Genomic DNA, 72089 nt, shown 5'->3' with positions numbered 1-72089 from the left:
CTAAGCTCCTCTCATTCTTAGATCCTCACTGATCAGTATCCTCTTCCCAAGATCACTTCCCTGAGTGCTACTCAGTTAGGCACTCCCTTCATTGTAGTATAGGGAAACAGTGCAATAAGCACAATTTTCTAGCGATGGAAGAGCCAAGTAGTACACCAAAAGGGTTGTTAGCCAAGAATAGCAGAAGGTGTAGCCCTATGAGATATGGAGGTTCATTAAAATTCGGGCAGCTAACTATGATTAGAAGGTATTTCTTGGACAAACCACAAATCCAAATAAGAGTACAATTTGGGGCCGGCCTTCCTATACTCACCTAGTACTCCTCTTGCCCTTGTGCTCTTAATCTTGTAGGTATCCAGTCAAATATGAAGCCTCTCCTTCAATAGCAAGACATGGAGATAAAGTTGTGAATAGAGAACATATGCAAAAAGGACATGAATCAGATAGTGAATATGAAAGGGGAGGAGGAAGGAAAAAGTTGCAGTCACCCTACTTCAAGGATTCTAGATAGGTAGGTGCCTTTGAAGAGGCCAAAATTAGACAGTTACACATGTGATGATCACGGTGGGGAAGTAGATTTAAATCTAGACATGGAATGAGGTTACAGGGACTGCTAGAGGCAACAACATGAACAATGGTCAAAGACCAGGGTGACCACAAATTTGCTCTCATTGAGGGCCATTACTGGGGGAACAATAACAAACAATAGCATCCTCCAAAGATAAAGCACATCGGCATCGTGTATAAAGACCCTAAAAATCAAACCAAGCAACACAACCCTCTAATGGGATATCACTCTGCACAACAAAGAATAACCTCCAATACCCTGAGTGAGTCTCCTATGGCAAGATTGAATCTGAGAACCAACCAAGCTATGAATCCCTAAGTACTGAGTCATGTGCATGCTTTGTCTAGCGATCTCACTCTCAGTTAACTCAAAAGATCAAAACTTTGTCCTCAGAGAGCAAAAAAATCCTAATTGGCAATGGAAGACACAAACCCAATGGTGGAACCCAAGTACTCCTCCCCCTCTCCTATCTGTTTGTAGAAAATCGAAACGGCTGGAATGACTCTCCAACAACTTGAATGAAAGGGAAGCCAAGAAAGAAGGAGGGAGATCTCTATTTGTCATCCTCTGATCAAACCCAAAGACACTCACTATGGGAGAAGTCTCCTCTCCATAAGGGGATCAACATTTGCCACTCTCTATCCTGGGTAACCTCACCTGGGGAAAAAAGTCTTCACTAGGACTAGTGACCATGCCAAACGGAGCTCTAATCCTCTCCTAGAATACGTGAAAAAATGTGCGCAAGCTCAAGCAGAGGCATCCTCTATCTGTGAGGTAACAATGTCTCTCACTATGTCTGCTGCTCTACAAGATACTCCAATTCATCCAATCGATCTAGGTACATCATCGAAAGAGAAGGCATAGCGAGAGAAAAAGAGGAGTGGGAAAAAGATGATGATAGAGAATTTGGTAGAGCACTCCTCAGGGCACAAATGTCAATATGAAACCAAGCTGAGAAGCTGAGCTATGTGACTAAAGTAAAATAGGAGGTAAAAGCAAATCAAAACGTAAAGAGGAAGGCCCCCTGTAACAATCTCTCCATCTTGAAAAGAAGGCAGTGGATCCTCTTGCAAAAAGGACCCTTTAGCAACCTTTGCATCGTGAAACAAGGCCACTAGATCCTCCTGCAAAGAGGCCCTTCTAACAACCTCTGCATCTTGAAAAGAGGGCAACAAGTCCTAAACAAGGATTGAAGAACATGACACCATCCTCCCGAACGAATAGCCACAAGAGTGTCCTTCTCCTGAAGCAAAACTACATGAGAGTCCTCCTTAAGTCAAGCATCCTCCTGATGCAAAGATGGTGTCTATGACATCCTCACACTCTGCAAGCCTCTCGAAGTAGAAGCAAATGAGTGTAGCATCCTCATGTGAATACAACTACGACTAATGTCTCTACCAAAGAAGACCAGGGCTTTGTCTTTGTCGTCGATGACTCTAACGTTGCCTCTGTCTCATCAATTGTCTCTGGCTAGCATGCCTTGAGATAACGAACTCTCAAAGAGAAACAACCTCTGCAGGTCTCTTTCTATCCTCCTGAGCATGGGCTGTGACAAAAATTGGCTCGTGAATGGGAAAAACAAGAAGTAACTCAGGAACAAATATAACTGTCATCTCTCGAAGAGGAGAAACTTGAGTAGACTGAAGAGGATTTGAAGAAGTAGAAGGCTATGAAGCCTAAAAAAGTGTCCCCATCTCTTGCAAAAGAGAGTGATTTGGAAGGCCTTCATAAGAGACCTTATGTTGCACCTACAACCCATCTCCTAAGGAAAAACAGATAACTATAGGAAGAGGACAGGGTATTCGAAAGACATCCTGATGACCCTTAGAGCTCCTATCCTTTGCAAGTGACTGAGCGTAGGATAATCTCGAAGGGTTTGGAATGACAATGCTTGCCACACTAACCATATGCTCCACTACCCTTCAATAGGAGCTAATCTCGTTCGGAAGACTAGGGAAGATCATCCAAAAGTAAACTCGCCTCAAACCAAGAGAAGTAGTCAAAAAACATCTCTGCCAAGGACAAAGTTGAATAATCTTGCTCTTGTATTGTAAAGGAGACCTCAAGAGGACTATTTGGGCTTGCTTTGTGGTCTCAAGGCCAAAGGAAAAATAACCCCTGCCAAGCTTGTGACTGTGACACCTATCGAAGACATGTTAATGTACCTCCTCTAGATAGATGTCTTCATCCTCTTTTGGCTAAGTTACATGGTACAACTAAAAGTTAAAAGGGTTAACATGAAGCTACAAGATGGGATCCTTAAAAGGTCAGCAATTGTTGGAATTTAATTGTCCAAAAGAGGATAAAGATATCTCACCATGTCTAACATGCCTCGAAGGGCCCACACTGTTCTTCTCATTGAAGATAAAAAGCATAGATCCCCGACTGATCTCCTAAAGGTTCCCCATTTCTCAAAGTCTCCTCATGCGTCTGGCATGTGGTACTGTGTCAAAGGCTTTGTGGAAGGCCACAAAATAACAATACATCCATTTCTTTCAAGCCCATCCTTCCTCAATGAGAGCCCTAAGTGTAATTACACAATCTAACATGGTATGGTCTCTCCTGAAGCTTGAATGTAATTAGAAGGTTGATACCCTTCATTTGATTCTTCCAAGTTTCCTGATTCTGAATCGCTAACCTCCATAATAAGGAACTCGCAACCATCACCTTCGATGAACTTCTTCGGGTCATCCAAAATAGTCTTCTAGATGGGACGCCAATTTAGGTTCATCATGCTTTCAAACTTCATAATACCATTGGCACACATATTGATCCACAATCAAAGGTGAGAGATGTGGGGGTTAAAGGTCACTGTGCCTTTACCCCGGTTATGTACAATACTCAAACACATATATAAATGAATGAAAAAGAAGATTAGGGTGGTTTTACACCCACCAAAACTTGTGTGGCTCTCTGTCTCTCTCTCTCCTTCTTCCATTATTGCTTCTGTTGAGAGTACTCTCAACTGGTATCAGAGCTCGGGTGATCTAGCTGAGCATGCGTGAATGCTTGAAGCTCAGCAGCTCTGTGGAAGGAAGGAGAAGCTCTGTGGGAAGCTTTGTGGGTGACTTTACTTGCATCCGAGTGTGTAGAGACCTTGGAGGAACCTTTGGAAAAGTCACTTTGGTTTTGCGAAGTGGTTTTGAGAGCCTGTTAAGTGTTTTCAAAGAAAAAGTCGTTTTTTGAGCTTTTTCCTGTTCCGTTCGATGACAAAGACTCCGTATTGACTTGTAGAGGCAACTATTGCTTGTTTTTGGTGTTGACTTCACTTTAGAACTTGGAAACACCTTTATTCTTGAATCTGGGATCATTTCATTGGATTTCTGACTCACTGTGTCAGTTTCTGCGTTTTTTGCCCGGGTGTTAGAACTCAAGTTTGGAGCAACCATTTGCAGATCTGTCAGTTCCGGTGGACTCAGGATGTCCTAAAACTTCTATGTTGCTCATCATTCATACTCCGGTGGAGTTTACAAATAGCTCTGTTTCCAAAAACGTTTTTCAGTCCGTATGTTGGATCCAATGATTGAGACCACTGTTTCCAAAACGGTCTGTCCCATTGCGTTTCAGACGCCCAAAAACCCCTACCTGTCAGTTCTTGTGCAATTCGGTGGAGGATTTTCAGAGTTATAGATCTCTGTGTATTCGATTTTGTCTCTCTGTTATGCATTTTTCATTCTAAGGTTTTGAAACCTTAGATTTATGCCACATGGCAGTGGATAAGTGTTGACTCCCATTTCTCACTCATCGGTTGGGATTTTGGAGTTCTGGCAGAAGAGAGATATTTGCAGATTTTCTTGCTGAGTCTGATTATGCAATGGCGCCCATGTTTTGAGGCATCTCAGGTTCTATTTTCAGTAGCGGTCATTACCATGGGACCATGATTTCTTGAGCATACCTTATGTAGATCACTCTGGTTGCAGTAGTTTGAGCAGTGTGCGCTCATTCCTGGTGTGCATTGGGTTATAGTGGATGATTTATAGGCCATTTGGATGCATTGCGGTCCTTATTGGATGCGCTGATAGGCCCAAATTGCCTTGTGGGATGCTATTTTTATGGACGCTTTGCACATGGATGCTATTTTATGCTGAGGGACAGCTTTGACACATTGCAGGTGATGCACTGATAGTGCTATGCTCTCTTGGATGAGATATTATTGATGCATATGCCAGTGGACGGTGTTTATGCTTGAGTCATTTGGCACTTATTGGCATTTTCTTTTGGGCCAGATTTGCTCATATGGATGCATAGTATATGCACATGAGTTAGATGCATCTTTTGATGCTTTGAGCTTTGAGTTTTGGTGATATTTCACTCTATTTTGGCATACACATTTGGGTGCACCTGGTATTTGGTGTGATTCTCTCTTGCAGGCACTAGCATTTGGGATTTTGTTTCATTTGCATCATGGCATCCTCTTCCATGTCTAAAAAGGAGTTTTTCAGCATTAAAAAGTTTGATGGGACAAAATTTTCTTTGTGGAAAGAACAAATAAGGGATGTGCTTATTCAAAAGAAGCAGATTAAACCCTTGGTAGGGATTGAAGCTAAGCCTGCAAATATGTTTGAGGATGATTGGAATGAGTTGGATGCATTAGCAAAGTCTACTATTAGACTTCATCTTGTAGAGTCAGTTTATTTCACAGTAGTAAATGAGCAGACTACAGAAGATTTGTGGAAGAAAGTGTGTGCCACTTATGAGAAGGAAACTGTCTCTAATAAAGTTTACCTCATGAAGAGGTTGTTTGAGCTGCAGATGAAGGAAGGGGTCTCCATTGCTTCTCACTTGAATGAATTCAATATTATTTTCAGCCAGCTTCAGGCTCAGAAGATGAATTTTGATGTGGAGACTAAGGCAATATTTCTCTTATGTTCATTGCCATTCTCATGGGATACCTTCCGTACAGCCGTCATTAACTCTGCACTTGGTGGAGTATTTAAATTTGATGATGTTGTGGGTAGCTTATTGGCCGAGGAGATTAGACGGAAGTCTATGGATGGCAATAAGCAGGATGCAGCCTTAAATGTGCAAAGGGGCAGATCACAGTTCAGGGGGAAGTCCCAAGAAAGAGGGAAGTCACGTAGCAAATCTAAGGCACGGAACATTGAGTGTTACCACTGTGGCAAGAAGGGTCATATGAAAAAGGATTGCTACAAGCTAAAAAGAGAGCAAAAGGATAAGAAAAAGAATGCAAATTGGGGTGCAAATCAAAAGGAAGAGAGTCCAAGGGAGGACAAAGGAAAAGTGAAGATCGAGGAGATCAATGCAGTCACACATGATAGTAACAATGACATTCTATTCATGTCTAGTTTATCTGCAGAGTTGCTTACCACTTCAGATGATGCATATTCCTAGGATTGGATTTTGGATTCTGGTGCTTCATTCCATGTTACTCCCCATAGGGAATGGTTCTCCACTTATGACAGTGGAAAGACAGGTTGTGTGCATCTTGGAAATGACTATGCATGTGACATAGTGGGAGCAGGTGACATAAAGTTTTCTTTTGCAAATGGGTCTGCATTTGTTTTGCAACATGTGAGACATGTGCCTAAGCTGACTAAGAGTCTTATTTCAGTGGGTCAGCTTTTGGCCATGGGTGCCAAGTGTGGGACTTTGTATCCCTTACATGTATTAGGGGTATTTGATCATGTTGTTGCAATAACCGAGCAACCAAGCACTTCTTTGTGGCATTGCAGGTTGGGGCACATGAGCCAGAATGGAATGAAACTCTTATGCCATTTGGGTTATGTACCGCATTTGAGTTTCTCTGATTTTGAATTTTGTGAGCACTGTCTCTATGGGAAGCAGACGAAATCAGCCCGTAAAAGAAGGGAAAAGAAAGAGTTTGAAAAGCTTGATTTGGTGCATTCAGACGTATGTGGTCCCATGCCTACATGGTCATTAGGAGGGGCTGAATACTATGTGACATTCATTGATGATGCAACTAGGAAAGTGTGGGCTTATGCTATAGCTCGGAAGAGTGATGTGTTCCAGGTATTTCAGAAATGGCTGGCCTTGGTTGAGAATCGGTCAGGTAGAATGCTTAAATGCCTACGGACTAACAATGGTGGAGAGTATCTCTCTCATGACTTTCAGCATTTCTGTGATACACGTGGGATTAAGAGGGAGCTCACATCCCCTCGTACTCCAGAGCAAAATCTAGTTGCAGAAAAGATGAACCGTACCATTCAAGAAAGGTTGCAATGCATGCTTTCCAATGCAAGTCTTTCTGGTGGTTTTTGGGCTGAGGCAATGAAGACTGCAGTGCATGTGATCAATAGATCACCTAGTAAGAGTTTGGATGGTGGTATTCCTGAAGAGGCATGGAGTGGCAAGAAGCCCTCTTACTCTCATTTGTGTATATTTGGGTGTGAGGCATATGCACATGTGCCAAAAGAGCTTCGAAACAAGCTAGATCCTAAGTCTAGGGGAAATGCATCTTTCTGGGTTATGGTGAAAGTGGAGAGATGGGCTATCGTCTCTGGGATCCAAAAGCAAAGAAGATCATATGCAGCCATGATGTAGTCTTCAATGAGAAGAAGATGCATAAGGCACCCATGAGGGATGTGGAAATGAGGAGAATCACTTTCTAGGATGTGAATCCACCTGCATATGTTGATAGACAGAAGCTGTCCATGCACCAAATGTGCAAGAAATGGTACCACCAAGCACTCCCACAGGTATACAATCAAGGGTAGATGATGGATCATCTATTGGTGGAAATGATGAGCCAAATGTGGCTGATATGCAAATGGGACAGCAAGCTGAAATGCCCTTGAGAAGATCATCTAGAGTGTCTAGACCACCTAATAGGTTTGTTCCAGGGGTAGACTATGTGATGCTTACTGATTGCAGGGAGCCTTCTTGCTACAGAGAGGCTATGATGCGTGAGGATCAACGCAAGTGGGAGTATGCTATGCAATCAGAGATGAGTTCACTTATGAAGAATAAGACTCGGGACTTGGTTTCTTTGCCACATGGAAAGAAAGCATTGCCATGTAAATGGGTCTACAAGATGAAGGTCACAGGTGATGATGTGCCTAGGTACAAGGCCCGTTTGGTTGCTAAAGGGTTCAAGCAAGAGAAGGGTGTGGACTTTGATGAGATATTCTCTTCGGTTGTGAAGATGACCACACTTAGATACATGCTTGGACTAGTGGCAGCAGAGGATATGGAGCTTATGCAGATGGATGTCAAGACAGCTTTCTTGCATGGGGATTTGCATGAGGAAATTTACATGGTGTAGCCGGAAGGCTTCGAAGAAAAGGGCAAAGAGCATTTAGTTTGCAAGCTGAAGAAGAGTCTCTATGGTCTTAAGCAAGCGCCTAGAGAATGGTATCAGAAGTTTAATGCTTTCATTCGGTCCCAGGGTTTTAAAAGGAGTGAAATTGATCACTGCCTCTACACTAAAAGGGCTAAGGATAATAGCCTGATAATCTTGGCACTATATGTGGATGATATGCTATTGGCTAGCAAGAATACTTATGAGCTAGATGCATTAAAGGCCAAGTTGCATGAGGCCTTTGATATGAAGGATTTGGGATTTGCACGTCATATTCTTGGTATGCGCATCACGCGTGATCGGAGTAGGAAACTCCTTTGGCTTTCACAAAAAGAGTATGTTACAAAAGTATTGCAGCATTTCAATATGGAGGGGGGGAAGGCACTGAGTACTCCATTGCCTCCATATGTGAAACTGAGTCACACAGATAGTCCCAAATCAGATGAGGAGAGGGCCATGATGGCCAAGGTTCCTTATGCATCAGCAGTTGGGAGTCTTATGTATGCTATGATAGCTACTAGACCAGACATTGCATTTGCAGTGGGAGTTGTTAGCTGGTATATGGCTAATCTAGGAAAGAGGCATTGGGAGGCAATTAAGTGCATCATGAGGTACATGAAGGGTACTAAGGAGATGTGCATCTGCTTTAGTAAAGGAGACATGCATGTACTTGGGTACATAGATTCAGACTATGCAGGGCATGTGGATAGTAGCAGATCTACTTCTGGTTATGTGTTCACCTTTGCAGGTGGTGCAGTGTCGTGGATGTCTCGCACATAGAAGTGCATTGCTTTGTCTACCACAGAGGCTGAGTATGTTGTAGCCACAAAGGGTTGCAAGGAGGCTATATAGCTTGATCGGCTAGTGGGAGATTTGGGGATTCATACAGGTGTACCGACATTGCATAGTGATTCCATGAGTGCTATTCAGCTAGCACGGAATCCGGTCTTTCATGCAAAGACCAAACACATTGAGGTCAGGTACCATTTCATCAGGGAGGTACTTGAGGACAAGCGCATAGAGCTTGTCAAGGTTCATACAGATGATAACCCTGCAGATATGCTGACGAAGAGTCTACCTAGTCAGCGGTTTGAGTATTGTCGTGTATTGATGGGCATTGGATAGTATGCTCACTGGTTGTTCTCCCTTAAAGGCACATTGTCCTTTAAGTGGGAGGTTGTGGGGGTTAAAGATGACTGTGCCTTTACCCCGATTATGTACAATACTCAAACACATATATAAATTAATGAAAAAGAAGATTAGGGTGGTTCTGCACCCACCAAAACTTGCAGTGTGGCTCTGTGTCTCTCTCTCTCCTTCTTCCGTTATCGCTTTCGTTGAAAGCACTCTCAAGAGAAAAGTAACAACCATTGTTTTTTTGTCTTTTATCCTAAAGCTTTTGTCTTTTGTTAGGTATCTCTCTCTAAAGATAAACGCTCTCTTTGTCTCTTGTATGACACCACATTTATATTACTTTTGCCAAAATAGGCACTCGTCCCCACTTTTATTTAATGGCCCATCTACCACACACACACACACATACACCTTTTTACCTCTTTTCTCTCCTCTCTTTCACTCATGTAGCTTTCCCGATATTCCTTCACCTTCACTTGCTTTTTCTCTTTTCCTTTCCTTCCAATTTGCACCTATCGTTTCCTTTCACAAGTTATTCGAAATATTGATCAAGCTACTTACACTTGGACTTATAATGACACTCCAAAAGGCAGGGCCATAGTAGGATCCCCACCTTGTGTAGTGTCCAGGGAGGTGCAGGCACGTCGTGGAAACCTCTCTCGCATTTGTCATTCCCACTTATGTGGCCATGAGCGGTAGGAAATCCAAGATATAACATAACAGTGCGATAACTGTAACGGCTAGACGGTAGGAATTCCTAGATAATGAAGAGACACAATGTGAGCGCAAGGTGTTCTTTGTCATACGATCCTCACGATATAAACCCACTCCTTCTCATTTTCCTTGAAGAGCGTTTTGCGCAGCGTTTCGGCACTCTGTGCGAGACACCACCTTGCTAGCTTCTTTTTTCATGTTTAATTATCATGGCTTATCCAGCTTCATCTGGACGATGACAAATTCAGACTTAGATCGTGTGTTCTTTTGTTCGCCGGGTTTGTTCCAAAACCAAGCGCATCTACGTTCATCCAGACTCCAGCTCACAGACTAATGTAACTTTTCTCATGCGGCTCTTAACAGTCATCGACTTTACGATTTGAAAGCCATCTTCGTTCCATAATGCGTTCAAAGGACCATCTCCTTCCTTTTTACTAGCGATCTCTTAATCCCATTGTCCAGCCGTTGACGGGTACTTCTTTCCGAGAAGCAGATATACGATGCAACGTGGAGGCCAGCCAAGGCTTCTAGCTTTCTCTTCCAAGGGACGGGAAGGCCAAGACCCTCATGTAGTCAGTGATGTCATTCATGTACAGGTCTCGGGAACACTCTAGCGCATTGCTGTCCAAATTTCAGGCTCCCACATAATACTTGATACCTGCTTTGATCAGTCTCTGTCCCTCTCACAAGCGAGATCTAATACGTGGTCGCATCGATTTATATACTAATGTATACGATTGTTCTTGCTTCAAATGTCACTGGTCTCCCTCTTCCATAATAGTTTCAAAGCACCATCCCTGACTTTTCCAAGCGATATCTTCCCTGTGTTAAGGCCTTGCACAATAGCCTCAAAGGACCGCATGCGTACTTTTTCCCAAAAAGCAGACATGCAATGCATCGTGGATCATTTGCAAAAAAAGCCAGTGCTAAAGCTCAAGATTTGGAGGCCAGCAACGCTTGCAATCGAGAAGATCGCACAATTGGATTAAGAACACTCTCATACGTAAGTAGACAAATCGAGATGACCTCGTATTAGATATTTCTTGTGGGAGGAGCGAAGACTTGATCAAAGTAAGTATCGAGGATTACGTGGGAACATGATATTGCCAGCAATGCCCTGGAGTGTGCCCAAGAGCAGTACATGAGAGGTCAGTGACCACACGAGGGTCTTCGTCTTCCGGGTACGTCCCATCTGTGCCGAATGCTTTAACAACTCATTGCGTGAGGCTTTGACAGACATGCATGATGCTGCGAGGGAAAACTCCATAAGGTCGACAATAATGTCTACAAGGTTAAGTTCGATCCGGACTACTCATGCACATAATTCGGTAGCTCATTCTCTCCACCATTGACATGGTGTGACATCCATTTGCAAGGTGTGGTAAATTCTTACTATGAATGGCTTCTCTTGTTCACTCACCTCGGCTTGGAATTGCTTTCAAGCTCTCTTGTTCGCTCATCGGGAAAGTTTGGCGATGAGATATGGCTTGGAATTGCTTTCAAGCCAAGGCTTTCTCTAGAAATCTAGGAAAGGGTAAATCCTTATTACGTCATATTCAATGAATGTTAGTTACATAGTCTTTGAACGAATCATTGTGTCTTTTGATCAGTGTTCGTTCCTTTTTACAATATAAGAATTATAAGAACTATTTAATTCTTTTGAGTCCTAGATTATTGGAGCATAATTCATGTTTTGATGTAGGTAGCGGTTTTGTTAGAAAATCTGCCCACATAAGCTCTGTTGGAGTATGCTCCAATATTTGCTTATGTTCTTCAATCATTTCTCGTATGAAATGATATTTCAGATCTACGTGCTTTGTCTTTTCTAAATGCTTTGGATTACTTGCTAGGTAAATGCAAGATAAATTATCGCAATACATCTTCAGTGGCATCTTTGGAGTTAGCTTCAATTCTTCAAGTAACATCTAAATCCAAATTCCTTCTTTTGTACAAGTGCCACAGCTGCAAATTCAGCTTCAGCAGATGATAGAGTAACTGAAACTTGTTTCTTTGATTGCCATGTAACTGCTACACCTGCAAGTACAAAAATAAACCCAGCTGTAGATCTCCGAGTATCTATTTCACCCCCAATCGAGTTACTCTAACCAATAAGCGATGTGAGTTGACTTGGATTTGAGTTACGAGTATAAATAAGCTCCAAATTACGTGTGAATTTTAAATAAAGGAACAACATGTAATAGAGCTTTCCAATGTTTGAATCTGAGATTGTGCATAAATCGAGAAAGATAATTGACACTATGACAAATATCTAGACGAGTGCCTGTTACTAGATAGCGGAGTTTCCCTATGAGTTGTTTGTAGGGAAAATTTGTCATGAACTATTTTTCATGTTCAGATTGTGAAGAATCGGCTAGTGAAAGCTTATTTGTGACAGGAAAAGGCATGGTGTTTGTTTTTATGTTCGTCGAATTCATGAAGTATTTCATCCAAGAATTTGGTTTGATGTAAAGTCAATGTACCACTGTTTATCACGGATGACTTGAAGACCTAGAAAGTATGTGAGTGAACCTCGATTAGTAATGGCAAAGGTGGATGCAATCTCATCTTTGGCTTGATTTATCTCATGTTGTGATGAACCAATAAGAGGAATGTCATCAACATAAAGTCCAATAATTAGAAATGTTGTGGTAGTATGTCGTATGTAAATATTAGGTTCAGAGAGGAGATGAGAATACTCATTTTAAAGCATAAATGTGTTGAACCTCTAGAACCATAGTCGCAGAGATTGATTTAAACCATAGAGCGATCGATGAAGACGACACACATGTTGAGGATGATCTTTGTCAATGAAATAAGGTGGTTGTTGCATGTATATTTCTTTAGCGAGATTCCCATGGAGGAATGCCATCTGTACGTCGAGATGATGTATCTCTAAATCAAGCGAAGTTGCAAGAGCTAGTAAAATTCAAAATGATGCCATACGGAGTGTAGGTGAGAAGGTCTCATAATAATCAAGTCCATCTTCTTGGCTAAATCCTCTAGCTACCAATCGAGCTTTATATCGAGCAATTGTGCCATCCAGTTTAAGTTTTTTCCGAAGGATCCATTTACAACTAATAACTTTTCGATTGCTAGGTAACGGTACAATGGCTGAAGTGCGATTGGAAGTAAGGGAATCGAATTCCCCTTGCATAGCATTCTGCCATTCAGTTGATTCGGGTTCGGCAAGAGCTTGGGTGATGGATATGGGATCATCAGTAGGAATGGGAGAAGGATCAGCACTCGATCAGCAATAATGTGATTTGTCTGTTTTCATTTCCAAACATTCAGAATACAATTCATATCATTCTTCTTCTTCTTTATTCATTGTTTTAATTTGTCTACACACTCATATACATGAAATTACATCAAATATTCGTAAATATAGAATTTTAAATTCCACTTTACGGTTTCCATTTATTCTACAGCTAACATTACAATTTATGCATTAACAATTTCTAATTCTAGTTTAATATTTTTTTCTGTTATTTCAAAAAATCCTTTCTGCATCGTTAATCTAGAATCAATATTTTCCACATTGCTCTCTTTCACCTTAGGCGGTTGAAGATTATTCATACATAAACACAATCATGCAGCATAAGATCACTCTCCCTCCTTCATGACCCTACCACACCATAGACGCCTATACCGGGGGGCCGGAACACCGGTCTCATCTCCAATCTCAACAGAGGGCAAAATCCCCAAGTGGTCACTTACAAAATACCGAGACATCACATACCCCATTCTATTCAAAACATGCAAAAGGAGGGTGAGAAAACTTAAAAAAAGGACATGTTGGTTTCACTCCCGACCTTGGTTTTACCAACAGGGCCAATAGCACCCTCATCATTGGCAGTAGCTCCAACCCTAAAGACTACACATGCAACTCTAGTACAGATGAGTACATCCTATTTTAAGGGGTATTTTAGCACTTAGCCTAAGTCGTAGGTTAGACATAAGTCATAGGAAGATCATGGGTTAACAGTCATATGAGTAGCCATTGGTAAGAACCAAGAAAGTGGTTATAATGCCTTTTGGCACGTCCTTGGAGCTGGTAACTTGAATTATGGTATTTGGACTGTAGTATAAGAGTATAAAGATTGTGTATACCTTTTTTTGGCAGCTTTTATGTTGATACTATGCACTATTCTCTATATTCCTAAGTGAAAAGGATGTATCTTTCTACAGTTCCAATGTTCAAGATTGTTCTTTGATGCAAACTGTATGCAAATTAGTACTCGTCTTTTTGATTTTGATTCGATTATGTATGCTTTTCCTTGTTTGATGTTAATGGTTGGAAAGATCTAGTGTTTAACTATTCAGGGATGAATGTATCATAAACACACCCTCGCTACCAACCTCTTCATGAGATACAAACTCTAATGCAAGACACATTGTTTGCTTGGCCTTGCCTCACAAAACAAGAGCCCAGAAACAAGCTATGACCACTTGTTGTTAGTGTGGTTTTCCACCCCAAACTTCATCTCAAAGAGTATTCAGTTTGATGTCAAATGTTGTGAAGCTACTTATCTTCCCTATTTTGTACTTTAAGGGGAGAGAACTATGATGTAAAATTTTTATTTTGATATAATATCTATACACCCTCTTTCCTCAAAAAATGATTCCTCCCAAGGCTATTGGCAAAATGTCTCCATGGCTTTTGTCTATCCTCTATGTGCCATCTCCCTCATCATGGGGGATCAATTCTAGTTTAGTGCATATAGTTTAGACTTTGAGCCATGGCTTAGTTCATCCTTTGTTTGCTTTGCCTTGGCCTTTGCTTCCTTGTTGGTCCCCTTTGATTTGGGGTTTAACATTGCCCATAGATTTTTTTTAAATTTGCAAAAGAGATTAGGGTTTGAAATGAGGCAAACCATTGCCCTCACAGAGCTCCCTGCTCTATAGCTCACCATCATAGTTTCTTGTAATTTTGTTGAGACTCCTTACAACAACATGTCACATTTCAGACGCTCCGATCCTCTCGACATCAAGGACACTTAATCTCTACTCGATGCCTTCTATCCGCCAGCCAATAGAGTCCATCTCTATTTCCATTGTAGATTGCTAATTTGTCCTAGACCTCTATTCACTTGTTGCAATTCTTTAAGATGTTAGCATTCTTGGAGTCATATTTTCTCTCAACATATCACAAAAATGTTCTCTTCTCCTTTGATCGAATCTCTTTGTTCCTAGGGTCCCAATCTAGACCTAACCCTACATTACTTGATCCTGGACTCAACTTTCTATTTTGCTTCTGATATTGATTGTAAGAATGTGTGATCCTGAGGATATTTTGATACCCAAGCAATTGGTCTTTTGGAAGGACATGGACCTAGGACATAGATCCAAATAGCTAAATATTTCTTATGAATGGCTTCTTCTTGTTATACACTTCCAAGATCGTCCTTCTTTTAACTCTCTTTGTTGTTAGTGTAATTGAAAGGATATACACAACAATATTGACTACACCCCTCAACATGCTCAGTCTCATCTTGATGATGGATAGATTATTTTTATTTGCCACATTGTTTCTCTAGCATGTCCTAGCCAGTGTCAATTGACTTTTAGTCTTGGTTCATCTGCATTATGCATCAAACTATGATGAAATAAATTTTGCTCCCTTGCTCATCCAAAAGTCTTCAATTTTTTGGTCCTCTCAAGTTCCACATTAGCCTTCCATTTTTTGAAGTAATCAAAGGCCTAATTTCTTTGAAAATATGTAAATCCATATTATTACCCAATTTTTGTCATCAATGAAGGACAAAAATTACACAACCTGGCTAGTCATGGATAGGAAGGGGTCTATAAATGTTGGGGTGACAAACTAGAGTTGTTTCATGGCCTAAAGCATAACTAGCATCAAGAATATTTCTGATATTGCTTTCCCTACATGCAATCTTGTTAGAGCACATGGTTTTGAGTGATTGGTGGGATTTTTTCCACCAATGTGGATCTGAACATAAAATTTAGAATTAGGTATCCAATGTGGCTAAATGTAGAGCTGATATCTAGCATGGGTGAATCTCTGATACCACAAACCTTGAGACATGATTTTTTCCTAGAGTAACCTAGCATCAATCCTATAATAGAGTTCTTCTTTCTCTACCACCTGAGCAATAATTGCCCTATGGCCTTGAACCTAACAATGATGTTAGCTTCATCAAAGGCGACCCACATTATATTATGTGCAAACCAATAACTAAAATTAGGTTCTTGCATAAATTCAAAACATACCTTACTTCCTAGAGCAACCTTTTTTCCTCAGATATTGTATTGAAAGGCATGAACTTATTCCCTTATGGGACATATTTGATTGTCACCCATGGTCATGCTAGATTTGAAGACAAGTTTAGCATGTATCTAAATCCACTCCTAGTTTTTCATCCTGTGCTTGGAAACAACATTTGTCAATTTAACAATCCTTACCTCCTAGAGTCACTACTAGTTTGGAGCATCCCTCCATCACTTGGGCCATGGACAAAAAAAAAATCCTTGATGAAGTTGCTTGCCTCTACTCTTGTTGGACCATTTTTGAGGTTGAACCCATCTTCTCGCTCTGATAGTCCCTATGCCAAAGTGTCTTGGTTTTCCATAGTTAAAGCACACCTTGTCCTTCTAGTCAAATCTAGCATTTTTAGGCCTCAAGCCTCCTCTAGCTTACTCTTGCAAAGGCTTTTATTGCCATATCCTTTATCTAGGAAATTCTTATCCTAGATCACCAATTTTCTTCTCTAGGGCCTCTTCTTATGGGAATAAGGGAGCTGACTCCTCAAACATAACTAGTGTTGACCTTTGTCCTATTGTCATGGTCATCACTAAAACTCTTATATCTTTGGCATAGAATGCCTAGAGCTCCCTCTTCCATCTTCATATTGTAGAGAGTTGTTTTGAAATTCAAAGATCTGGTCTTTGCTAGCCACCTTGAATGTCTCTTAGATCCCCTTTAAGGCCTTTAACAATGTATCAACTAGTTGGATGTGAGGAATCTATAGTAGTTTTGATGATAATAGTCAATGCCTTTGCATCTCACACAACATAGTCTTGCACTTTAGTCAAATTTGCTATAGTGGTCAATGCTCCGATGGGGATGTTTGTATCTTTGAGTCGCTATTCATATGTAAAACACATTCAACCATTAAATTATTTGGAACCATTGCCTTCCATAGTGGGTAGTTGGAGCAATCGAGCTTGCTAGTTTCCTCAAAGCTGGGGAAGGGCATCCTACTAGCCATCTTGATTTGGACTCCTTTGAGTCAATGATATGAATTAATTGGTTGATTCATTAATATTTCTCAACCTAGGAGATTGTTTAGTATTGAGATAGACCATGAGAATTTTTAGCAACAAGTCTATAGACCTGATCAACCCGTACATACATAGTGGAGATTGAACCTCAAATTCTTGATCTTTGGACTTTGGTCTATTTATAAAACAGTGCTATGATCAACATATCAAGCATGGAGCAAAAAAATGCAAGATCCAAACACTAGTGCACCAAATGATGCCTAAATTATAGGAAGCTATCAAGCACTTCACGTAATTCCAACTCGATCAAAATGTGTAATCAAAATATACATCTCTTGTACTGCAAGAAGGAAGAGATGAGGATGTTGAGATATCGAGCTCCACTCGCGATGTGCCAGGGTGACCGTTGTGTATTTATGTCACCGACTTGTTAGCTGGAGATGCGGTTGGTACACCGCCCACGAATAATAGCTGGATGATAGCTATCCTTATCTACACTAGTTCATGGCTCAGTTAGTATGCCACCTTAGTTAGTTGAGTTTGGTTCGAGACCCACATATAGGGTTCTTCTATTTCTTTGTACTAGAGTTCTTTTGGCTTTCACAACTAAGAAGAGGAAAACTGTTTTTCAGCCTCCACCTTTGTGTGTATTCCCCCATTGTGCATGTGAGAAAGCCGCAAGTGAGACTCCTTCCCTCTCTCCCACTATCTTCACATGGTATCAGAGCCTTGTTCGTGGTAAGGAGCTCAAGAAAGCAAGCCAAGTTCGTGGTGTCCTAGTAAGAGGACCAGTGTTGCTTTCCTATTTCGAGTTTGGGAGCAAATCTCTGTAGGTAGCACAGCCAGAAGTGCAAGAGTACACTGTCTCAGATTGAGACGCCCTTCGCGGTGTGGCGAGAGCACAGTATATGCCGTTTGAGGCCATTTCGGGGCCCGTTTTGGAGGCGGAAGTTCTCCGCAGGCACTCAGAAAAAGGCCCTGTTTTTGCTGTGCGACCACTGTTCTGCGGGTCGGTGAAAAGTTGCCGCAGAAATTGCATCGTATGCCTGTGTGCAGAGATATTGGGAGTTGCAGATTCATGCTTGTTGCCTGTTGATGCAAAATCGTCACTAGGAAGTGACTGTGTGGTGAAATACCACTTTCGTCAGTTTTGCAGATCTGCCCGTGTGAGGCAAAAACTGTGTTCTTTGCAGTGACAGAATATTTTGCAGTGTTCTGTAATGGCATCTGATTCTCTTTCGCAGATTGTCACTAAAAAACTTGACAAGAACAACTTCCAGGAATGGAAGTTCAGAATGACGAATTTCTTGATGGGAAAAGGCTATTGGGAGTTCATTACAGGAAATGAAGAAGAACCTGTTCTTCCTAATGTTCCTAGTCAACAGGAAATGCAGGCATTTAAAGGATGGCATGAGAGAGCTAGGAAAGTTATGTACTGGTTGTCTATCAGCATTTCGGACTCCATGATTGTGCATATTCAGGATGCAAGTACGCCAAAGGAGGCATGGGATACTTTGGCAAAAATGTACAGCACAAATACGCAAGCCAGGAAAATGCAACTCAAACAGGAGTTGCACAATGTGCAGAGAGAAAACATGAGCATCAATGACTACCACATGAAGGTGAAGAAAATTGCGGATGCACTTGCTTCCATTGGGTCGCCAATGGATGATGACGATTTGGTTTCTGTGACCTTGAATGGTCTAGGAAAGGATTATGCACAGTTCCGGACATCCATTGCCATCCGTGAAAAGTTTCCTGATTTTGAGGAGTTGATTGCTCTTCTAATTTTTGAAGAGCAGAGAAATGGGGGTGCATCTTCTTCAGCAGGAACTTTAAAAGAAACTGTCTTCTACTCAAATGCTGGCAAAGGTAGAGGCAGAGGTAGAGGAGGCCGATCTGCAGGCCGTGGTAGAAATCAGAATATGCAGCAAACGCAAGAAAACCAGTCCTATGCAAGAGGACGTGGTAACTCTAGAGGCAGGGGGAGCCAAAGAGGCCGTGGTGGATGGCAGAGAGGCCAAAATGCAAACAGCAATGTTGAATGCTACTATTGTGGCAAAATGGGTCATATGGCTAAGGACTGCTACAAAAAGCAGAATGACATTATGAATGGAAAATTGCAGCAAGGCAATTATGCATCCTCTAGTAGACAGGGTGATGATAGAAATGAGCATTTGTTTATGGTGCAGCATATGACAAATTCTGTGACAAGTGCAGAAGAAAGCAATGATGTGTGGTATGTTGACTCAGGTGCATCAAACCACATGACAGGTCATGCTGAATGGATGCAGGATGCAAGGAAAATGGAAAAACCAGGATTTGTGGAGACTGGTGATGATACTGCACATCCTATTGTGCAGATTGGCAAAATTCCTTTGTCTATGCAGGATGGGAAAAAGAAATACTTGTCTGATGTATTTCATGTCCCGAACATCACCAAGAACCTGGTTTCTGTTGGTCAGATGGTTGAGCAGGGCTTGCAGGTCAGATTTAATCCTCATGGATGCTTTGTTGAGGATATGAAAAATAATGATCGCTTGATAGCAAAAGGAAAGAAGAAGGGCAGGATGTTTACGTTGGATGCGGACATGCCTGAATTGAGTGCAGCAATGTTTGCACATGGGACCGGTGTAGTTGCAGATATTGATATCTGGCACAAACGCATTGGTCATGTTAATATACAGCGACTAAAATCAATGCAAGCCCAAAATATTATTGCAGGATTGCCTAAATTCAAGGTTGCAGAAATGCACAAGGTTTGTGAAGCCTGTCAATTTGGGAAACAGGCAAGGAAACCTTTTCCTAGGCATGTTCAAGAGAGTAAAAAGCCATTGGAATTAATCCACTCTGATGTGTGGACTACTAAAGCTACATCTATTGGAGGCTGTCACTATTTTGTCACATTTATTGATGACTTCTGCAGAAAACTTTGGGTGTATTTATGAAAAAGAAAAGTGAAGTGTTTGGGCACTTCAAAGCTTTCAAAGCTATGGTTGAAAAAGAAACAGGCCTGCAAATAAAATGCCTAAGGTCAGATGGAGGGGGAGAGTACCTCTCAAATGAGTTTGCAAGGTTCTTGCAGGAGCATGGTATAAAGCAGCAATATTCATGTAGTCATACCCCACAGCAAAATGGAATTGCAGAAAGGAAAAACAGGCATATTGGAGAGGTATCTCGGGCTATGCTAAATGAAAAAGATCTACCAGATTACTATTGGGCTGAAGCAGTTGCTACAGCAGTTTATATAATGAACAGGACTCCCACTGCAGCAATACATGGCATGACGCCAGAGGAGATGTATACTGGTAGGAAACCAGATATTTCTCACTTGAAAATTTTTGGTTGCATTGCCTATGTCCATGTGCCAGATGAGTTGAGGTCCAAGTTGGATCCAAAAGCTGAGAAGTGCATCTTTATTGGTGCAGCAGAAAGGGTATAGATGCTATAACCCTTCTACACGTAAGTTCACAGTGAGCAGAGATGTTGTTTTTTATGAGATGAGCAGCTGGTACAAACCAGTAAATGTGATGATTGATGTAGATGCACAAAATGGTAATGCTGCACAGAATTCATAGCAGCAATCACAAAATATCAGTGGACCTGGAGTGTCCTCTAGCAGTGGTTCACATACTTCGCCATGGACAGGCAGATTGAGATCAGGAGAATCTCCTCAAAGCAATGCAGAGAAGCAATGCAGAGAGTGGTACGCAGGTATCACGAAAAGGAAAAGAGAAGGTAGATCAGCCCATGTTTGATGTGAATGCAGGTCACTCTTATGTGGATGGTGAATCCAGTGGCTCAGAACAGAGCATTGATGATGAGTTGGGTATTCCTTCTGTTGTTACACCTGGAGTAAGGAAGACCAGGGATGCTTTGAGAGCACCTGGAAGTGAGCCTATTTTGCGCAGGTCTACCAGGGTTAGGTATCCTGTGGATAGGCTGAAATATGATGGATTTACAGCCATTCACTATGCCTATATGGTCAAAGTGATATAGGAACCATAACCCACTTCTTTTGAGCAAGCCATGGGAAATGAAAAATGGGAGAAAGCCATGGATGAAGAAATGGATGCCTTGGATGCTAATGCGACATGGGAATTGGTGCCTTTGCCTAAAGGCAAGAATGCAATTGGCTGTAAGTGGGTTTATAAGATCAAGCACAATGCAGATGGTTCTGTGAATAGATACAAGGCAAGATTAGTTGTCAAGGGGTATGCACAGACATATGGCATTGATTATGAAGAAACTTTCAGCCCGGTTGCAAGGATGGCAACCGTAAGAGCAGCCATTGCTATGGCTGCATCAAAGGGATGGTCTTTACATCAGATGGATGTAAAGAATGCCTTCTTGCATGGTGATTTGCAAGAAGAGGTCTTTATGGAGCAGCCAGCAGGTTATGTTCATGCTATTCATCCTAAGTTTGTTTGCAGGTTGAAGAAAGCCTTGTATGGCTTGAAGCAAGCACCTAGAGCATGGTCTGACAAGATAGGACAGTATCTTGTCACTATTGGCTTTCAGATTTCCAAGGCAGATTTCTCACTCTATGTAAGAAAATAGAGAAAGGGATTATGCTACTGGTCATTTATGTTGATGATTTGATCATCACAGGTGATAGTGATGAAGATATCCTTCATGTGAAAATGCTATTGAGGCAGAAGTTTGAGATGAAGGATTTGGGAGAGCTGCGTTATTTCTTGGGCATCAAGGTGATTAGATCACCAAGTGGGATACAGCTCTTGCAGAGGCAGTATGGATTGGACAAGCTGTCCAAATATGGGATGACAGGCTGTAAGCCTATTTCAGTTCCTTTGGAGCAGAATGTGAAGCTGAGCGCAGATGCAGGTGAGCTTCTGGAAGACCCTACTATGTACAGACGCATAGTAGGAAGTTTGATTTACATGACTATTACCAGGCCAGATTTGAGCTATGCTATTGGGTTGGTAAGTCAGTTTATGCAGGCTCCAAGGAAACCGCATTTGGATGCGGCTAGATGCATACTCAGGTATGTGAAGTCCACATTGCAGTATGGACTATTTTATGAGGCTGGGGTTCAGATACAGTTGCATGGATACACTGATGCTGATTGGGCTGGTAGTAGTTCTGATAGATGATCTACCAGTGGATATGTGTTCTCTTTTGGGAGTGCTGCAGTCACTTGGAGCAGCAAGAAACAGCCTACAGTTGCCTTGTCGAGCACAGAGGCTGAGTACAGGGGTGCAGCAATGGCTGCATGTGAGGTAGCTTGGTTGCATAAGCTACTCTATGATATGCATCAGTCTACAGATGGGCCAGTTGTCATTTATTGTGACAACATGAGCAGCATACACTTGGTAAAGAACCCAGTCTTTCATGCTAGAACAAAGCACATTGAGGTGCATTATCACTATGTGTGGGAGAAGGTTTTACTAGGTCTTATTGATCTAGTTTATGTCAGCACAGAGGATCAGGTAGCTGACATATTCACGAAAGCATTGGGCATAGAGAAGCTGCGCAAGTTCAGAGACCTGCTTGGTGTGCAGGAATTGGGATTGAGCTCGAGGGGTAGTGTTGAGATATCGAGCTCCACTCGCGATGTGCCAGGGTGACCGTTGTGTATTTATGTCACCGACTTGTTAAGCTGGAGATGCAGTTGGTACACCGCCCACGAATAATAGCTGGATGACAGCTATCCTTATCTACACTAGTTCGTGGCTCAGTTAGTATGCCACCTTAGTTAGTTGAGTTTGGTTCGAGACCCACATATAGGGTTCTTCTATTTCTTTGTACTAGAGTTCTTTTGGCTTTCACAACTAAGAAGAGGAAAACTGTTTTTCAGCCTCCACCTTTGTGTGTATTCCCCCATTGTGCATGTGAGAAAGCCGCAAGTGAGACTCCTTCCCTCTCTCCCACTATCTTCACAGAGGATGCCACATGCCTCCTCAAAGTTCCTTAGTAGTATCCTGCATGTTCTCACTCATGGTCACTTGTGTTGTTCCAAGAGCTGGAACAACTAGGATCCTACTCTTCCTCAACAACTAGCATGCCATTCTTCCTCAAGGTCTTGACAAAGTATGAAGAGGGGAGAGGCGAAGAGTGGAGATGAGGAGAGAGGGCACAGCTAGAGAGCACACCACAAATGACTAAGTATACACTAGTTTTAGTTGAAATTGTACAATATGTTGGATAAATTGATGTTTAGGGGACACACTTATGGACATGGTCATGTGGTGTGTGTGTGCCAGTGTGCTAGTGCTTGTGTAGGACATGGTGTGAGTGCTAGTGAGCACCATGGTAGGTGTGTCAGGTGACTCATCAGTTAGGTGTCACCTATGTTGGTGTGATTGAGATAAGTTAGGAACTTGGTGGTCAGTTTGATGGAGGACTTGGGGGTGTTACTGATGGAGATAATCAGGGAGATAATCATGGATCTAGAGCCACCTACTCAGGGACATTCCACTATATGTAACTCTACTCATGAATGAAATCATACTTTTGCTATTGCTGTCATTTGCTCACTTGCACTTGCTTATTGCTTCCTCATGTATTCACACGTGGTATCAAAGCCTGGTTGACTGAGGCTTAACTTTGCTGCCACATGGTCATCCCTACCAAGCTCCATTCTTGCTTCCATGGTGTCTTCTACTTTGCCCATGATTTTACAAGAGCAAATACTCAGCATCCGACTGATGGATTGAGGAATCCTTCAAGCTGGAGATTATTCATGACTAGGCTACCTTTTTGACCAAAGGGATCTTCCCAAATTGCCACCGATTATGTGTGCCGCTTCCTCTTCTTCATGGTGGGATTTCTAGAATGCTAGCTGTATACCTCAACCATTCTCAAATTTTTCTTATAGGAGGCTAGGCGACCTCAAGGGCTACCTCCTGATGGAATTTCATCTCTGTTGGTGAAGTATTCAGGCCACACTCGTTGATTTTATAGTCAGAATTTAATATGTGACGTTGGGCAATGTGATGCATGATTGCACGTTTCTTCTCTGGTATTCATACCTTCATTCTATGTGGAAACCCCCATGAATGATGCTCCTAAAGTGACAAATTTTGGCCTCCAAGATCATTGTATGAAGCTTGACCATTTTTGGCATGTTTGACTGAGTTTGACAGAGTTGACCAAGTCAAACTGAGAAATTTCTTGAGGACTCTTGTTCCCAGCATGCTATTTGACTTTGAAAAGTATTGGTTTGACTCTCTTGACTTTGATTGTCTTGAATGATTGGGACATTTGTAACTATTGGTCAAGAGAAAGATTTATCTTTGTAAGGGACTAGACACTGCCACATTAGTGGTGGTAAGACCTTCCCAAGATGGCCTCCCCTAAAGAGTCATCTAATGGCAATTATGTAAGAGTTAAAAAGAGAAAGTTTAAGACTATTTGGCTAAAAGGGCCAAAGTACTATGGTCGGAAGAAACCAAGGGGCTATTACTATACCAAAGCCTTGGGTATGTACACTAAAGGACAAGGCCTTATGGGAAAAGGATCCCAGCAACAAGAAGTATGAAGGCTGCTGTGATTATATGATTGTTATCAATAAGGGAGATTTCATCCAAGGGGGCATTGACCCTATCACCTAGTTTTATGTTGTGTGTTTGAGTCAATAAGGTGCTCTGCCATGGATAGTCCATCCTTATGTTATTTCCATTTTAGTTAGTCATGTTTACTTGCTTTGAGTCAAATGTCCTATGGTGATACCCAAAGACACATATTCCAAGTGGACTCTCTTATTGTAAACCAAGGTAACCTGATTTGGAGTGAGATCATGGTGGAGCTAGGATGTCCACATGAGTCTACTACCGATGCAACTGGAGTGAGAACAAGGTTGGGAGCATGAAAACCATGTAGTATCCCATTGTCTACTGCCAGGGTAGAAGGTCATCAATTTAAGGGGAGGTATGTTGGATAAATTAATGTTTAGGGGACACACTTATGAACATGGTCATGTGGTGTGTGTGTGCCAGTGTGCTAGTGCTTGTGTAGGACATGGTGTGAGTGCTAGTGAGCACCATGGTAGGTGTGTCAGGTGACTCATCAATTAGGTGTCACCTACGTTGGTGTGATTGAGATAAGTTAGGGACTTGGTGGTGTTATGGATAAAATTGTCTAAGGAAAAAGGCATTAATATGTATGTGTGTTTGTATATGTGGCAATAGTATAATAAACTATAGTGTGCATAGGGCCCAAGGTTGAGGTGGTAGGGCATGACCATGTGCCACCCTTCCATGTAAGAGGACCCATAAGGTGTGTTGTACATAATCCATGATAGTAATATTATAAAATGCAAGGTGGCATGGCTCCTCCATGTGCCACCTCTCCACCTAGGCTGCATTTAGTGAGATATGGCTCAAAGTCCATGGGAAAAGCAATATAAAATAGGTGGAGATGGCTATTATATTGAGTTATTCCCTCCATATGGGATAGGCCCATGTGGGGGAGGTATAGAAGGTCCAAGAGAGCAAGTTAAATAATGGGGAAAGTAGGATGAGGTGGCAAGATTCCTTGTGCCAACCCTCCACTTGTCCTCCTAGAGGTTTGAACATATTATAAAATTGGAAAGAGACCAAGGGAGTATCATAGACATGAGATATGGGGCTTGATTTATGTGGAAAATTGAGGCAAAGGGTTGTCGCACACAATTGAGAGTGCGTAACTGCCTAGCCCACATGGGAGACTTTTCCACACACACCATGCATGTGGGAGGATACATTAATGGGGAGAGACCCCCTCTTTTGGCTATAAAAGGAAGGGGCTATTCCTTGACGAGACACGCTCATTCTTGTAAAGCCACCTAGCTAGTATTTTGATATTTCCCTCTCATCCCTTCTTTCAAATAAAGTATGGTTCTCTTCCCTTGATGTCTCCATCTCTACATTCCTCCTCCTATCATGTACATGCTTCTCTTCCCCCTCTCCTTTTCCCCTTGTGTCATAGTCTTCCTCTTCCTTCCCTCCATTTCTAATTCCTTTTTCCCTCCTATGACAACCGTTCGCCCTCATGATCTCCTTTTCTCTATGGCCCTTGAGCGTCGCCATGCATAGACTCTAGCCTCTGGTCTCGATTTCTTTTCCGGCTAATAGATTTGGTGTGGCTGCTGGGATACGAATCTCCACGGCTAGTGGCGAATCTTCTACTCGTACAGGTCACATCTACAAAACTATACCATCTGTGTTCTTTCTAAGCTACTACGCGTGCGTTTGATTCGCGCATCTCCTGTGCGACAATTTTTTTGGGCTGCTGCAACTTCTGGTTGCGGATAGTTTTCTGCGTTCACCTGCGCGACAGTTCTCTGGGCTGCTGCAACTTCTGGTTGCGGACAGTTTTCTGCGTTCACCCACGCGACAGTTTTCTGCGTTCACGCGTGCGACAGTTCCGACACTTCTCTGGACTGCTGCAACTTCTGGTCGCGGACAGTTTTCTGAGCCCCTGCAAAACTGTAACAGCAGATCCCACGCCCCCCTCTCTCTTCTCTTCTCTTCTTCTTCTTCTCTTTCTCTTCTCCTTCTCCTCTCCTCTCCTCTCTTTTTATTAAAGAGTAGGATTTGAACCCAAGACCTCCCCCTTCACAAAAGAAAGTCTTATCATTGGGCCAACAAGTTGGAAGTGGTAAAAATGTAATGATTTTTGTTCATATATTGAAATCGCGGGAACTATAACTCTCTAACCATAGGGAGTTTGCTCTTGCTGTAAAAAGCAAAAAATACTTCATTTTATGTGCTCTATCCACATCTCTTGCTAGATCGCCGATTCAGAACTTCTCCAAGCTCACTTCACGGGTGCACGCCACACGAGAAGGGTGGACATTTATGTCACTTCTCGATGCGTTTAAGGAATTGGTGCCTGTTCCTCCACACCTTACGGCTACCAATGCACGAGATGTCTTCCTTGATCTTCATGCTGACCTTCAACGGCTGATTGTCCAGTGCATTGTTGAAGGAGATTACGGGTGGAATGATACACCATGGATGATTCATGGTGAAGAACTACTGATACGCTGGGAGGATTTTGATTTTACTTCTACTCATTGTGCGGTGATCGAACTACTTGCTGCTTCAGAGGTAATTAAAACGGTGTCCTTCATCGAAGGGTGGGATGCTCCCCAAGCTTGGGGGGAGATTTGGTGCATCTGCTTGTTGATTCCTGTGGATAAGCTCGTCCTGAATGGTTTATTCACAATCTCATTACAAAGGTTTCTAGGCCTCAGCTATGGTTGGTAATGTTTCGACCAAGGAATCCATTTGTACCTAATCAACCTTTTGTGCCTCATTTCGAGCTTCAAATTGTAATTCTTTTTGGGCTTAAGATAAACTATCAACAAAGGATTGCAAGTTTATTTGGTGCTGAACGTTTGGCTCAAGTGTTGAATTCTCCCCACCCTCTCCTCCTACCTATCTTGGACTACCGAGAAACTTGGGATGTCCGAATTTTAGTCTTGGTGTGATGACATCTTGGATTCTTCAATTTGATGGAGCTTACAAACCTTCGACCAAGGCGGCTGGCATGGGTGTGAAGCTCACTTCACCGGGTGGTGAGGAGTATTGTTACAGCAAGTCTTCACCTGCAAGTACTTGCAATCAAGCTGAGTACTCGGCGCTCATTTTTGGGCTACAAAAGGCACAAGAACATCATGCCAAGCAACTGGAGGTGCAAGGAGATTCTCAACTAGTTTGTGAACAAGTTAGTGGAAGGTGGAAGGTGTGGAGCAAAGGCTTGGTTCCACGACATCAACAAGCATTGGAACTTTGCAACCAATTTGAAGAGGTAAAAATTCAGCATATCCCTCGAGCTCGAAATCTAGTTGCTGATTTCTTGGCACGTGAAGCTTGTACTACTATCACGCATGACGCGAGTGGAACCGCCACCCCAATAAAGCTGCAAGCCACGAAGGAGGGTGATCATTTGTAAGGAATGCAAAGGTTGTGGTCATCATGAAACTAAGTGTTGGGCATACTTGATACGAGTTCACCAACTTCGGAACATCATCAGGAGGGTTCTCAAGGACATTGCTCAAAAGAAGGATGCCAGACCGCACACCCCTTGAAGAAATAGCATGGCGACTACAAGAACTAGAAGAAGCTGAAGGTGATGTGCAAGCTCTCCAACTGTTGACATTTGTCATGGCATTCTTGTTTGCCTTGATGAACAACCTCATGCAACGTCGCGCCTCTAACCCTCGCTTGTAAAGATCGATGTGATATCATGGGGTTGGTCCTTTTAAGATTTTCTATGTGCTATTCTATGCTGAAGATTCTTCTCGTGTAGTATTTCACACTACACCAGTCACACCCTACCCTACCTATGTGTGCTTTCTGGATGTATCTTCACCCGATTTTCAGTTCAAGCTTCCTCTTACTATTGTTCGTCCATAGATAAGCCTATCTTTTCTATCTTCCAAGCATGGCTGACATTCCCGTGTTTTGTGGACGGGTGGAAGAAAATCCAAATGAGTATCTTGTGGCCTTCAAGCGCCGTTGTGTTTCTCTCAACTTTCTTACTGAAGATAGATGGCTATTGGTTCTTCCCACATTTCTAGAGGGTTTGGCTCAAGTGTGGTATGAGAAGCAAGCTGAAGACGTTCGCCAAAGCTGGCCAAGGTTGACAGCAGCAATGATTGAGTATTTCGACAAAGAAGAGGAGCCGGAGAATGTGTACCTGCAGGTGGAAAACTTGAAGCAGTCAGAAGGTGAGACGGCACGTCGATATGTGGATCGAGCGGCCGTGCTCCTGGACCATTTGATTGCCACACAGGAGGACAATGCCGGATTTTGAGCTGGAATGACTCAGCATGTGCTGGGCTACCTTGTAGCAGGAGCGAGTGATGAATTCCGCCTCAAACTTAAATGGGAGAATCCAGAAACTATGGTGCTAGCACACGAGATTGCTCAAAAGTTTGATAAAGTTCAGTCTGACCCCGCTTCAAAGAAGACGATTGTCCCTCCGCAACCCCCTCAATTCCTACAACAACAACCTGGGGGGTCTAACTCAGGGGCATACCCCCACCCCTCATCAGGGATGTATCCACCGCCTCCACCTCAAATGTATGGTCCTCCCTTAGATGCTTACCCTCAACAAGGTGGATATCCTCATCCTCCGCCTCGAAGATTTCCCTAGCCTCGCCCACGAGCCCCCTCCTCTCTACTCCCGTGGCCCCTCCAACTAAAGAGGCCCCCCCTGCAACAGAACCTGGAGTCAATGACCTAGCCAAGGCCCTGAATGATCTTCGGCTTGAGATGGTGGGCATCAGAAATCAAGCCAACCACCCTCCAAGAGACCGTGCTAATGTTGTATGCTACGAGTGCCACCAGAAGGGTCATTATCGCACAGAATGCCCCAATATTCCAAGGGTGAATCTTCTAAGTGAGTCGGGCATTGAGGATTCTGATGTAGAGATCCTTGACCTCGGGAAAAGAAGTCATGCCACCTCGGACCCCTCTCCAAACCGTGGACCGGGCCGCCCCAGGAAGAAGGTGTCCTTCTCAGAGCCCTCAGATGCTGAGATGGCAGATCCACCAACAGAGAAGACTAAAAGATCTCGTAGGAGTAAGTGGTCACCCTCGGATTTTCCCATCGACTCAGGGCAAGAGGACTATTCGGTCGTTCAGGACCTTGCTCATCGGTCTTTGAGCATCACACTCCCTCAACTAATAGCATTAAGTCCTAAGGTGAGACGTGAGCTGCAGCAAGGTCTCTCAACAAGGAAGAGCAAGAAAAAGGGAAAGGTACGAGAGGTATCTTCTATCTCTGAAGAAATTGATCGGCACCCACATACAGTAGATGTCATCATAGATAATTGCCATGTCAAAAATGTGTGTGTTGATGGGGGAGCTGCATGTAATATCATGGTGCCCCGAATCATGAAGAAATTGAATTTGAAATGTACAAGGCGTTCCTCCACTCGAATCAAGGTCGCAGATGGTCGACGACTCGCCACTATGGGAGTCATTGAGGATTTGCCCATCACTGTCAATGGGTTGACCACCACTGTCAATTTCTATGTAGTGGACATTGAAGATACAGGCAGAAGTTACCCAGCCATACTCGGGAGACCATGGTTGAGAAAGAGTGATGCAGTCAGCTATTAGAAGACAGGACACATGTCTTTTGGTGCTTCCAAGGAGAAGATCCCGGTGCAACCTGGTGCCATGGAACCGGAAGAAGAAGAGGAGCATGACAGTGATACTCTCTCATCCTCAGTGTCTGAGTCCATGTCTGAGTCCATGGAAGAATCAGACCGAGGGGAGGAATTCTCAGAGGAGGAAGTTTACATGATGGGGGTGTCTCCGACCCTGCCACCTGCAGAAAAGATAATAGCTAGTCCTCAACAGCTCGAATCAATGCTTTCTCCAGACCTCACTCCAAGTGAGAAAGATGAGTTTCTCGAAATGTTCAAAGATTTCCCTGACCTCTTTGCAACTAGCTACCACCACCTTCACCATGTGACTGCCATAGAGCACAAGATAGAGCTGAAGCCTGATGCGAAGCCTGTGGCTCAGAAGTATCAGAGATTAGGGCCCCTGCAGACCGATGCTTTGTGCTCAGAGTTGTAGAAGCTTGTAGAGGCTGAGTTTATTGTTCCGGTTCACAATACTGAATGGGTTTCACCAGTGGTAGTCATCCCAAAGAAAAACAACAAGTGGCGGGTCTGCATCGACTATAAGAAGCTCAATGCTGCCACCAAGAGGGATCATCATCCTCTGCCCTTTCAAGACCTCATTCTTGAGAAGGTAAGTGGTCATGAGATGTATACTTTCTGTGATGGTTACTCTGGGTTTTATCAAATCAGAATTGCCGAGGAAGATGTGCTTAAAACCACATTTGCCATGCCCTGGGGGACATTTGCATTCAAAGTAATGCCATTTGGCCTCACCAATGCTCCAGCTACCTTTCAAAGATTTATGCAGATGGTGTTTGCTCCTTATTTGGGGGATTTCTTGGAGGTGTTTTTAGATGATTTCTGTATATTCTCGTCACGTAAGGAGCACATCATGAAGGTTAGATTGGCCTTCCAAAGGGTCAATGATGCAAATGGTAGTCTCAACCCTGAGAAATGCACCATTGGAGCCACTCAAGGGAGGTTATTGGGACATGTTGTCTCATCCAAGGGCATCAAGCCTGACCCCGAGAAGGTAGAAGCCATCCTTAAGCTCTCCCCGCCTACAACCAAACGTCAGGTACGCTCATTTGTCAATCTAGCAGGATACTATCGCTGCTTCATTGATCAATATGCTGCTTTGACACGGCCCATGACTATGCTATTAAAAGATGGGGTTGATTTCTCTTGGGATGAGGATTGTGATCATGGGTTTGCACAAATCAAGAATGCTCTGGCTTCAGAACCCATTCTACGCAATCCAGACTGGTCAAAGACCTTCTATATCAATCCTGGGTTTGGTGAGCACACTCTGGCAGGTATTCTTCTCCAACAAGGGGAGGATCGGTTCATGTATCCCGTTCGATTTGCTTCTCGACAATTGCTCGACACTGAGCGACGCTATTCAGAGGCCGACAAGCATGCCTTGTCTTTGGTGTTTTGCATTGAGAAATTTAAGCATTATGTGGCTGGAAAGTCCTTCTTTATACTCACTGGCACTGGTCTTGCAAAGCAGGTTCTTCAATCACCAAATCCCATGGGCTGGTTGGCCAAATGGTTGGCAGTTCTACAAGAATATGATTTCTCTTTCAAAATTGTAAAAGGGGGTTGTTCCAACTTGAAGAATGCTTTGATTGATTTAGAGGAGTGCCTTGATGTAACCCTTGTAGCAGCCATAGAAGTTGGGGATCCTTGGTATGGTGGTATCTACAAGTTTTTGACTGCTTTCTCCTTTCCTTCAGAAAGTACTAGCTATGAGAGAAAGAAGATCCGCAGAGATAGTAGGCGCTACACCCTCATTCATGGGGTGTTGTACTGTCAAGGCATGGATGGGGTACTCAGACGGGCCATTGATGCAGATGAAGTGCCTAAGGTATTGAAGCATTATCATGATGGATTTTGTGGAGGCCACTATGCCAGTGACTATACAGCTAAGAAGATTTTACATGCTGGATACTATTGGCTGACCTTGTTCAAGGATGTCACTTTGTATTGCAAAACCTGTGAACCATGTCAATTCTTTGGTAGGAAGGATTTGCGTCCCGAGCAACATCACCCAGTGATGTCCATCCATCCGTTTCAGAAGTGGGGAATAGATTTTGTCGGGCCCTTGCCCATGACTGCCCGCAAAAAGAAGTATCTTTTGGTAGCCACTCAGTATGTCACTAAGTGGGCTGAAGCTATCGCCCTCTCTGCTGCAAATGGCAAGGCAGTTTCAAATTTCATATTTGAACGTATCTGCACAAGGTTTGGGACACCCATGGAGATAGTCTCTGACCATGGGAGTCCATTCTTAAATGAAGCAGTGGAGTTACTCATGGATCACATGGGTATTGATCATCACACTTCTAGCATCATCCATGGGTCAAACAGAGCGGACCAATGGCCTTCTTTGTAAAACCATGGGAAAAATGGCCGCAGGAAACAGGAGCCAATGGGATCAGAAAGTCACTGAAGCCGTGTGGGCTTACAACATCACTCATAAAACATCTACAGGTCACACTCCTTTTGAGTTGGTGTATGGTATTGAGGCAGTTTTACCACTAGAGATAGAGATTCTGGCCTTGAGATTGGCACAGGAACAGAGGATGACAGAAGATGAACATGTAGAGGCCAGATTGGTACAACTTGAGAAGTTAGATGAAACCCGACGCCTTGCACTACACCAAACAGAGATCCAAAAGAATCGACAAAAGGCCCGATTGGATGCTAAGATTCGCAAGGGATGGGAAAGACACTTTGCTGAGGGGGATGTTGTGCTATGCTTTGATAACAGATTGGACCACCAAATGGATAAGAAGTTTCTGCCACTGTGGTCTGGTCCAAACAAAGTCATCAAGGAACGTAGCAATGGGTCTGTACAAGTTCAGGAGCTGCATGAACCATATGGCAAGAAGGTGATCAACAAGCGTTACCTCAAGCCTTTCTTTGTGCGAGATGGACCCAGGCATGGAAATGCTGTGCATTCCCTGCCTGGGGGGGGGAACTATTATGGATAAAATTGCCTAAGGAAAAAGGCATTAATATGTATGTGTGTTTGTATATGTGGCAATAGTATAATAAACTATAGTGTGCATAGGGACCAAGGTTGAGGTGGTAGGGCATGATCATGTGCCACCCTTCCATGTAAGAGGACCCATAAGGTGTGTTGTACATAATCCATGATAGTAATATTATAAAATGCAAGGTGGCATGGCTCCTCCATGTGCCACCCCTCCACCTAGGTTGCATTTAGTGAGATATGGCTCAAAGTCCATGGGAGAAGCAATATAAAATAGGTGGAGATTGCTATTATATTGAGTTATTCCCTCCATATGGGATAGGCCCATGTGGGGGAGGTATAGAAGGTCCAAGAGAGCAAGTTAAATAATGGGGAAAGTAGGATGAGGTGGCAAGATTCCTTGTGCCAACCCTCCACTTGTCCTCCTAGAGGTTTGAACATATTATAAAATTGGAAAGAGACCAAGGGAGTATCATAGACTTGAGATATGGGGCTTGATTTATGTGGAAAATTGAGGCAAAGGATTGTCGCACACAATTGAGAGTGCATAACCGCCTAGCCCACATGGGAGACTTTTCCACACACACCATGCATGTGGGAGGATAAATTAAGGGGGAGAGACCCCCTCTTTTGGCTATAAAAGGAAGGGGCTATTCCTTGATGAGACACGCTCATTCTTGTAAAGCCACCTAGCTAGTATTTTGATATTTCCCTCTCATCCCTTCTTTCAAATAAAGTATGGTTCTCTTCCCTTGATGTCTCCATCTCTACATTCCTCCTCCTATCAAGTACATGCTTCTCTTCCCCCTCTCCTTTTCCCCTTGTGTCATAGTCTCCCTCTTCCTTCCCTCCATTTCTAATTCCTTTTTCCCTCCTATGACAACCGTTCGCCCTCATGATCTCCTTTTCTCTATGGCCCTTGAGCGTCGCCATGCATAGCCTCTAGCGTCTGGTCTCGATTTCTTTTCCGGCTAATAGTGGTCGATTTGATGGAGGACTTGGGGGTGTTACTGACGGAGACAATCAGGGAGATAATCATGGATCTGGAGCCACCTACTACTCAGGGGCATTCCACTATATGTAACTCTACTCTCATGAATGAAATCATACTTGCTATTGCTCTCATTTGCTCACTTGCACTTGCTCATATATGCAAACCCTTTTAGGGTTAGGGTTAGGGTTAGGGCATCTAGCCCTTTCCTTTATAGCACTCTATTGGGCTAGTGATATGCACAATGTCCGATACATGACGTTGAGATGGTTTCTCAACACCTTCCCTCAAGATCAATATCATGAAGTAGGCCTTCCCTCAAGATGATGATTCTGGAGAATCGAAGAAAGACTGAGCATTACATTCCATCACACCCCTTTAATGGGAATGCCCTTCCTCTGCATCAAACCAAGAGCTTGTCGGTGCTTCTCAAAAATCTCTTTGCCAAGTGGTTTGGTAAACATGTCTGCAACATTATCTTTGCTATCACAATGTTGCAGTATGATGTCTTCCAGTTCTCAATTCCAAGACAATAGTGCATAAGTCCAAGATCTTTCATGTCGAACTCTATAGATAAGTCTTGTTTCAACTTTTTGGTGAAGCTATCATTGCTTCCTATCACAATCAGATCATCTACATATAAAAGCACACTAGTGATGGCTTCCCCTTGAAATTTCTAGTAGAGAATATGATCTTCATTGGACTTTATGTATCCCAGAGTAGTAAAGTACTTGTCAATTCTACGATATGAGCATACACTATGCAACCAAATATGTGGAGATGCCCAATTCATGGCTTGTGTCTAGTGATTGATTCATAAGGTGTCATACCCTAAATCAGTTAGGTCGAGAAAGCCGACTAAGCAAGTAGTTTGCAGTGGCTATTGCTTCCGCCTAATACTAATTTGGAATATGCTTCTCACTGAGCATTGCTCTAGCACTGTCTGCTAAAATCCTATTCTTCCTTTCAGCTCTTGCATTCTGATGAGGAGTATCTACACAAGTTTGAAGTGAATTGTCTTCAAATGCTATTACTTTTGCAAAAGTTCATGAATGTTGAAGACATGTATTCAACTCCTCTGCCTGATCTCATGAATTTGATCTTTCTGCTTGTTTGGTTCTCAACCATGACTTTGAATTCTTGAAATCTAGAAAAGACTTCAAATTTCTCTTTCAAAAAGTAGACCCAATAATATCTGCTATAGTCGTTGATAAAAGTCAAGTAGTAAAGTGAACCATTGAAGTTGTGGGTCTGGGCATAACCCCATACATTTGTATGTATCAAATCAAGAATACCTCATGCTCGAGAGGTGCTTCTACCGAAATTGGTTTGCTTTTGTTTACCGAAGCAGCATGCTATGCAAACTTTTCCAAGAAACTGAAGCTTAGGAATTCCAATTGCCATATTCTAATTTCTGAGCTCTATCAATCTTTTGAAATTGACATTTCCATATCTCTTGTACCATTTTGCAGAAAGTGGCATCTGTTGTTGCGGTTGAGCTAACATGGTACGTAAATCTGGTAGTGAAGCTAGCATTCTGAATAAGCATCCTTCCTTGACTACTTTTCCTACTAGCTGATATCCTCTGGATTTGTCTTTGATCATGCATTCATCTCCATCAAAGATGACTCGATACTTGTGTTCCGTCATTTGACCAATTGATAAGAGATTCTTGCTAAGCTTTGGAACATAGCGTACATCTTTCACCAATCCTTTCATACCAGTGAAATTGTTCATAGGGAAAACGCCTTTCCCTTGAACTGGATTTGGTGTATTATCTGGTGTGTAGATGACATTCTTATGTCCTTCTAATGGTTTCATCTTTGTGAACCATTTTTTATGTTTTGTCATATGGTATGATGTGCCGATGTCGATGTACCAAGGATCCTGATCTGCTTAATTGACTTGATAACTACATTTCCCTTTTGAATTGCAATCAATGTCAAGATATACTTTTTCAATCTTCTACATATCCTCGCTTGCAAGGAACGTATTTTCGGGTTCATTGGCATAATGACTATGACTTGAATGTCCACCCCGATGATTTCCTCTTCCTCTTAAATTCCCTTGATTGATGCTACATTGTTGATCGCCTTGGTCGTACTACTTCTTGTGGCAATCTCTTTTGTAGGGTCCAAACTTATGACAATAGTTGCACTAAATGTTTGACACATTGGTGGATGCATTCCCTCGTCCTTGGAATCTTCCTTGGTAGTAATGATTTCCTCTTTGCTAATGTTGATGTTGTTGACGATGATGCCGATGCTAATTCTGACTTTAATGCTAACTTTGTTGTTGACGATGACCACTTCTTGGAAAAGATCTACCTCTGCATTGGTCGCTGCCTCTATCTGAAGCTATGAATGCTTGATCATTGGAATGAAATTTGTGTGCATGAATGGATTGAGTCTTGATTTCTTCATCACCAAGTAGAACTGATTGGAGCTCTTCAAGTGTTGGAATTTGCCCTTGAATGGCAATACTCTAGACTAGATTCTTGTATCCCTCTCTTAGTCCATTCAGGATCACTTGAACCAAGTAAAACTGACTGGAGCTCTTCAAGTGTTGGAAATTTCCCTTGAATGGCAATACTCTAGACTAGATTCTCGTATCCCTCTCCTAGTCCATTTAGGATGACTTGAACCATTTTTGCTAGATTCATGGTCTCTCCTACTATTGCGAGTTGATTGTTGTAATCCTTGATCCTGATGAGTACGTAAGCATGACCGGTTTCACTACTATTGTGGAAATTTTGGTTGATTTAGTTTCTCACTGTGAGAATCCTGGACGTGTTTTTGGTCTTATAAAGAGCTGCAAACATATCCCATGCTTCTTTGAACTCTTCACTATGTTGAGCTGTCCTAGCATGATATCTTGCACATTCTTCTTGATCAAATGATATGCTTTGTTGTGCCACAATCCGTAACATCGTTTGATTGAAACGACGGCCAATGATTTGATACGTTGCGACAGCAGCTCGCTCGTGTCGAAATTCTCTAAAATTCAAGATTACGCAAGGTGGTAGGTAACCACGTCTTAACGTAGAGATGCAAGCTTCCTAATCGAATCGCGAGACTGACGGACAATTTGGTGCATCTACTCCAAAATCGTTGGGCAATAGGCTCTTTCGAGCAATTTGTTGCAAAGGCAGCCCTCCGACACTAGTTTGAGTGTAAAAGCTAGCCCTCCCATGACCCGCCTGAAGTTGAAGTTGACGAACCTCAATTCACGATTCAGGTTCAAGCTTCCACTGGCAACCAAAGTTTTAGCATGCAGTCTCCGGCACTTGAATCTTTCGAGGGGTGGGAAATTTTCCATATGGCATTCAAAGCAGCCAGTAATGTCACCAACGTGACAATAAGTAGCACCACGTTCACAAAAGGCTGTGGCTCCATCATTTCTCGGGTTGAGATGTACTTAGTGAGCGTCCCTCTGACAAATGAAGGAACAGGTCTCGGTAATCTTCCACAAATCGTAGGTGCGTTGTTAGTAGCAGCTTGCGTTGTGTGTATTCTTGCAATATATCTTGCTTTTTGGAGGCGACAATCTGCGCATTTGGATTGGTCTAAAGCCAGAAAGGTAGACTGACAGAGATAATTTGTTGTTGGAAAGGTAATGTCGACAAATCGCTCTGCTGTGAAAGCCAATCTGGAATGGGACCCGAGAGGTTATTTGAGGACAGATAAAGCATAGAGAGATTTTGGCGCCACCCCATCGGTGAGAAAATTGTTGGATATGGTCACTGTATCTATATTGCAAAGCCGATTCTCGAAAAGATCCAACACCACAGTGCCCTAAAAGTTTCCCAATTCCGCTGGTATAGACCCAGAAAGGAAATTGCTCTAAAGGTTTAGAAACGTGAGATTCACTATCTTGGTTAGCTCCATCTAGATTGGACCTAACAATCGATTAGAGCCAAGACTAAGGTCGAAAAGATGAGTTTATTCAAATAGCGTAAAAACTCGTGCGTAAAAGCATATCTTTGCTTTTTAAGCACAAAAAAGTGAAAAGCATACAATTCTGATATTCTCAGCTTACTTTTTTCATTTCAATTTAAAACATTGTTAGTTTTAATCAACTTATTATAAATTTCATAATTCATTCCGTCGTTCCCCTTAGGCGACCTACCGCACCCTAGTTTTTTTAAGTCGTCTCGCCTAGCCCCTTACTTTGTGAGCAAAGGAACCAAGAACCACTCCCCAAGCCAGGCCTTAAAGTGGGATTAAAATAAGAAAAGAAAAATACCTCTCAAATCTAACGCATGAGAAATGGCTCAACATGCTGGCTATATAGCCAAGGCAGTACTAATAACGTCGATTATAGTACCGTTATCAATGCTTTACCGATGGTAATAGTTCTGTTATCGTCGAGAATAGAATTATTTCTTCTAGTAATCGTATCGTCATTGACGGTCCAATTTCTCAAAAATTCACTGTAAATTTCATGGTGGTGGTAGTCTTTGTACTAGCAATAGATGTACATTTACCATGGGTAATTTCTTCTGTATACTGGCAATACTATGAATACTACCAACAATAGGTTGCCACTTTCCAGTTTTGAATACCGAGAAGGTTTATCCGTGAGACTGCGTCCACTTTTTAGTGAAAATCTTCACGTACGTAAATCACACAAAGAATGCACGTCATTACATGAATATGCAATCCCTACCTCTATATAAGCTAGTGTTCTCTCTATTTTAAGGTCTCTCCAATTGGGGAATTGCGAAAGACTGAATTGATAATAGGAAGTAGATTGCAGCAAGAAGAATAGATTCAACCATGAATCAAACACACAATAAAATAAACACCACGAGCAGTATCCATCTATGATGATAAAATAATAACAAGATCAATGTCCACTATGTTTACCTTTGTAATAGTCAACACAATAATAGTTTCAAGACTAAACAAAACACCACACAATTAATCTATCTATAATGAGGGAATATTAATGAGATCAAATACATGAGATGGAATCCAATGTCAAATGTGAGGCAAGCTTCAATAGAGCTTCACATATGGCCTTGTCCATTCCCTCTCCAAGGCTGCACACCTATCTACTTTACTTTTTGTTTAACACTTCATCAAAGCAACTCTACATCCATAAAGAATGCAATCAAAAGTTGCATGCTTAAAACTTATCTGTGTGCAATACAAAATGCATATATCGAAAATACTGACACATCATGGAAAATGGATTGAGTCCATCTCCTAGATTTTTTTTCAGGACTTGCTTTTCATGTAGAATGGCGCCGTGTGCTCTAACAAATGTCATCGTAACCAAACAAGATACCTACAAATCACTATAAGTATGTTAGCACTTTCTTGACTGATAGCATAACGACATTGTATGTGTACCTTTAGAGAATCGCGTTCTCCTAGGACTATAATCCTCAAAATGAGGTACCTTTAGGGAGTTCTTTTTTCTCCTATTTGAGGACTACAGTCCACATGTTGGAAGCTATCGACAATGATACAACCATGCATATTCCAACCTGCTCATGCAATACATTGTACACAAGCAAACAAAGTTTCCTTATCTACAAAGACATTGATCTATGAATAAGGTTATGAGGCCAATAGACTCTCGTCAACAATGTTCTAGTGGGGAATCGTTTTACAAAAAGCCTATGCACTGGAATTTCAAAGAGTATATTAGCAAATGTAAGGTCACGACAATATTGCACCATTTTGCTCCACTTTGCTGGGTGAGAAAATTATGTTGAATGACTCTCAGTTTGACCCATTGAGGAAATGGGTGTTTTAAAGTCCTTCCCCCAACCAAGTCAATTGAGGAATAGATCAAAACTAAAAATACTCCTCACTTTAAGATTCACCCAAGTTCAAACTTCAAATATATCTATCAAATACTTCATTAATAACAAGAAGGGAGGGATTTCTCTTGAAAAACCTCCCTCATCTAATCTTGGATTAGACTAATTTTCCTTGCATGAACACACAATTATGCAAACCATCTTGTTTAGATTGGTTAGGTGATAAACTAAGGAATTCAACTTGCTTATGTCATGTGTCAAATGGATGATAACCTCAACATTCCCCAAGTCAACAAGACTATGACTTCGTGGATGAACTTGTTGATGGTACCAAAACTACACAAAGCTGGCGATTGAGAATTATGGAATCATAGTAGGTGGTGGGTGTCACACAAAAAGGTGTTCCAAGATGTTTTGCTTGTACGAAGGTAGACCTAGAAGAGCAAGAATTGCAAACTTGTGGATGACAGTTCGAGGACACCTTCGACCTGCTCCTCTGACAACTCCATGAGAGCTGATGGAGCATACATCGACATGTGGGTGATGGCCCAGTTGGATCGGTGCAAGTGGGTGTTCGAACGGAATGGTCACCTCCCCCCACCTATGCGACCCTATGAAAGGCATGGGAGAGGATAACGTACAACATAAGATGGCATGAAGGGGAATGGATTATGGCTGCCATGTGGGCAGCAATTTGGCTATCATATAGGCAGCACTTGTATTCATTTTAGGGCAGCTAGATGGGCCGCCCTGGTCAGTATAATGTCCTCAGCTAGATGGGCTGCCATAATGTCCTCAAGGCTGCCTATGGGCTGCAAACAGCACAGCCATCCATACTAGGGCAATGGCCTGGGGAAATGTGCAGCAAAAGCCAGCTGATCAGCATAGCCTGGGACGGCCAAATAGGTCTGCAAACAGTGGCAGGTCAATGGACAGACCAGGGTTGGTTGATGCTTGTAGGGCAGTACCAAACGAGGGAGTCGCCTCTGCTGATAAGGCAGTCAACCCAGCTCTGGTCAGTAGATCAAAAGACTGTTTGACAGTTTGTGGGGGCCAGACAGCCCTTCTAGTTTGGCTGCTCTGTAGGGATTCTTGGTCAGGTCAGGGGACATTATGCCCTCTATAAGCCCCATTTTGTTGTGTGCGGTGGTGTTTTTTTTGTTTTTTGGGGGAGGGGGTCGGTAAGTCTGTCTGCAAAAGATTTGGGCCTTCCGAGAGCACACTTTGGGCCACAGGTAGAAGAGCCCACATGTGGTGTGCGGGTAAGCAAGAGACCATCAATCGTAGCTAATGAATCCTACAGGACGGCATGTGGAAAATTACAGATTCTACCTCACTAGGTACACCATACAGAGCCATTTTTGGTATTTACCTCAGTGACAGTATGCTGTAGGTGTTGATACTTGGCAGGTTTGTACTAGGTTCTCGATCTCCTGTGGTTGTATATGTAAGTATTCTCCCTCACAAAAGAGAGATGCTAATGTAACCAAATCCCACGCAATGGAAAGCTTGGAGATAGATAAAAGGACGTCACATCATACACCCACTCACTCCGTGTGCACACTGCATGCATGTATGGAAATAACACTTTCGACAGGCAGATCCAAGATGTCACACAGATCCACGAGTTGTGCCCCCTCAGTCTATCAAAGGACATTGTTTGGGAAAGTGGACAACGTCGTAGCATGGCATATCTGGGTTGCAAGTTGGCGGCCTTGTGATGGGGGAGAGCAAATTCAAACTACCACCATGCTCGTTAATGTGAGTCACCATCATATGTGCCTTGACTTCATCTGAGAACAAGATATGGAGGGCTAAACAAAGACGATATAGGGTCATCAGCATTTCTACAAGGCTTGGCCTATAGGCATTTTCCATGCTCTCACATTCGAGGAATCCATTGGTTGTACAGTCCACCACACTAGCTCTTGACACCTGCTCCTGGGTTACTTTAGGCATTGAGCCACAACCCTTGAGAAGTAAGCAGCTGATCTCTCTTGTTAGTGCTCTTGCGGAGAGCTGATCTTGTATCATCTTTCAAAGCATAATTTAGGTCGTAAATTTTCTCTCTGAAGCAGGAAAAACACATAATTTAGGTCGTAAATTTTCTCTGTGTGCAGGTAATGTCACCTCAAGGCATGTAGTAAAAGACGTAATTATGAGGGTTCAAAACAGTTCTACGTTCTTTCTCTCAGGCAAGTCATAATCAAATCACTTTTCACACTGAACACAGACAACAGATGCAATAATAATGTTGATGCTACATGTAGACTCCAAATTTCAATGTAGTGCCTTGGAGCTGTTCTTAAGCTATCCATTTTTAGGTGACACAAATACGGAAGCATTTGGTCCACCTTATAAATATGAAATGGAGTTGCAGCAAGTGCACACAAATAGTAGTGTCATAGGACAAATTATGGCATTTTGTACAGTATGGAATCCTTGCCATGAATAGCCACTGCCACCTTCATCTGAGTACAAACCCATTTACACCAGAAAAAAGTTGAGGGCATGCCCATCCCAAATCGCATACAGCTTATACTAAATAAAATCCCTGCATGCTTAGACTATGCATTAAAAAACATTACATCCTTTGGTTTCTGCGGAATATCAGACTGAGAATGTCAACTCTCCACCCAGTACCTCTATGTATCCCTTGAATACAATATTCTATGCTGGATAAAAAATGCGTAGAAACCTCCTCTCCTATGCCATTTCTTTTGTCTCAAACTCCTCTTGGTGCTGCTATTGTGCACCCCAGCTGACCTGCATAGGGATTTGCATTACATGGCAAGAAGTGGCAATTTGGGCACAAGCAAAGTCCGAAACAGAAAGAAGCTGCAGAAAGGTTCTGCCTGCCAATGTTGACTCTGACAGATATTTGATCCACAAATGGTTGGGTCCAACATGAGTGGTTAAATTGCAGGACAAAATGATACAGATGAAGCATGTAGGTTGTGCCACCACAAAATCAGGATGAGTGGCTCTTCATGGCCACAAGCCTCACAAGCGGAATCAATTTCATAAACCTTCTCCTCCAATGATTATCAATGTGGCAATGGTTTGCTTCCATGACTTAACAGTCTGTGTATGGCTTTGGTTTCTGTCACAATATATCAAAAAATCCATACCAGTACTTTAACCTTGTTCCAAGATTGCAGCATCCCAGCTTCCCATCCAAGAATTAAATAAAATGACTCCATTTGACTGGGGATTCCATATTGCTTTATAAATACAGTTACCGTTATCATCGTGTGGCTACTTCGGTTTTCACGGCACCTCATCTCGAATCTAAATTCTCCAATCCTGTTTTCACATGGACCTTCTCTTGCAGAATATCTGTCTGAGTATAACCGCAATGTTTTTCAATCACCACAGCATCAAGGTATCTATCTCTTGTTGCCTAGAAGAGAAGAGAGAGTCATAAATACAGGATTCTCTGAATGACTAATTGCTGACCTGTTGCCAACAGAATGCCCTCTATTCCAAGGGGATCCACTTCCAAAAAGTCTTTGGCCCATCTGCAGAATAGAAGGATTGATCTTGCGCAAAGGCATTTCATAGCTTGCCCGATAATACCGAATGCCTCCCTGTGATGACAACCAGATTACCAAATTTTAGGTATTAACAAAATAATGTGAAGTTTATAAGAGAGAACTGGGAAAGGGGGGGGGATGCTTTTATTTGAATCCAACCCTAAACAGCATTGACAAAAGCAGAAACAAGCTACTGAGCATGTTGATCATATGGCGTATTCATATACCAAGGTTATGACACATGTTCAAAAAATACTATGCTTCCTTGATTTTACTATACCTCCTGACGGTCAGTTTCTGTATCCAACATATCTGCAGAGTGCTCATCGTTATGGACTGCATCTTCCTTGTCTTCGATCTCTTCAGTCGAACCTCCTTTGGCTCCTTCCTCAGTAATAGCTCGTGCTGATTCCACCTTAGCCACATCATTTATGACATCCTTGTTGTGCTCTGACTTGGCTTCTTCATCAGTAGCATCCTTTCTCTGTTCCTCCTCTACAGTTTCCTGTGGGCCAACATTCACTCGTGCCTCTGTATCAGCATCACTTACATCCTGTGGAAGATTGCCAACACCCTCCTCTATGATGGTATTAACTTCTTCACAACCTGCATCAATGCCAGTGCCTTCCTCTGTGGCATCCTTACTTTTCTCAGGAGCAGTAGTGTTAGTTCCTTCCCTGGAGTCACTCGATCTATCCCCTCTAACTTCTCTATCGAGGACTTCTTCCATTGTTTTGACATTGTCACTTTTCTCCTTCATATTTACCTTTGACTTCCCAGTCTTGGATCCTGCTCCAGTCTTAGATCCTGCCCCAGTCTTCGATTTTGCTACATCTGCATTTGCCTGTCCACAATGAACAAAGTGAATATGACATTATCTGACAGCGGATGGAGAAACAAAACTCTACTTTAGTTGAACCTCTGAAACGTTTTGAAACAAGGATTGGATGAATGTAAATTAGTTCTTCACACTAATGGTTTCATGTTCTATTAATTCCAAATGAGCATGAGACTTCAATGCAGTATAGCAAGCAAATATCAACCTCTCTTGGACCACTTGGAAAAGGTATTATACTTTGACACAATATCTTCAGCAAATTCAAAAGAAACGGTTTGAAGCCAATCCAGCGTATGTACTGCAAAACAATATACCTCAGTTTTCAATCTAACGAGTAGTTTTTCTTCTACAGGTGCAGTCGATGTTGCATCTGTGGAGTTTCCCAGCAATGCCTCTCGAGCAAGTTTGCGCCGTACACCGGTGCATACAACACAAGAGCAATCAGATTTATGATGCCCTGTTCTGCAAGATATGATACTTTACATAAGTCCTTGAAATACCAAATAGCATCATATAAGGGAAGCATCTGCACAGCTATCCTGAAATTATGTCTAAAGAATGTAGCTTTACCCTGAAACACGTCGAGACTTGCTAGGAGTGCTTTGCACATCACCATCTGTTTTACGTTGTAATGTTTCAATATTAACACGCTTCTCCCCTGAATTATCTTGTCCCCCAATTCCCCGCTGCTGAGGCTCTGCATGAAAACCATTGACAAAATCAAACACACATTAAGAACAGCACGGATTATGAAAGGTCCTTGGAAGCTTTAAAAAATATTCTCCTTGTAAAGTACAAATAGAATATATATCAAGTTAATACCAAGTACAAAATGTGAGAAAATACAACTTCTACATGTAACACAGTTAACAAATCTTTGTAGACATGAAAAAAAAAAAGAAAAAAAAAACGTTTATTAAAGTCTTCGGAAGACCAATGGGTCTATGAGACCGTGAGAAACCTGATACAAACTAGCTGGGGGGGTGGAGCTACTAAGCGAGCATCCACACGCATACAAAAGCCAAAAAAATTGTATCCTACTTAGTCATATCCAAGTAGTCATCTACAACAACATCGTCATCATCATCAGCATCAGCATCAGCATCAGAGCAGCTATCATCATGATACATAATACAAAATACAAAGTGAAATGTGCTCCAAGGTCAGCATGGTCCGTTCCCTCGTCAAGATTGAGGGAATGATGGAATGAAATCAGATCATGGTCGGGGGCACGGTAGCGTCGGGTTGGAGACGTGGGTGCGCGGGGGCGTGGCGGGGGACACGGCAGCATTCGAGGCGCCACACGGGTGCTCGGGGGCGCCACGCGTCTTGATCTGACCCGGGAGCCCGGGGCGCCACCGTGGGACAGGGGCGTGGCGGTGTCGCGTTGGAGGCGTGGGTGCACGGGGCGTGGTCGAGGGCGCGGCAACGTCGGGTTGGAGGCATGGGTGCGTGGGGCGTGGCTGGGGGTGCGACAACGTTCGGGGCGCCACGCGTCCCGACCCGACCCGACCCGGGAGCCCAGGGCACCACTATGGGACAGGGGCGCGGTGGCATCAGTTAGAGGCGTGGGTGCGCGGGGCGTCGCGGGGGCGCGGCAACGTCGGGTTGGAGGCGCGGGTGCGCGGGGTGTGGTTGGGGGGCGGCAACGTCAGGTTGGAGGTGTGGGCTTTCGGGACGTGGCCGGGGGCGCGGCAACGTTCGAGGCACCACGCGTCTCGACCCGACTCGGGAGCCCGAGGTGCCACCGTGGGACGAGGGCGCGGCGACGTCGGGTTGGAGGCAGGGGGTGCACGGGGCATCGTCGGGGGCACGGCAACGTCGGGTTGGAGGTGCGGGCGTGCAGGGTGTGGCCGGGGACGCGGCAACGTCAGGTTGCAATCGTGGGTGCGGAGGACGTGGCCCGAGGGACGGGAGCGTTCGGGGCACCACGCGTCGCGACCCGACTCAGGAGCCCGAGGGGGAGGGGATGATGATGCCAAGGATGTTTTATAACTAGGGTGACATGTATGGTGATATCATTGACTATGTCTATACAGTTTTCTCAACCATGGGCTAAGATGCTCGCTTAGTAGCTCCACCCTTTTGCTCATTGTATCAAGTTTTATATCACTCTCATAGACCCATGGTCTTTAACAGACTTTAATAAACTTTCTTTCTTTTCTTCTTTCTATGACTACTAGGCCCAAACATTCATATGAAGGGCCCTCGTGGCCCAATCCGCTTCATTGCCGTGCCATCTGCCGCAGTTCCAACTGGGGCTGCGCCAACTCCCTCCTCAGCACCGCCCCTCCTTGTTCCCCTTCTCCATTCTATCAGACCTTGCTCTCACGTGTTTGGGATGCTGCTCTCTCTTCTTCTTGCTAATAGCCCTATGCTGCAACAAATGGAGGGCATTGTATTGGCTTTGAGGTCTCTTGGGGAGCACTTCAATGATCAATCCAAGCCAACTCGCCTTCAACCGTGCACACCAAGGATCTTGCCTTCCCCCTTCCTCCCTATCCCAATTCGCTCCCTTGATGGTTGGAGTTACAGTTGGCTCCCTCGACGGTTCATGCTTGTTCTTCACACTGGTAGAAACTGGGGGGAAAAGACTTGGCTAGCACATCTCGCTGGAGGATATTCGGTTCCCCTATGTAGGTCTTTGAAGGTTTTTGTTTCTTTTCGTTGAACTATATTTTGGGATTGCTTCATCTCCCACCTCATGAGCTAGGTTTTGAAAATTGAGAGGTTTTGGATTGAATTTTCTCTCCGCCTCTGTTCCTGTGGAGGCTTGGGATGGAGAGCACTCTCCCACCACTACTATAATGCGTGTACCTTGATACAATGTTGTTTTGGTTTTGGATTGAATTTTCTCTCCGCCTCTGTTCCTGTGGAGGCTTGGGATGGAGAGCACTCTCCCACCACTACTATAATGCGTGTACCTTGATACAATGTTGTTTTGAATGGAATATATTACTTTTTCATACACCTTTGTAAGACTAGAATAAGTCCAATCATACAAATTTAGATTTTTTGTTGTTCTAAAGATCAAAAATCTACACAAAATAAAAGAGAATAAGAAAGAGAAGAAAAAAGAGGTAAACAAAAACTTTTATGAAAAACAAAAGGAAGACATACTTAGCAAGCAAAGCAACACTTATGTCGTCATCAGTGCCCAAGCATAAGCAGCTATACTGGGTTTCTAAAGACCCGCGGATTCTCTTGGGCAAACCCAGTGCTTACTAAAATACGTCAAATAAACAAAAGAGAAAGAAAACAAGAAATAAAGAAGAAAGGAAGCAGGTGACTAAGCAAAAATAAACAAGCAAGTCAAGAAACAAAATCTTCCAAAAAACTGGAATATCGCTCTCTCTCTTTCTCTCACTCTCACTCTTATTTAAAACATAAAAAGCTAAATGGTCCTTTACACTTATGTATCGTTTCCTACAGAGAGGCAAAAATACATTTCTAACTTAGAAAGCACAAGCATACTCAAACAAACTCTCTTTTGAAACTAAAAGAAAAACGAGCTATTCAGCTCCCCGCTTTTTGTTTTCAGCTTATGTTCAATCATTCTAAACATACCTAAGGCCGATACACCATGGATAAAATACTTCATATCTAAGAATGTGCGTACTTTTTTCATTATTTTCCTTGGATTATACCTCTTGTGTAATAGTAAAGTGATCAAATTACTACATTGAGTGATAAAAGACTCCTTGGTTGTACAAAGGCGGGAAAATCTATGGAATTGGGAAGAAATGACTCCATATTTTGCCAAATCAGAAATGTTTGAGTCAATGTGAGGCATTTTTATAATGTGTAAACCACTATATCTTCAGCCCCGCCACAGGCCTCCTCAGCCCCCAACTCAAGTTCTGCTGATAGAGGCCTGGCAGGTCCTTCTCATCCATCTTCCACCTCTCATGTTATGCCACAGTCACTTCTGTACTCTTGGTCGAACAAGAGATTACATATGCCCATCCATGCACGTATTGACAGATTTTATGTAGATGATTGGGCACTTAACAGAGGCGGATCTGTATGCATTTCTACTAGGGTTTCCACCTCATATCATTTTCCAGTGGTATTGCAGATTTTTGAGCCTCATCGGAGAAGACGCTCTGCCAGTGTCAGGATTCCATATGCTTTTTATGCAGAGGAGAGCCTCACCGAGGATTTTTTACAGATTTGGGATTCTCACATACAAGGTGGAGTTGTCCGCCCATCTCAGGTAGCTGCAACCATATCCGGAATTAGTGACTATTATCATATAGTCACTGAGTCCAAGAGACGTGAGATTCTCAGACGTGAGATTGGCATACGCCAGCAGTTAGCGTCCCTTCAGAGGGAAGAGCAGAAGAGGCCCACTGATGCTTGGATTCAGGAGCGCCTTGCTGCAGCAAGGGCTCATATGCAAACATTGTTGGATCAGAGAGCAGAGTATGCCTTTCATGCACGGGAATCACTCTGGATTCAGATGGGTGGCAGGGTCAACAAACACTTCTTATCTACTCATAGGCCTAGACATAGTAGAGATAGTGTCTCGTAGCTTGTTGACTCAGATGGGGTTTTACAATCAGATCTGGATGCCGTTATGCGTATAGCCTCAGAATTTTTTACATCCCTTCTACTGCAGATCCGGGCACACAAGCCATAGATGATGCCAAATTTGTTATTTGGCAGTGTATCCCTGTATTGGTGAAGGATGAGATGTATGTTTCTCTGGATGCACCTTTTACCAATGCAGAATTCAAGACTGCATTGCTTGCCCTTTACAAGGGTAAGTGCCCAGGTTCGGATGGACTTACCCCTTCATTTTTTATTACTTTTTGGGAGCAGATTGGTGATCACATTACATCAGCCCTGCAGGGCGTGTGGGACTCTGGTGAGATGCTTGATTCACTTACTGATGGTCTCATTCATCTCATCCCAAAGAGAGGTAATAGGAATCTAGTGTCTCAATGGAGACCCATCACTCTATTGGCCACCTTTTACAAGATTTTGGCGAAAGCCATTAATCTACGGCTACAAGTTTTTCTTCCAGATTTGATTCATGACACGCAGACAGGGTTTGTGCATGGCAGAAGTATTTTTTATAATATTTTCTCATTTTGGGAGGCCTCAGAATGGGCCATGCAGAGCCGCCAGAGATTGGCCATTCTACTCTTGGACTTTGAGGAAGCCTACGACAGAGAAGACTGGAATTTTTTAGAGGGTACTCTATCTCGCTTTGGTTTTTTAGATGCATGGATTAGAGGAGTATCCTGAGTATCCTCCCCCTACAGATCAGCCCATAGCCAAGTGCTCATTGGGGGGGGAAGAGGGGACAGATTTCAGATTTCCACATCAGTCCGCTTGGGATATCCTCTTGTCCCTTTTCTTTTTCTGTTTGTGGCAGAAGCTATGAGTATCTACCTTAGATCTCAAGCTGATATCTATGGGCTGAGGCTTCGTATCCGCCGGGAAGAAGAGCTCCTGGATAGTGAGTTGACAGATGACACGGCTGTTTTTTTGGATGCCTCCCCCAGGACACTCACTTCCTTCCGGATAGCCCCGAATTTATTTTGCACGGCTGCAGGTGCACACATTAATTGGCATAAATCCAATGGTTTCTGGATTTGCGATGATGACACCCCGGATTGGGGTAATGATATTGACTTCACTTGGGTACAGAGCGGCGTCTCCGTCAGATATTTGGGCTGCCAAGTTGGGGTGAGCATCTCTCCTTCACAACAGTTTGCTCTGGTGTTGGAGAGTATCAGAAGAAAGCTCCTTTTCTCGAGCTCAGCCAAACTTGACTTGGCTTCCAAGGTGGTGGTGGTTAACCAGGTTCTTCTAGCCACAGCATGGTTTGTATGCTCTTGTTGGTGCCACTCTAGGGATTGTATCACTCAGCTTAAGAGGCCCCTACGAAACTTTTTATGGAGTGGTCCAGATGGCACAACTGATGTTACAGCCAGGATGGCTTGGGAGACCTTGATTCTTCCTACAAGAGAAGGGGGTTTGAATATCATCGACCCGGATCTACAGTGCAAAGCCCTACTCTGCAAGGTCGTTGTGAGAGGACTTATGCTAGGGCAAGAGCCTTGGAAGGATTTCCTTATCAGATGCATACAGTCTCGCACACCCACCTCTGGAGAGGATTGGACACACAGTACCAGATGGGTTTTCACCACAGCCCACCTCAGATCTCCCTCTTCTCCTCTTATGGTTGCTATCCTAAAAGCATGGGCCAGCTTCAGGAGTACTCTTGGCAGGATTCCCCCTTCCACCCGTGAAGAGATTGAAAGGCAGCCTATCACGTGGAACGACAGTATTTTGGATGAGCATGGCAGACCACTTGGAGCTTCTCCTTACATGCAGTGGCCAAGATGGGAGAGGGGCCCTGCATCTACTGTGGGAGCATGGAAAGCCTTCAGGAAGCTTCCTGCAAATCGACAGGCCCGGTTGGTTCTTAATCTCAGAGGGAGTGCAGGGAGAGTCCAACAAATTGATGCAGCCTGCCCTTGGATTGGGTGGACACAGATGATATGCATATTACTTGCTCCACCTGGATGGGGGCTTTTTCTAGATTGGGAGTTCCTTTACAGGTGATTGCTTTTCGTGACACTCATGAGGATGCCTTAGTCTTTGATGTTTCTTCGGAGGGCAGGCTGTCCAGATCCACAGATGATATCTTGGAGGTACCGTTTCAGCCAGTCAGGATAGTGGGCTTCATGGAGCATGGCTCTCTCTCACAGTGGTACTTGGATCCTGACCCGCTTCTCATCGCCCTGGGCTCATGGAGGCTGTGGCTCTATGGAGGTGTCCCAATTAAGTTTTTGCAGTGGGACCCTGGGGAATGGGAATGGATAGATGAAGGGCACGGAGAGAAGGGCATCCCCTTCTTTCGTTACACAGTAATGCCAGGAAATTCCAGCTCAGTTGTAAGGGTTGGAGGCCTACCAGAGCTCATCATTCGGAGAACTTTCAGATTTCTGCTGACTTGCAGAAAATTGTTTGGCAAAGGCTCTGGAAATCCCACCGGAATAGAAAAATCACTCTCTTCTTTTCGCTTTCTATTCATGGTGGGATAGCAGTGAACCAATGGAGATCTAGGTTTGGAGCTAACCCTTCTTGCCCTCGTTGCCTTTCTACTTTGGAGACAATACAGCACTGCCTTTGGGATTGCAGACAGGCGAGAATGATATGGAAGGGTATTGCAAGACTTTTCAGCACTTTTGTTCGCCTACCCTTCTTCATGACCTGGGGATCAGTGGCTTGGCTCACTCTTTCAAGGCCCCACGTCTTCTTTGAGAGACTTGACTCCTCTTGGGCTCTTCACATCCGCCGACATCTTGTGGAGTCGTGCTCTCTAGAGGATGTTCCGGCCACTCTCTTCAGAGCTGCTCATTCCTCGATTGACTCTCCATGGGAGATCTTAGCTAGCATTGCAGCATGGCACATTTGGAAAGCCAGATGCACTGAGGCTCTGGAGGATTCTCAGGTTCACCCTTCTCACATCTTGGCCAGTACTTGGACAGATACGGTACACACTCTGATGGCCATTTGGGCGACCATGCAGGGATCATCTCGAGCAGCCTCCTCCATATTGTTGCATGTCCAGGGTCCATGCCTAGGACAATCCTGGAGAAGTTTCGTTTGTGAGCAGCTTTACTTGTCAGTCCGACCACGGGAGTAACAGAGAGTTACTTTTCTCAGAGCTTGGAGAGACTCTCCCTTCTTTGCTAAGACTTCTACAGGATTGACTTGGCATTTTCATCCTCAGCCTTGGTTTCTTTCTACCTCATTCCTCTGAGGTGTTTTCATTACATGCTTAGCATGTTGTATTTCCGCACAGAGCTTGCTCTAGCGAGTTTCTTTCTTACTTAATAGAAGTCTCCTTTTTGCCCCAAAAAAAAAATTTCATAAGTGAAAAGATAAAAGTTTGCTAAAAAGACGGCACAATTAGTGCCCATGGGGATTCCTATAATTTGTTAAAACAAAGAATCACCTATTGTGATGTAAAGATTATCTAAAAGAAAATCTACCCAAGAGCAAACATCTTCCACACTTACTACCTTTGTGTATCTTTTCTTTTTAGAACCTATGTCATGATCTTTATTTTTTAGCCACAAGAAGTCAAAGCATAAGGCTGTTTTCTCAACTTTTAGCACTTTGCATCTATCTTTGTCAACTCTCAGATTGAAAACTTCAGCCACTAGCTTTTTTATTCTAAACTTCAGGTCTTCCAGCTCAATCTTTGTGTAAAGCGTCGTAAAATCATAGGTTTGAAGGAGAATAGGAGACTCTTTTTCCTGAATGCTTCGAGAGGAATCAAAAAATTTTACAACAGGAATCACTCCTACAGAGTCATTTAAAATCCAGCTTGAGTGCGAGGGGACATCTGCCTCTTTTAATAAGTCCCTCCAAAGTTCATGGACACTAGGCAACATGGCTTTGAAGCAGTAGCTTAGCCATTTAGAGACATCCGTCAAAGTAGTCTCACAAGCAGTTGCAATAAATCTTGGCTTTTTGGGAGTTTTGTGAAACTTCCAAGCAGCACAAAGAGAAGGTATACTTGTATTGCAAACAAACCCAGAAGACTTGCAAAAACTTTGATGTTTTGAGATCAAATCCTTTTGAGAAACTAAGGCAGGGGCGTAAGTTTTGGCAAGCGAGTTCACTTCTCTCAAAAGACATTCTAAGTAAAACTTTTGCAAATAAAAACAAAGTTATTGGAACATTTGTCCATATAAGAAATGACAAAATTCCTATGGAATTTTCGAAGAAGAGTTTCATCTTCTTTAGAAAGATGGTTACTTTACTTTGAGCAATTAACCGAAGGGACTTCTTCTAGTTTCAAAGCAACTTTCTTCAAAATGTTCCCCTTCAATTCTGATAAGATATTTTGAACTCCTAAACATTCTTCTAATTGCAAAACAAACTTTGAGATTCCCTTATCGATAGCTTTTAAAAGGCAAGACTCTTTAAAAGAGTACAATCGAAATTTCGTGCCTTTCATGAAAAGGTCTCTTAAGTTACTAGAAAGTAAAATTGAGACAAAATTGAGGTATCAGCTGTGACTACATGTCCTAAATCAGCATCAATAAAGCTTTGGAATCTCTTACTTTTACAACAACAAGGTTCTCTAAGGATAGAAGATTTTGAATGCTCTAAAAACCTTTTACCTATTTCTCCATAGTTGAAAGAATTTTGTCCTAAAGTTTTTACATACTTCCAAGCTACTACTGGATGCTTCCAAATTCTTCTCACAAAATGAGGGAGAGAATCCATTACGTCAGGAGACTTCAAAATTGAGTTTAAGCCTATCTTGTCAAGTGAGGGAGAAGTACAAATACAAATCAAGAGTTCCTTATTTAGATAGACTTCTTTGCTTTAAAAGGAAGCTTTTACTTTTAAGAAGCAATCCAACGAAGTTTTAAGTTGTATATAATGGAGCTTATTTAGATTCAAATCCTCAAAAGAGAAGTTTTCCAAGGTGTATTGAAGTTTAAAAAGAACTTTGACATTATATTTTTCAAAAACTTTTATTGAAAAAAGACCCAAAGACATTAATCTATCTAGGTAGAGTAGTCTTCTTTTATAGTCTCGAGAAGCAAAAACTCTTGGAACTGAGGAAGTTAAAGAAACTAAAGGAGGGAGAAGTGGAGGAAGAGGAAGTGAGGGAGGCAACTCACGAACAACATGTGAGATTGTAGGAGAGCTAGGACAAACCTCGTGACATAACTTTAGGTTTCCATACAATGTTAGGTGTATGACTATCTTGGTAATGAGGAATGTTAAAGGGCTTGATATGAGTTCTCCACATCAAAGGGTTCTTTTTAGAGGTTCTTTTATTTTTACGAAGAGTTGATTTTCCTTCCAAATTAAAACCTCTTGGGAGAAAGAAAGTGTGTAAAGTTCTCATCCAAAACAATTCACGAGGACGAGCAGCCTTGTAAAAATCCTTGGCATTATTAAAATGGCCCTCTATATGCTCAATGGGAAAGCAACAAAAAGATTCGAAACCAGACTTTGCCATTGCCGCATATAAGGGTTTTGAATTCTCAATTAAGGAATTCTTCCTATGAACTTTTCTAGCTTCCCTAACATGTTCTTGAAAACGAATAAAAGCTGTCCTATAGGTTTGTCCTACATAAAGCATATTACTACTATGTATGTTATAGACAACATAAATTACTTGTGTGGCATGAATAGGACTAATAGAAACAGAAGTCTTGAGATGCTTGTTTCTAAGACGTCTTAGTTTATTAAGAATTCTTATGTTATTATTAGTATAATGAGTGCTAACTAATAAAGCCTTAAAGTTAGACCAATTAATGTTACCTTCCCCAAAATCATGAAGATTATTCATGTTTGACCTAGCTAAAAAGTTAAACCTTTCTCTATATATGTTTCTTCTAACTTTTTTGTTTTGATTTACCGAGCTAGGACCCAACTAAATCACCTACCAAACGATCCAACATTGGGGAACTTGCTTGCACTGTCCCTGCCCATCCCAAGGCAGTTTCTCCCTTGCTATATCCCCTAATTCTAGCAGGAGCGAGACTAGTATTTAGGGGGGGGCTTGCTTGCATAGTCATTACTCGTCCCAAGGTAACTCCTCCCTTACTACTACAAGGGAATGTCACAGGAGCCAGATGACATCCCACGAGATCGCCCTGTTGGTTTCCAAAAGGTAAATTCATCATAGCATGTATCGCTAAGCCAATATACCCCAAAACTGGCGATTACAGTTAGGGTTAGCCAAGGCCCCAAGGCCACTGTAAGAGCTTAATCAACCTAGAAGCACCAAAGAAAAAGAGAGAGAAAAGGAAAGTTACCAATAATTTTAAAAATAAAATAAATAAATAAAATAAAATAAAAAATAAAGCGGTCATACAATGAAATAAACCAAGGAGAGCAACTAAAACAAAACGCAAAAGCACACTTTTTAAAGAAATAATTTTTTTAAAAAAAAATTAAAATTGAGAGAGAGAGAGAGAGAGAGAATAATAAAATTAAAATTAAATTATTAAACAAAAAGAAAAGGATTAAAATAATAATAAGAATAAATGATAATAAGTTTAGCTGTTGGGGCTTCCGCGTAAGTAAAACGATGTAGTTGAACAGCTGATCACCACTTGGACGAAAATTCAAAGAATTTGCATGTCCGCTAAGGTGATAGAAAAATATACCTTTGTAAGACTAGAATAAGTCCAATCAAACAAAATATTCATATGAAGAAAATCTTCCTATCAATCTTCCCTAAAAGACGAGGTCCCCATCCTTCTTCCTTTTATTTTAAGGAAACTAAACCGATAACATAGACCAGCTAGTTTGCGAAGAGAGAAAACATGGAAGTACAATGACTCACGTGGAGAAATGCTCAAGGCACCCCTCCCAAATCTAAATCTAACTACATGTCAAGGGGGGGGAGTGGTATCGAAGTGCACGGAGAGGGAAAAGGAAAGACTTTTGAAGAAGGGGAAAGGGCTTTTGAAGTGGTACCAAGTAAAAGCTTAGTCGGAGGGAAAAGCAATAGGAGCACCAGTCTAGTGGAAGAGCGGAAAAAATGACTTTAAAAGGGAAGCAGAATGGTTGGTAATTTATTTGTATATACAGTGAGAGCCGTAATATTTTGAAATCCAATGGAGTCTGTGAACTGGCCAACCACATGTAAGGGCCCTCGCCAGGTCCAGTTTGGCAAGCTTTGCCCCAGCCCTCTTCCCCATCTGAGGCTTCCTGCCTGCCGTCATGCAGGCCTATGAGCAGCCCCTTATGCCCATCTCTAAGAACCATATAATCACTGTATTCATGCCCCATGGCTTTGCTCATGTGTGGCCTACAGGATAGCCAACACCATGGCTCTCCTCTGCGGGAAAGGTCTGCCCTAAAGGGCAACCTTCATTAAATACAAGAAGGAACTCCATGTGGCAGCAGCCTCTCTCCCCCTCTTCCTGCCCCCTATTTCTCTACAGGTGTCACTCCCCCATGCTCTCAGCATTTGGGGGCTTACAAACGGGGAATTGACCCTCATTTTCTGACATTTATACTGTCACATATCCTCACTTTAACAACCTTCTTTAGTAGGACATCTGCAGCCTCATGACGAACTAATTCAAAAGACAATCTCTGGTTAAAACCAGGTAAGCAAGCCTCTCCATTACTGGTGAATTCCAAGTGATGGTAAGTTTCATTTCCAAAGTTTACCAAAAGAAAGTGAATTGATGACCCGGAATCCCTTTTCTGTGTGGACTGCAACATAATTGTAACAAGTTCTAAACCCATTTGCCACTTCTACAAGTCTTGATGAGAACAACTACTTGAAGTTCTCCTCCAGGCTTCGAAAAGCGGACTCATTGAAGTCAAAATAATGATACAGCTGCATTCATATATTATTTTCGCATGCACACAAAAATCACCTGTATTTATGTCATTACTCCTTACAACCAAGATTTTCTTGTTGTACAATGTATAAATGTTCATCCACTAGCTCTTTTCAAAAGACAAAAGCACCACTCTTGAGACTCTGAACTATGCATTCCATCATATCTGACACAGACATTGTTCTGCCAAATGCAAACTTTAAGACTATGCATACAAACCACTACAACGTTTTATCCACATTCTAGCTGAAACAACTGCATGGTAGTTAAATAAACAAATCAATTGCCTGAGCAACCCACCAACAGCTTGGACAGATCTCAAGTAAGATCTGACTTCCCTACTGGACATGGAAACACTTGGAAATTTACCTTCCAGCAGATGTCCAGCCTGCAGTGACTGTTCTGAGCGACCCTCCAGTTGTTCCTGCCTTCTCTTCTTAGCCTTACTCCCGTGTGCCTTGTACACAGAAATTATTTTTGGTTCTACACGCTTATGGACGTTTACATTGAGATCATCATTTAAAATGTCCAAAGACTCCTCCTGCTCCCCAAAATTAGAGCCAATATGATGAAATCCTGTTTCAATGTTATCAGAATATAGACTTGCCTCCTTGGCCTTACTTTCACCTGGAACCTGTTCAACAGAGGCTACAAGTACACAACACCAAACCAGGTCTTCTTTTAGTCCATGTACTTCTTCTCTACAATTGCCGTGTGCAACAAAGACAAAATATGAAGTATCATAAATGCAACAGCCTTTGAAGTCCAAAGAAATTAACAGACAAGAACAAACAAAGACAAAACATCACAAGTACACCGGATCCCCCTTTCAACACTGACAGTGACACTGTATTATCCAATCCAAGAGCACAAAAAGAAAACACCTAAAGAGTTTAAAAGGTTTGTTAATGATTAAAACTCAAAGCCCATAGCCCAAATAAATAAACTGCCAGACAAGTACAATGGATGGTCTATACAGTAGCCCACGTTATTTCAACTTGAAATCATAAGGTATGAAAAAAACTAAAATTCCAAGCCATGCAACTACCTAGTTCTAAGTGACAAGTCATGCCGAAGAGTTTACAATCTGAACAAGTACTCGATAACAAACTGCAGCTGTACACTCCAGCATCCACCTTTCGAATCCCACTTCTGTTTCTAAAAGCATTATTCTATGCATCACCAACTAGGTGTAACATACCTTGAGGCTTCCACTCGATTCTGAGAAAAAGAGAGAGAGAAAGAAAATATAAATTTGACCCAAGAGAATTCAAGTCTATGTTGGAAAGGTCACCTCTCCATCTATAAGCCCCCAAATGAGGAGAGCATGGGGGAGGGAGACCTATGGCAAGATATGACCAGAGAACAAAGAGAGAGGGGGCTGCCACATGGGCAGCACCTCACAGCAAACAGAGGCTGCATCACAAGGAGCTTATGTGCAGGAAAGATGGCAGGGCATCTAGCCTTGGATCTAGCCTGGCAGGAGGCAGCTGAAGAGCAGCAAGATGGCGCTGGGACACAATGCGGGGTGCTGCAGCAGGAAAGGTGCCTATCTATGGACAGGTTTGTGGGCAGATCTATAGCCTGCACTAGGCTTGGCAGGAAGGCCGTGACACGACCACAATCGCTCTTGGAAATCCAGACCTGCACACAAGCACAAACCAACAATCATAGAACCATAAAGAGAGGCGCAGGCATGCTCACCACCCAACCATGATGCTCACGGGTTCAGGACCCGTAGAACTCGAACATCCCCCTGAGCCACAGGTTGGGCTGCTGGCACAAACATCTGCATCCAACCAGTCCACAACCTCCCCATACCACCCGAAGGAGCCCATAGGGCCTCAGGACTGCGCTGGGAATCCAGGCTACGCTAGAAAGCAGGTGCGTGTCCGCAACACGATCTACGATCCAGACCAGCAAGGAAGAGCTAGACCTGCTCTGACTTGCGTGAATGAAAACTGAACCCCTAGGCCCCTTATATAAGCTCTAGCCCAATGCCACTAAAAAAAGCTGGAACCCTAACTCGTCCGTTGCCCTTGCAATCCAGCCTGAGAATCGCCTGCCTAGCCACTAGCCTCCCCAGGCTATCAAAGCTAGTCCTGTGCGCCTAAGCACACATCAGATACAATCAGTGTTTTTTCCATAAGTTACATACGCATGCGTCATACGAGTACGGAAGTATGATTGGAGTATGGTTCAGCCCCTGGGGCTGAAACATACGTGACCCTAATTTTAACCCCAAAAAATCAGAAAAATAAGTATGGATGTATACTAATTTCTATGTATTCTTTGGAAGCAGTCTATTCCTTCTTTTACTGCTCTATGACATCCATACACCCATCATGCACCTCCTTGTCACCATTTGGAAATTTTCCTCTCCAAATAGGATGGAGAACACAAGCTGCCGCATGTAATGGAGAGTGCATCATATCTCACCTGTCAACACACAAGGCTCTAACATCAGCAAGCTTTGAGGAGTCGATCCCATCAATAGTTGCTATCTTCTCTACCATCCGATCAGTGAGCTCATATACAAGTCCCATGGTAGCCCCTTCCCTATCAGCCAAGTGAAGGATCTTCAAAATAGGTGCACAAAGCTTCACAATGAGTCTTGCATCCTGCCAAAATGAAGCACCCAATATAATAGAAGACACCCGTTGTGCTTTCATAGTGCGTGACACCATCTTCCTGCAATAATCATATATACCTAGATGAATCTAGGAACATTCCCAAACTCATCCTCTAAAAACACAACATAGTGCAGTTTCAATCTCACGAGAGTCACTCATAAAATTGAAAACCATAAACTCCATCACGCATAGTAGGGACTAGCTACTATGACATCCCCACTGACGTCATCAGCACCCAACAATGGGTGTAGACCATAGTATAAAAGTATGCTCTCACACATACAAATCCACACACCCACACATACTTGAGCATCCATTTATACAAAGTCTTCGTACTGAGTTTTCGTCAGCACTCCGGAGGTGAAGGGCAAACTCAGCCATGACGAAGGCTAGCACTAAAAAGGCTAATCAAAAAGTAGTCCAACTCTCTTCATTCAAGCTACAACTACTTGTGAAGTCTAAACGATTTCATTTTAGTCTCTCCCAAACGAGCATCTAAATCTAAATCTAGCTGATAGGGCAACGCACTATTTAAGATAGAAAGAATTATCGCAATACCAACAGGCCGCAGCTTGGACGAAAACTTCACAAGGTGAAATTTGCATGTCCGCTAATACGGCAAAAGCATATACCTAGATGAATCCAGGAACATTCCCAAACTCATTCTCTAAAAACACAACATAGTGTAGTTTCAATCTCACGAGAGTCACTCATAAAATTGAAAACCATAAACTTCATCACGCATAGTAGGGACTAGCTACTATGACATCCCCACTGACGTCATCAGCGCCCAACAGTGGGTGTAGACCATAGTATAAAAGTATGCTCTCACACATACAAATCCACACACCCACACATACTTGAGCATCCATTTATACAAAGTCTTCGTACTGAGTTTCTGTCAGCACTCCAGAGGTGAAGGGCGAACTCAGCCATGACAAAGGCTAGCACTAAAAAAGAAGGCTAATCAAAAATTAGTCCAAATCTCTTCATTCAAGCTACAACTCTTGTGAAGTCTAAACGATTTCATTTTAGTCTCTCCCAAACGAGCATCTAAATCTAAATCTAGCTGATAGGGCAACACACCATTTAAGATAGAAAGAATTATCGCAATACCAACAGGCCGCAACTTGGACGAAAACTTCACAAGGTGAAATTTGCATGTCCGCTAATATGGCAGAAGCATATACCTAGATGAATCCAGGAACATTCCCAAACTCATCCTCTAAAAACACAACATAGTGTAGTTTCAATCTCACGAGAGTCACTCATAAAATTGAAAACCATAAACTCCATCACGCATAGTAGGGACTAGCTACTATGACATCCCCACTGACGTCATCAGCGCCCAACAGTGGGTGTAGACCATAGTATAAAAGTATGCTCTCACACATACAAATCCACACACCCACACATACTTGAGCATCCATTTATACAACTGAGTTTCTATCGGCACTCCGGAGGTGAAGGGCAAACTCAGCCATGACGAAGGCTAGCACTAAAGAAGAAGGCTAATCATCACTGACAACCACTACAATAATCATCGCTGACAACCATGCGGCGCAATCCATTGTATACCCTCTCATCCAACAAGTTTGCTAACATGATAAACATGTAAGCAAACCATGTTTGTGCTGGTTTCACCAATTCCTTCTTGCTGAATTTTCTATACATTGCTTACACAGTGTGTTTCTGGGTAACAAATGTCACAATCATGTTAGCATGTACCAACACTGGCTTTACCCATGCAAGCTTTCCAATGTCCTCAAATAGGAGGTCAAGGCAATGGCATGTGCATCTAGTATAGAAAATAAGAGGCCACTCTTACTCCACCAATTCTCCGGCCTGCACATAGTTAGATGCATTGTCCATACACACCTGCACCACATTTTCAGCCCCAACATCAAGAATGACATCTTTCAGTATCTCAAAGATGTACTCTCCTAACTTATATTGCCCACTTGTGTCCACGGACTTCAAGAAGACTGAGCCAAATATGCATGAGACCACAATATTGATTATAGGCCAGCGCCGAGTGTCAGACCAGCCATCACAAGTTATGCTGCAGCCATATTTTTTCCACTTATCCTAGAACTGTAGCATCTCTTGATCTATGCATACTGCTTCATTAGTAAGCTCCTTTGTGCGCAAAACATTGTAGGATGGAGGCTTGAAGGTAGGCCCAACTTCGCCAATGGCACGAACCATCTCCAAAAAATAAGGACTCCTCACCTTCCAATGAGGAATATCCTTTGCAAAGAAAAAACGACGGAGAGCAATGTGTTCATCCTTCCATGCCTGTGACTCCCATGCCTTGGCCAAGGGTCCCTTTGACTTCTTTTGCTTCTTTTGTTTTGGCTCATATGCACTGGCACATGCATTTCAACTTGCAGTACCACTCACTGAGGCATCCCCCAAATCAGCCACATCTTCATCAAGCTGTTTTGCAGCCGTTTTCAGAGCTGCCTTTGCTTGCAATCTTCAACAAGTATCTTTCACATTTTCAGGGGGAGCGGTACACTTCTCAACCCCCAACCCCCAAGCCCAAGAAAATGTGCCCTTATACGGGTCGGTCCTCCATCCCACGAATGAGGGCAATATTTACATTTACAAGTGTATTGGGCCTTCCCCAAAGGCTTTAAGGCCTCTAGAAATTCCCATTCTAGTCCTTTTTGTCTTCCCATTTGCAGATTCTACAAGATGCAAATTTGCAAAGAGGGCAAATAAGGCAAAGGAACAATTTCAAAAAGAGGGCTTGAAGCTAAAGGCAGCTCTGAAAACGGCTGTAAAACAAAGGCAAGCAATTTCAGAGCTGCCCTGTTATCTGGCATCAACTAAAGAGAGAGCAATAAGCAGCAATAGCTTCTGCAAAACAGGAAAAGAGAGCAGCCATAGCCACTATCTTGACTTTTGGAGCAGGGTTCCATCTTTGTAGCGCAGGTCTGAAGGTCACACAATTTTTGAAGATAGGTCTCGAAAGTGAGACTCTGTGTGGTCATATCCAAGGCCTTAAACTTAACACAATGTCATAATCATCTTCCTTTTTTAGAAACTCAGTTCTAAAGGCTTGTTCGAACTCTGCCCGGGTGGATGGCTGACGCCTCAGTTCCTTCCACCAGAGTAGAGCCTTCTCGGCTAGATAACCAACTCCTAACTGTATACGCTTGTCCTGCAGGTAGGGGTGAAAATTGAAGTGGACCTGCCATTTATGCAGCCAGGTATCTTCCGATCTTTCAGTTCCCCCGTGAATTGCTTTGGGGTAATATTGGGCCCAAGAACAGAAGCCATCGCATCCATGTGGGTCAAGGTTTGAAGCTGGGACTGCATGGCAACAATTTGCTGGAACAGCTGGTCATGGTTTGAATTTAGGAGCACAAACTTTTCATCCAAATTGGTTGAAGGCATCCTTTGTAACCAAGTCCTCATAAACATCATAGTTGTCCCCTTCCATATCCCGTTCAAACATAGGGGAGTGTCACGAGGACGTGAAAAGTGATGTAAAGTATTTTGTAACTCAACCCACGCTTAATCCGGGGTTAATCGTGGTTAAGTCTAGTAACAGTTCGGCTGTGAGGGATTGGCTAGAGGAAGTGCAAACTTCCTAGAAGTTCCTAGGGGCAAAGTCTAGGTGCACCACTAGGTCCTAGGGGCAAGGCAAAGGCACTAGAGGGGGGTCTAAAAGTTGGGCCCAAAGACAACCAAAGTTGTCCTTGGTTAGGTGGGTTAGAGCTTTAATGAAGGGCCAAGTGTCATGCATGCACATGCATGCCCTTCTACCACCTACCATCTCTCTCCCCTCACCCTCTTGGGAGCGTTCCAGGGCCTAGCAAAAGCTCTCTAGGCAGATTTTGTTGCATTTTCTGGCTCTTCCAGCTGCATTTGTTGCTCTATACCCGCATTTGTGGCTGCCCTATCTCCTTCCCTACCTCCTGCACTCACCCGAAGCAGCCCAGTTGCTGTCGCAAATCCCAAGGCAGGCCGTACGGAGCATTTGCTGCAGGCATACGGACTGCATGGACCTGAGGCATGCCTCTCGAGAAGCGGAACGGACACGTGTCATGCATTTCGAGGAGTCTTGCATTCGAAGACTAGCATGCTTCCCAGTTCAAATTTTTGGCACGGGCTCCGAGGCAGTCACTTCGGGGCAGATAAGTGGACCACAACCTCTTCAGCTCTTTGTTAGTCTTCCTTCCGCCTTCTTTTTGCTCTATTGCTCTTCTCCCTAAAGCTGGAAGACACCTGCCCCCTGCTAGGAGCCTAGTCAGGGGATAGGCACGAGGATTGAGCTTGCCCCTCTGCCAAGGACAGCGGGTACTTGGTTTTGGTCTTTCTGTTGATTGTTGTTTCTCGTTTTGAAGCTAGCTGCAATGTTTTTCTTGTGTTTGGAGTCTTTTCTGGTCCCCACGGGCGTAAGTAAACACTCAGGGAAAGGCCAGAGGGACAGTGTGATGCATGTGAAAGCCTTGAGGCTGCTTGGGTACAGTTTGCTAGTGGGTTGGTGGATGCCTAGATGCCTACCAGTTGGGTCAAGTCAGAAGTGGATGCCTAAGATTGCCTTGCCAGTTGGGTTCTAGTGGTGCATTTGGATTGGATACAAACAAAGGATTGCAAAGAGAAACAGTGCAGGGGTGAGTGCAGGGGTGAACCCCTGGTGTAAAGCATTTCCATTCAGAAGCATTAAATAAATACGGAAAGGGGCGCCAAGGCAATTGGGTTAGTGGGCGTGCTGTGTACTGTTTGTCACTTAGCAGGGGCATTCTAGCCTCCCCATTGTTGTTGTTGAAGTTTGTTTCTTAGTTTTCACGCGTGCAATCCGTACGCGGCTAAAAGCAGCGATCACGCAGGAAAGGATGACGATATAGGAGTGGTGGGGTGGCAGGAGTGACCCCACTAAACAAAGAATTCATGGGCTTTTGTCCCAATTGGTGCCCTAGCTTTTAAAAAGCAAGGCCATCCAAATCTAGATGCTTGCTTTTAGGGGTTGCTTGGCGGAAAAGCAAAGTTGCTTTTTTGCCATCTCTCCTCAATATGACGGAAATTTCCCTCTCTCAGGGTCAATGCCTGCATGCAAGTGCATCCATGAGCTTTCCAACTAAAAACTCGACCCTACACTTCAAAGCCACAGGCTGGGCACGAACATCTACATCCAACCAGCCCACAACCTCTTGGCGTCCCATACCACTAGAAGGCGCCCATACGGCCTCAGGGCTGCACTGGGAATCCGGGCTACGCTAGAAAGCAGGTGCGCGTCTGTAACACGATCCAGGATCCAAACCAGCAAGGAAGAGCTAGACCTGTTCTGACTTGCATTTTAAAAAAAACTGAACCCCTGGGCCCCTTATATAGGCTCTGGCCCAGTGCCGCTAAAAAAAGCTGGAACCCTAACTCGTCAATTGCCCTTGCAACCCATCATGAGAATCGCATGCCTAGCCACTAGCTTCCCCAAGCTATCAAAGCTAGTCCTATGCGCCTAAGCACACATCAGATACAATCCGTGCACATGACACGTAGGTATGCAGGGCACCCAGGTAGCCATGTGGAGCAGCAAAGGGGACTGCAAGTGGGGCCATGTCTTGCCCTTATAGGGCTGGGCTGGCTGTGGTCAACTAGCCAACCAGGTCGGCCAGCACACAGCCCTAAAAAGTGTGCCCACAGCCCCATAAACAAGGGCTGGTGGGGTCGATTGGAGGGGCAGAAAGTCGGCCAGCAAGAGGGGCTGGTCAGTCAGTTCGAAGGGGGCCTTGGGCCCTATAAAAGGAGGCCTTTGTGCCTCAGTTATGCATCGAGTCAGCCATCAAAGGAGCAGAAAGGAGCAGGTTACCCTCATCCTTAGGCCTACAACGAGGAGGGAAAGGAGTGCTGGAGGTGGTGCTGCAGACTTAACTCACAGGGCTGAACCCTACGCTGTCTACTAGGGCAGCAAGGTGCTAAGATCTTTGGACTGAGAGTCTACATACGCTCAAGGTGGAACACGCAGGCTCAGAGATCCAGAGGTATTTGGCAAATAGTAGAAGAACCTTTTGGTAAGATCAGAGAACCACATCCACGTGGGACTCGGGATCTCAATCTCTTGTATTGTGTCCATAGCTTTGGACGGAAATATATTCTTTTGGTGGATTCTATATATGTCTTGGTTCGCTGTCTATTTGCTAGTCTACACAACACACCTATGTGAAGCACATTAAGTAAAGAAGTTTCTCATTCCACCCACACCAACACACTGTGTGAGCTCTTGGTCTATTCTATCAATCTTCCGCTGTGCGTACCCTTTGTTGGTCGATCTCTAACAGTCTAATGATAAAAATGTGAATGCAATGTGATTAATTAAGTGAATTGGAAATGACCTTGGAATGAGCTAATGGATGTGCATGGTTTGGTCAAGGTACATGCACGTGAATGATGGAGTGGACCCCACCACATGGATTGAATCAATGATCCACGTGAGGAAGGGGAGACTGCCCTCATTAACTGGCTGCACTATAATCTGTCTGGAGAATTCTTAGGTGTGGAAGATCGACTTTATTTCTTCTATCGTACTCTTTTGGGGCCTCACTCTCTTTGTAGTCCAATCCAAGTCTTCATCCCGAGGCCACTCCACGTCTTGGAGTTTGCATAAGGGCCTTGGTTTGCATGGTTCCCTTGTCCTTCTAGAGCGTTCTTTTTCCTCTCTTCTTCTCAAACTGAGCTGAGCTGAGCAGATCCCTAAGATCCCAAGAAAGGATTCTCAAAGTTGATAAGAAAGAGTTACAGCTTCCGTGGCAAGACAAAAACAATTGAAGCACTCTTCAGGGGCCCTGCAGCAGGAACGAGGAGACTTTCGTTTTTGCACAAAAGCAGAATATATCTCTTGAGTTCAGGCAAAGAACCCCGTCCAGAGCCGAAAAGGAGCAACTCAAAGGCAGACCCTCAAACCAGCGCCACAAGTGAGAAGAGATAAGTTGACTCAATGGGCTAAGCGCTTCTCTAAATCTATCTCTATGTAATTATTTTGATTCCTTGTCCATATTTGGGATTGCAGGAGTTGGATCTTTCTATTATTTTATGTAGAGTAACCTCTACTTGTGGCTCTAGACTCCTCAGGGCTGAAGCCGGCTTATTTGCTATGTGGAATGAGCTCGTGATGGCGTCAACTTCCTCTCAATAGAATTAATGAATTAGATTATAGAAGAGGGTACTGCAAGAGTTTTCATGCATTTTGGAGGGGTTCGATGAAGAGACAAAGACACGAAGCAAATACGTTCTGTTACAACGTTATTACCAGCCACGCGATTCGTGAGTCAATCGAGAAGCCTTCTCCACACCCCGAGGTTCCTTGAGGCATGGTTTTAAAGCAAAAGTGACGGCCAAGCTTTGTGATTACTGTTTGAAAATAAAGGTTGTTAGGGTCAAGAAAGAAAGCGCATGTGTGACACTAGATCGATGTGCATGTTTTCAGTGCATGATTAAGGGATGGTAAGAGAGCTTGGAAGCAAGTAAAAAAGGGAAAGGGTAAACGATGTCTGTTTATGTCCGAAAGAGTGAATCAGAATTTCTGATTTTAATTCTTTATGTGCATGACATGCTTATCACTGGGCCAGACTTGCCGAAATTTTTTGCAATGTCAGATATGGGTCGGTTGCACTACTATTTGGGCATCCAGTTTGCTAATGTTGAGGGGGGCGAGGGCTTGTGAATACACATATTGTTATATATTTGTTATATATCTGCATCATCACTGTTAGCCCGTCTCTTGTATCTCTACACTTGGCTGTAGCAGATTGGAAGCTCCATTAGAAGGGCATCGGTCTACTTTCAGTCCTGCCCAGCCAGTGGGGGTCTTATCGGCCTGCAGACTGGTACCAGTCAGTGTACTTGCAAAGCAGCATTGCAGACTGCTTCAGGCACTCCAGCAGAGCATCCCCAGGCAACTACAACGACCAGGAGAAGACAGTAGCAAAACTATGGCAGCCCGCAATCTGTACCAGAGAAAACACAGATAAAAGTTTCAGTAGGGTGCAACAGAGGCACCAGCAGCAGCAGTAGATGCATGTAAAGCTCATCCAGTGAGAGAAACACACAGGTAGAGTTTTGGGCTACTCCCATAGCCGAAGTCCTCATCAGAGGTGCGCAGCAGCAGAGGAGCAGATTAAACCACACTGTGTGGCCTCAGATCCAGCACTACTGGGCAGCACCTTGCTGTCCAGGTAGAGTGCACCATTTTGTAATACATTTTGGGTCCTCTCTTGGACGTTCCTATTCAAGTATGGGTTGTCATATCTTGCTATCTATTCCAGAACTGAGCATGGTTTTCATTTACACATACATATGTGTGCACTTCCCAAGTAGGATCTAGAAGTTCTCAAGTGTGATCTTGTGGACGATTCATTTTCCACTGCATATTCTACTAGGACTTGAGCTAGACGTACATGTTCACATATTACTCCAACAAGATCTATGTACAATTATTGCTTCAGCAGGTCGGTGAGTATGATGCTCCGCTGCCACCAGACATCCATCAGATTCAATCTTCTACTGTTCAAGTCAGTGCTACAGCAATTTATTGCTAGACAATCACCTCTAAAGACATGAAATCACAAATGACAATTATTTTAGTTATTTATTGTTAGCATTGCCACTCAGGTTGATTTGCCATCTGCAACCACATCCCTGCAACCTGTAGGATGCTCACGCCATTCACTGGCAAATGTTGCTACCATGTCGCACCCATCCTTCATCCCTGATGAGGGTATGTGGGGGCTTGCCACATCATGTGACCCCTTAAAAATTTATATCCCGATGTCCTAACCTAGGACCTAATGTCTACCTAACACCTTCTTGACCTTTAATTAATCCTAACCCACATAACATCATGGATGTCCTACCACCTTCTTAACCGTTAATTAATCCTAACCCAAAAATGCCCGCAGGTAATTTATTGAACGAACTCCATAGTACATCGCTTTTGCCATAGTTAAGTAGCTGGACGTGAAGCTTAAGACAATGAAATTTCAGCTTGTGAGATCTATGTTTCTGGGATAAATGGCGATCTGCAATCGCCTATTTTGGCCTACAACTTGCAATTGATAATATATCAATGCAACTGGCAGACTTGAGTAGCATTTGCTCACTAGTCTTGGAAGAGTCTGAATGAGAGCTTGCAGAACATGACAATCATTAGAGGCTCAATTGAGATGCAAGAATGGAAGCTTGTAAAGACGCTACACTTTAATCTGTACGTCTAGTCCTCTTATATCAAGCTGCAAATTCTTGATGATTGCGATTAGCAGAGGTAATATGCACATGGAGTTGGAGTAGACTGGTCCTCCCCACCAGTGGGCCCCCATATGAGGAGGAGAATGACATACAGCATAGGATGGGATGAAGGGGGATGGATTAGGGCTGCCATGTGGGCAGCAGACTGGCTGCCACATGGATGGTAGACAGGCATCATTCTTAGATTAGTTTAGGGTAGCCATATAGGCCACCCTTGTCAGCATGTTGGCTGAGGTTTAGGCTGGAAAAGGCCCAGTCACGTGACCATATGTGGGGCCTTGGGGCTGCAGGGCCAGCATACAAGCTGCGCATCAGGACTGGGGCCAGGTTGGCAACAGCGCAGGAGACTGCAGCATGCAGTCAGCAGCCGCAGCAGCCGCGCAGAGAACAGGTTGCAGTAGAGGGCTGGTTGGCCAGATCTGACCCAGGGTCAGCCAGATCAGGGGTATACCCTATAAAAGGGCCCTGTTTGCGAGAGGGGGGCCAGGCCGGGGGAAGGGGACCCCTGGGGGGGGGGGGGGAGGCTTGCTCAGTCTGTTGGAGTATTGGGCCTTCCAAGATCTCACACAGAGGCAGATCTGCACTGCAGTGGTGCATAAGAAGGTGAGCAGGACTCACCTTGCACTTAGTTTGGTGAACAGGAAGAGTCTACCTTAGTAGGGATAGAATATGGATATATACCTTCATAAGACTAGAATATCCACCCTGGGTACAAACAAAGGCAGCTTGTTTGCCCATCAGTTTTGCTTCACTAGAATACGCATATGATCCTCTATCTTTTGGCCATAACAGAGTACAATCTATAATTGTCTCTTAACTTTCACGAAACGTACAAATTTCCAGCAATACGTCCTCTCTTAGAGATACTAAACCCTTGCTATGCAATGCCTCTTCTGTCGTATTCAAAAACCCTAAGCTTTAACGACAGATTGAGAGACCCTAGATTTTAAAAAAAGGCTACTAAAAAGTTAAAATCTTTTTAAATCACCAACAGTTCTAACTCTCTCAAGTGGCTATTTATTGCCCAAAGGGATACTAGGAGCTCATAAGGTCTTGCACCCTTAAGGTCAAAATGGTTACAAGGGTTATGCAATACTTTCCGAGCTGCAATGCAGCCATAGTCGGGACCCTGTGGAAAAAAGCTATCTAAGATCACAATGTAGACTTTAATGATGAGCTTGAGCTGCCATGGTGAATTTATCTAATCAATAATGGAATAATAAAGATTCATCATTGTTATGAAACATCAAAGATGTTCACGAGACTCTTAAATGTTATAACTATGTTCAAAACAAGTGCAAACATAATTCAAACAATCACTGAACCCCCCAATAGTTTTGAAGTGAGGGTCTGACAACGTGGACACAAATACATTAATAAGACAACAATGAGAGTACAAAACACCAGACAGAGAGGAAATAACCTGAAGTTTTCTCCGTGTACAAACCAGCCGCAGTCCAATATTTTGTGAAATTCTTCTTTACTCTCTTCATAAGATCTAAGATAGGATCTCCTTTGTGATTGTAATCCCGGCAGTTGGCCCACACAAGTTGAACATCTTCATAAACCTGGCGTGAATTTCTGTACTTCCCACCGTTCTCCAAAATTTGACATATTGTGCCCAGATCCATGGGGCTTCTGATAACCTCAAAATAATCCTGATAGAAACTGATGCAAAGTCAAGTTGACGTAATGTATGACTTTGCTCAAAAACACCTCAACTTCTCTACCAAGCGACAAGTGAAATCCTTACGGGAATTCCAAGGGCCATTGGATCCACAGGAGCATTGAAAGGCTCTGCTGCTTCCATCTTCATTATTTTCTTGATAACCTATTTTCGGGTAGAGGAAGATTACTTTAGCGCTGCCGATTGATTGCACGATGCTTTTGATGAAATGCTTTAAAAAGGCAAAGTCGAGATAATTAATGCGTGTAGAATTTGTTAGTAAGGGACCGACCGATAGCGCAGCCTTCAGTTCATTCCGCACTTGTTCCGGCCGAATGTGAGAATTGCGGTCTGTACGCGATGGAGAAGGGGCACTGTGTTCCCTCGCTGGGGTTCTGGGTTCAGGATCCCTCGACAATGCTTGCCGCTTCGAGCTCGGTTCCTCCACGCTTCCTCCACTCCGCTTCGAATTTTTCTGGCCAGATTTCACCGATTTGGCCCCATCCTTGCCAGACAAGCGAGATGGAGCTTCCGTCCTTGAAGAATCCGCGACCGGATTGTTCTCATCTTGTGGAGCCGGTGGTTTCACGCCGACTGGAGACTGTCCCCTGAATTTAGATGGTTTAACCTTCAATCGCAAGCTACCTCGTCGTGCAGGAGCCCCCTGCCCTCCCTCCATCAGATCCATGTGTTTGTCATTTCCGGTCTCGCCTGCAGAAAAACTAGGTCTTGCCTCGTCGTCGTGCCCATCCTCATCCGCCTGACTGACGGACGTATCCTCTTCCCTGAGCTCGCTTCCGGAAACCTCAGGATTCTGTTGCTTCAGTCTTCCTACACCCCTCGGGCCCCTCTTCCTCTTGTTTTCGACCCTTACAAATGGAATGAAATTTCCCTCCTGGTTAACGACCTCCGCCTGGTTTTTCTTCGTTGGTTGTGAAGCCGGAGAAACATGAACTTTTTGTAATGGTTTGCTTTTGACGGTTCCTTTGACCTTCGTTCTTGTCATTATTGACTATTTTTTGAAGATTTGGCCGACTTCAGAGCTGCTCTAGGGCTGCAATTCCAAGGTGTGATGTAGCCACCTCTGCACAGCACAGAGTCTTACCAAGTTTGAATCAACTCCTCCGTGCAACCACATGCCAAGGTCATCATAGCCAAACTGATTTGGAACTCACAATGCATTTGCGGTGCTCGTCAAAGCACAGTCACAGATGCATCCACAAAGCACAATCACAGCAATTGCATCCACAAAGCTGTGCAGGATTCTAACCGCACATGTGCTCGGACTTCAGGATCAGGCAATTGGCGATGTTGACGCTCAAAAATTGCTGGCGTCGATCACCTGGCATCACGAAGAAGCCGGAATTGTCAATTCCTCTGCAAAGTTAGCAAGAGGGGGGGGCTCCCGGGATGGGCGTGGCGAGAATTGTCCCAAGAAGTAGGGTTTTTTGGGAGCATGAAGCAGGAGGGAGACCAATTGAAGCAGCGATCGAGCGAAGGTGTATGAGAAAAGGAGATAAGGTGGATGCAGCTGATGAGGACGTGCAGGAAAAGCAGGAGAAGAGGATGAAGAAAGCTAAGAGGGGAGAATTGAGGCGAAGCTATGAAGAGGAAGAAAGGGCGCGAGGAAGAAAGGTGGCTGGGTGGCTATGGCGATTTCAAGTTCCAAGCTCATTTCAAAATTCTCAAACACACACGCTCACACACTCTCGCACACACATTCTCTCTCTCATCTCTCTCCCTTCTGTGTCTCTCTCTCAGGGAGAAGGTACTACCTCCTTGCTTATATGCAAATCAATGAAAAATGGGAAATTTTTGCCTTGAATTAGAGCGGTTTACCCAGTATCAGGAAGGCCCTTCCGGGGAGCAAGCCGGTTGGATTTCGGCGATCGACCGGCGGTTGGGAGCCAAAATTTGCTCGGCTTCCGATCAGGAAGGGTCGACACGTGGCCGGTTGGGAGCCAAAATTCGCCTGGCTTTCGATCCGGAAGGGTCGACATGTGGCCTTTCCCACACGTG

At 43.4% G+C, this 72089-nt stretch overlaps 1 protein-coding gene across 3 annotated transcripts; it reads right to left on the bottom strand.

Moving 5' to 3' along the window:
• Positions 1 to 42086: 42086 nt before the first annotated feature.
• On the bottom strand, positions 42087 to 71802 carry LOC147902210 (DNA-binding bromodomain-containing protein). 3 transcript variants are annotated; one of them, XM_087374831.1, is made up of 10 exons: positions 71341 to 71802; positions 70363 to 71154; positions 70158 to 70235; positions 69828 to 70062; positions 56889 to 57167; positions 44734 to 44860; positions 44478 to 44625; positions 43606 to 44169; positions 43249 to 43379; positions 42087 to 43132 (listed from the first exon to the last, which is right to left on the bottom strand). In XM_087374831.1, exons 2-10 carry the CDS (start codon positions 71074 to 71076, stop codon positions 43102 to 43104), a joined length of 2307 nt encoding a protein of 768 aa, XP_087230957.1. In that variant the 5' UTR covers positions 71077 to 71154; positions 71341 to 71802; the 3' UTR covers positions 42087 to 43101. The 3 variants fall into 3 exon arrangements, with proteins under 3 accessions (XP_087230957.1, XP_087230955.1, XP_087230956.1); XM_087374829.1 differs by having other exon boundaries at positions 42087 to 43379; XM_087374830.1 differs by having other exon boundaries at positions 42087 to 43379; positions 71346 to 71802.
• Positions 71803 to 72089: the final 287 nt, after the last annotated feature.

The sequence above is a fragment of the Dipteris shenzhenensis genome, chromosome 5, assembly GCF_047967505.1.
Source record: "Dipteris shenzhenensis isolate YYH24624 ecotype China chromosome 5, Dip_SZ_1.0, whole genome shotgun sequence".
Taxonomy (NCBI): domain Eukaryota; kingdom Viridiplantae; phylum Streptophyta; class Polypodiopsida; order Gleicheniales; family Dipteridaceae; genus Dipteris; species Dipteris shenzhenensis.
This window is presented reverse-complemented; position numbering and strand designations above follow the sequence as displayed.

Excerpts from the sequence above, each read along its gene's own strand:
- LOC147902210 (XM_087374829.1), bottom strand. The coding sequence starts at position 71,076 with ATGACAAGAACGAAGGTCAAAGGAACCGTCAAAAGCAAACCATTACAA. Across the intron at positions 70,236-70,362 it reads AACTGAAGGCTGCGCTATCG|GTTATCAAGAAAATAATGAA; the intron begins GTCGGTCCCTTA and ends ACCCGAAAATAG. Across the intron at positions 57,168-69,827 it reads GTACACGGAGAAAACTTCAG|CCTCTGTTGAACAGGTTCCA; the intron begins GTTATTTCCTCT and ends GTGTACTTGTAG.